Source organism: Micromys minutus (genome assembly GCF_963924665.1).
Source record: "Micromys minutus genome assembly, chromosome: X".
NCBI lineage: Eukaryota > Metazoa > Chordata > Mammalia > Rodentia > Muridae > Micromys > Micromys minutus.
In genome coordinates this window covers 62449670-62521758 of record NC_137970.1, presented here as the reverse complement: position 1 = coordinate 62521758, position 72089 = coordinate 62449670, and positions in this window count along the sequence as shown.

Genomic DNA, 72089 nt, shown 5'->3' with positions numbered 1-72089 from the left:
ATCAAGATATTATTATTAACCAAACAACAGAAGAAAAAAAAAAAAAAAAACAAAAAACAAAAGAACAAAAAAAAAAAAAAAAACCCACAACCTTAGAATTACAGGTCTTCTGTACAAATAAAGCTCCTATTATTTGTATTCCGGGAATTTTATTTTTCCTTGTGTGCCTGGAGCCTACTGGCCTGGAGACTGTTGAGATGACACACAGAGTAGGACTCTGGTGTTGATTTAAAGACTGATGGTCTCTGGACTTTCTAGTTCTCTAACTGTACTGAAATGTTGAAGATAGCTTCTAAAACTCCCTAAAAACATTCTGTGAAAGCTCTCTAAATAAAGGAAAGGGGGCAGAATCATCCTAAGCCTGAAAAAGAGAAAAATTTTAAGCCTTTCTTTGTAGTCTCTGGCATTTTAGCACCTTATCTTAAAACAACAGGAGGTTAGGTAAAGGACTAACTGCTAGAGATTTTTCTCTTTTGTGCTTATCAGGATATGGGTAAGTTTGGAACAGTAGACTTCTATTGGCCAGGAGAAGAGAATAGGGGTTACAGAAGAAAAATCTTTCACATAAGCAAATATGCATAAAGTCACATAAATTCATATACCGATTCACATATTTGTATTTGTGCATTTTTATTCAAACCAGTTGAATCCAGCATGCATGCATTTTTACAATTACACACACACACACACACACACACACACACACACACACACACACACACACACACACACATAGGTAAATATAGATTTGAAGTAAAAGACCAAGCACCAGTATAGAAAGAACTCATACATTCTGGGTGAAAAATGAGCCCCAGTCTTTATTAAATAGATAAAAAGTAAATATTTTACCATTTTAATGCTAAATGAATTAAACCCACATTTGTAAGAAAAAATTATGACTACCACTTGAGCAAGCACCATATGATGAATATACTGCTTTTTCCAACATGAAATTGTTTCAGCTTCTTTGTCAAAGATTAAGTGACCATAGGAGTGTAGGTTTAATTATAGATCTTCAAGTCTTATTTCATTGATCTACTTGCCTGTATCTATACAAAAAAACAGGAAGATTTTTGTCACTATTATTCTGTAGCATATCTTGAGGTCAGGGATGGTGATTCTTACAGAACTACTTTTATTGTTGAGAATGGTTTGTATTATCCTGGTTTTTTTTGTTATTGTTATTTTAGATGAATTTGAGAATTTTTCTTTCTATCTTTCTTTGGCAACTTGAAGTTCTTGTAATACATATCTTCCACTTGCTTTGTTAGAGTCACATCAAGATACATTTTTAATAAAAATGTAAAAGGAGTTTCTTCCCATTCCCTATTTTCTTTCTCAGATCCTTTAAGATTTGAATAGAGGAAGGCTACTAATTTGCTTGAGTTCTATATATAGCCAAGTTGCTGAGTTTATCAGCTGTAGTAGTTCTCTCATAGATTTTTGTGGGTCACTTAAAAATCCTATCATATCATCTACAAATAATAATATCTTGACTTCTGCCATTCCAATTTGTATCCATTTTACCTCCCTTTGTGTCTAGTTCTTCTGGCTAGAACTTAGAGTAATCAGGACCTGGAGCCACAGGGCTGAGCTTACAGAACAGCCTCACAAGAGCTCTCACACCTGAGCCCACAAAGACAGAGCTGAGTCAGTGCCACCAGAACTCACTGCTTGTCCACAAAAAGCTGAACACTCTGAAGCAATCTTCTTCCTGAGCCTACAAGTTATCAGATCCACAGGAGAAACAGTCACCAGTCACTGACAACAAGACCACGTACAATCACAGGTAACAAGATGACAAAAGGAAAACAAAAGAACTTAAGCAATGGAAATCAAGACAACATGGCAACATTAGAACCCAGCTCTCCTACCACAGCAAGTAGTAGATTGACAAACACTCCAGAAAAAGAAGACTCAGATAAAAATAATGTTTCACGATGATAATGGAGATTTTGGAGAAGCACATAAATAACTCCCTTAAACAATCATAGGAGGACACACATAAACAAAAAGAAGCTCTTAAAGAGGAAACAAAAAAATCACTCAAAGTACTACAGAAAAACACAACCAAAAAGGTGAAGTAATTGAAAATGTAGATAGAAACAATAAAGAAAATTTATAAAGAGACAACCCTGGAGATAGAAAACCTAGTAAAGGAATCAGTAGTCATAGATGCAAGCATCACCAACAGAGATGGAAGTGTGGATCTCAGGGGCTGAAGACAACATAGAAAACATAGACAAAACATTCAGAGAAGATTCAATAAACAAAAAGTTCCTAACACAAAATGTCCAGGAGATCCAGGACACAATAGGAAGACCAAACCTGAAGATAATATGAATAGAAGAAGGCAAAGAATATCAACTAAAAGGCACAGTAAATATCTTAGAACAAAACTTTCCTACCTTTAATAATGAGATGAACATGAGCATATAAGATGCCTACAGAATGCCAAATAGATTGGACCAGAAAAGGAGCAAAAAGAAGCAGATACATGCAAGAGGAGTAGACAGCAGGAAATAATCAAACTCAGAGTAGAAATTAACCAAGTAGTAACAAAATGAACCATACAAAGAATCAAAAAAACCAAAAGCTGGTTCTTTGAGAAAATTAACAAGATTGATAAACCCTTAGCAAGACTAACTAGAGGGAAAAGAGAAAGTATCCAAATTAACAAAATCAGAACAAATTAACAAAAAACATAACAACAGAAACTGAGGAAATTGAAGCAATCATCAGATCCTATTACATAACCCTATACTCAAAAAAAAAAAAAAATGGAAAATCTGGAGTAAATGGATAAATTTATAGATAGATACTAGATACCAAAGTTAAACAACTTCAGCAAAATGGCTGGATATAAAATTAACTCAAACAAATCAGTAGCCTTCCTCTACTCAAACAACAAACATGCTGAGAAAGAAATTAGGGAAAATATACTCTTAACAATAGTCAGAAACAATATGAAATACCTTGATGTGACCTTAACTAAGCAAGAGAAAGACCTGTATAAGAAGAACTTCAAACTACTGAAGAAAGAAATTGAGGAAGATCTCAGAAGATGGAAAAATCTCCAAAAATCTCCCATTCTCATGGATTAGAATTATCAACATTTTAAAGCTGGCCATGTTACCAAAAGCAATCTACAGATTCAATGCAATCCAATTCAATTCTTCATAGAGTTGGAAAGAGCAATTTGCAAATTTTCTGGAATAACAAAAAAAAAAAAAAAAAAAAAAAAAAAAAAAAAAAAAAAAAAAAAAAAAAAACATAACATAGAAATCTATTCTCAACAAGAAGAAAACTTCTTGGGAATCACCATCCCTGACCTCAAGCTATATTACAAAATAGTTGTGTTAAAAACTTCATGGTAGTGGTACATAGATAGGCAGGTAGATCAATGGAACAGAATATAAGAGCCAGAAATGAACTCTCACATATTGTCACTTGATTTTTGACAAAGGAGCTGAAAACATTCAATGTAAAATATGCCAGTCTCAACAATGGTGCTGGCTCCACTGGCAGCCAGCATGCAGAAGAATGAAAATTTACCCTTTCTTATATCTTTGTACAAAGCTCAAGTGTAAGTTGATCAAAGATATCCACATAAAACCAGGTGCACTGAAACTACTAGAAGAGAAATTAGGGAACAACTTAGAACACATAGACAAAGGGGACAATTTCCTGAATAGAACACCAATGGCCCAGAAAGATAAATATGGCATATGTTCACTTATATGTGGACCTTAGTTATAAAGAAAAGGGAAATCATCCTTCAATCTAGACCACAAAAAGGCTAAATTGGCAAGGAAGATTTAAGATGGTATGAAAGAATTTTATGGAAAGTGGAAAATAAATTACACATGGGGACTTCCAATGGATTCGTTTGGGGGAAAAAGTATCTGATTATCAGTGAGAGATTAAGAAAATTCTAGATGAAACTACTGGTTTGCGGGGTCATTTTGTGGACCAGGGGAAAACTTTGATGAATAGAAACTCCATGAAATTACAAGAATAACCCCATGAGTGATAGGAGACTCATGACCTGCACATTCTATCTTCTTTAAACATGCAAGCCCTCAAGTTATTGTGGCCTTATTGTGGCCACTGAGGCCACAAATCTTTTGACCTCGTTTTCTTGCATATAGAGTGTGCTTTTAACATAATCTTTTAGAATCATCATCAAAGAGACCAGAGAAATTTTATTCAGAAACTAATGGGAACACATGTAAGAATCCCAGAGCCAAACAGAGCTCAGGGAGTTTTGAGTCGGAGAAGGGGGAGGAGGAGGAGGACGAACAGGAAGGATCAGAAGAACCAGAGCAGTCAAGGACACACTAATAGAACATTGTATACAGAATCAACTGTCCAGGACTCATTGGAACTATCACAGATTAGGGAAATTGTAGGGGCCTGAACTAGGTCCTCTGCATATATGTCTTATCTAAGTGGCTTGTGCTCTTGTAAGAATTCCGGACACGAGAGCTGAGGTTGTACCTTAAACTTTGGCCTACTTGAGAAACCCTTTTCTTCTTACTTGATTGTTGTGTCCAGCTTTGATATGCTGGTATGTGTCTGGTCTTCTTGTAGCTTGTTATATAGTGTTTGTTTGATGTCCTTCAGAGGCTTGCTCTTTCTCTGATGGGAAAGGATTCTAAGAAGAGGGGAGACATGTGAGTTGATTATTTGGGGGGAGGGATAAGGACAGGTAGTATATAATACATGAGATCACAATAAAAGTAATCAAAATTTCCTGATCTTGAAGACATATGTTTATTTAAGATTATAATTCCAGGATAGAGTTCATCAATGTGTGGAGGCATTATTTTCAAAGAGCTAGTCATATTTGCACTTAAGAGAATAGAGTAATATGTGAATAAATTGGCCTTTACTGCTCTTTCCTGCTTTATACAGTTCAGAATTTCAATTAAGAATTTGGTAACAGTAACATCCAGTATTACTTTTTACTTATAAATTAATGCAATATAGACCATCCCACACAGGCATACTTATAGACATGTTGATCTAGAAAATTCCTCATTACTTTCCCTGTCATTTATGATTGATTAACCTGATAATTAAAGTTGACTAACAGAAAATATGGGATCAGTTTTTATCCCCCCTCACACACACACATTGGTTTGGATAAGAGAGAGCGAAAAAGAATTATATTTTCACCCAACTTTATTGAAAGCCTGTTAAATAGTATTATACATGTTTATCCTTATCAAATGAGTAACCAAACAATATTACACATTTACAGATGTTTATATAGCTGGTGACAAGTTTAAGCCGATGAATAATATTCTCTAACAACTACCTAGCACATGTATACAACATGAATATCCATATAAAATTCTGCATTAAATGTTTTTGAAATTAGAAACTTAAGGAAACTTTATATTACCACTTAATTCATGTATTAATATTATATTTTTATCAGTAATTCTTATGTTTGGGTTAATTTAATATTCCAGATATATAGTTAATAAAACAGGTAGAAACTTCTCAATTATTTAACATTTCTTTAAAAAAGAACTATTTCGTTCCAACATTGTGGAGAGCAAGTATGGCAGCACTCCAAAGATGATGCTTGGGACTCCGGCCCAGTCTTGTGACTAGCACCTGACTTCCTCCTGCCCCCCACTCCCCGAGATTAGCCACTCCCACTGTGCAAGCTGCACAGGCACACCCATGATGCAAGATAAGTCCAGATGACACGGACCTATGAACTGCAGCCATGCAACGTGGACTGGGGAGGGAGGAGGACAGAAAGAGAAACAGAAAGAGAGAAGGGGAAACAGAAAGATTCTCACAGGCATGCTGTAAGGTTCCTGAATAAACAGCTTTGAGAAGAAAGCTGTGTCTTCACTCCTTTTCTGCTGGTGGGAGATGGTAGCAACACAACATAATCATTATTCTTTGCTGTTTCTAAGTAATAACCATGAAACTGCAGTTTGCCTCTCCTCTGGGAGTATCCAGTTGGTCACAAGTATAGGAATGCACAGGACAGGGAGTCTGCAATCCCTATGTTAGTGCCTTTGTATGCCAGGCTGGAAGGGGAGAGCAGGTCCCAGGATGGTATATGAGCCTGGTTAAGAGCAAGTGCTGAATACCAGAAGGGCAGGAGAATAGAGAAGGCCTTCTTCAGGAGACTTACAGTTATGACTTGTTTTAGGCAAAAGCCTTGACTGTGGCCATCTTTAATGAACCAGCTCTCTCAGAATCTTTAAACTTGTTAATACTTCTTTTTGAGAGTGGATGTGAAAACGTATGTTTTTTACAGGCTGAACCATAAGTTATATATGCTTGGGGAAAGACATGAGAACATCCAGGAAGGGAAGGTCATTGGCTAAAGGCTAAAGCAATTGAGGTGGCTTATTAGCATGAAAAGGCATTCCAGGTACTGTATTACACAATTATCTTTGACTCTCTTAGTTGGGAGTTGTGGTTATGTGCTACAGAGCAGGCATAAACATAGGAAAGAAACAGGTCCACTCTTGCTGTCTCAAATCTCTGAGATATCCAATCTCTGAGATATCTGGGGTTGAAAATGTTTCACCTTACCAGTTTTTATGCCTATCTGGTGGCATGGTCCACATGCCGTACATATAGTCTTGAAGTTATGCATCATTTGGGCTGGCAGTGCTACCCCAAAGACTCATAGTCTAACAAATATTTCAGTACCAAATATGAGAAATATATTTTAAATAGTTGTTCAGGGTATAGTGACTTCTCAAAGAATACAGACTATTTCTTTTGCCTTCAGTGCCCCTCAAACATTGAAAGTAAACCTTACTTCTGAAGAAACTGCACATTTATTCAGGATAGAGGACTCAGATAGTTCAAGATATATTTAACCTGAGAGCCTCCTTTTTACACTATAGTTTTTATGGCCCTTGAAAATACTATGCAAGTTGCCAAGTGAAAGAATCAATTATTTTAATCATCCAAATCAATGAAATACAACAACAAAGATTAGTATGGCAAGATATCCTTAAATGTGCATTAGTGGCATTCACATTTCAGTGGTAATCAACAGTTGTCTAGTTGAACTTAAGCCTCACTTAACAGGAGATAAATTATTTCTGGTAGGCATATTTCTGGGGTGACTGAGGTCTTGCATATTAAAAAATAATCTACAATTTTCACATTGCTAGATTAACATAATTTCTTAGTATATACTACATCTTATTTTTATGTACACATACACAAATATAACTATCATCCCATATCAAAAATGCTTGATTTTATAGAAACTGTAGAACATTACAGTGAAACACATTTGTATAGAATGCATGATAATGAGATCATTGGGAGTCCAGCCCAAGTGAATGCAGGTACATTATAGAGCCTGCAGCTCTGACTCAGGAAACATTCTGGAAAAGAGGATATAAAGATTTTAAGAGACAGAATACCAAGAAATCTATTATAAGACAGTATCTTCTACAAATGGCTGTACATACAAGACTGGGGCAGGTGACATGCAAATGAGGAAGAAGAAAAACTTTACAAGGTCTCATAATTAAACAAAAATCTGAACGTAACTAACTACTGAGAGAGAAATAATTAGCCTCTTCCAGGAATGAGCTCCCTAGTTATTTTCCAAGTACAAGATGATCATCCATGCTCCCATATATACACACAAGCAATGAACTACCCCTAACAAGTTGTACAATAATAACAATAACAACAAAGAAAAAGAGGCTTTAAATTTAATTATGGAGGGGCTTTTAAGGGGTTGACTTGAGAGTACCTGGGAGAAGCAGGAAGGTGGAAAGTAGAGAGGTAAGTGGTATAATCCTCTATTTATTAAAACTACATGCAATAAATAAAAATTTAAAAATATTTATAACAGTAGAAAGATGCTATTTTCATTTTAACAGGCATTTATTTATAACTCTGGAGTGTTTTTCAGTTACTATATTACACCTAAAATATTTTGCTATGAAGCTAAAAGAACACATGCTTTTATATCTCTGTAACTTATAAAATATGAGGGTGTGGCAAAATAATATACTGTAGTATTACTTTTTTATCTTGACATATAATCATTTATTAAAATGTTGACCATAGTTTATTTGCATTTTAATGAGATGATTTGTTATCACTTTTATTGAGGTATAACATAAATTATAAAACAATATATTAATCATTTAAATGTGTCATCCAATAGTATCAAGTATTATTCAATAACTACTACAATTTATCTTCAGAAATCTCTCATATTATAAACTGAAACTCTATGTTCCTCTTGCAACAATTCATCACTTCCACATTCTTTCCTGCTCTTTGGAACAATCATTTTTGCCTGATATAATTTTATAAAAAATAAATGTAGGTACTTTTAGTGAGTAGATAACACTTCTTGCAGAAGTCATGAATTATTAAATGAAAATTTTAATGCTAGACAAAGGTTACCTCCATGTAAATTGTTGTTCAAGGAGCTTACCTTTCTCAAGAGGATCCAGAAATAAAACAGAATATTGTCATTGTTTTTGTTTGGTTACCAGAGCTAGATGTTAGGACCTATAACTGAATAAACAACATGCTCTGTCACAGGATACAGAAAATTCAAGCAAGAACTGGGGTGAAAGCATGTCCTATACAATAGCTCTTATAATTACAGAAGATGCTTTGCAGGTTGTTGGAGGAGAAATGTTATCAATGCTCACATTGTTTTATGCATTTTACTGTACTATTAGTTTGTTAAGAAAAATGTGATTATGGGTGCAATGATGAAATTACTGCTTTCAACCCACAACTTGAAGCTTGGATTTATGGCCTACTTCCTCGGAGGGGAAATATGACTAATATTATAAAAATGGGAAAAATCTGTAATGGAACCTCCATTTGAATCTCTTACAGAAAAAATTGTTGAATAGGCTGTCCTTTTTCCATTGAATATTTATGGTTCCTTTGTCAAAAATCAGGTAAGCATATTTGTGAGGGCTCATTTCTGGATCTTCTATTCTATCCAATTGATCCATGTGCCTTTTTCAGTACCAGTACCGTGCACTTTTCAGCACAATTGCCTTGTAATATAGCTTGAGGTCAGGGATAGTGATTCCTGCAGATGTTTTCTTGTTGTTGAAGATAGATTTTGCTATTCTAGGTCTTTTGTTATTCCAGATGAAATTACACATTGCTCTTTCAAACTCAATAAAGAACTGGGTTGGAATTTTGATGGGGATTGCATTGAATCTGTAGATTGCTTTGGGTAGGATGGCCATTTTTAAAATGTTGATCCTTCCAATCCATGAGCATGGAAGATCTTTCCATTTTCTGAGATCTTCCTCGATTTCCTTCTTTAGAGGTTTGAAGTTCTTGTAATACAGGTACTTCACTTCCTTAGTTAGAGTCACACCAAGGTATTTCATAGTTTTTGTAACTATTGTGAAGGGTATCTTTTCCCTAATTTCTTTCTCCACATGTTTGTCCTTTGAATATAGGAAGACTACCGATTTATTTGAGTTAATTTTGTATCCAGCCACTTTGCTGAACTTGTTTATCAGCTGTAGGAGTTCTATGTTGGAATTTGTGGGGTCAGTTAAGTACACTATCAGGTCATCTGCAAAGAGTGAAGTTTTTACCTCTTCCTTTCCAATTTGTATCCCCTTGATCTCTTTTTGTTGTCTAATTGCTCCAGTCAGGACTTCCAGTACTATGTTGAATAGGTAGAGGGAGATTGGGGAGCCTTGTCAAGTCCCTGATTTTTGTGGGATCACTTGAAGTTTCCCACCGTTAAGTTTAATGTTGGTTGTTGATTTGGTGTATATTGCTTTTCTTATGTTTAGTTATGGACCTTGGATTCCTGTTCTTTCCAGGATTTTTAACATGAAGGGGTGATGAACTTTTTCAAATGCTTTCTCAGCATCTAGTGAGATGACCATGTGATTTTGTTCTTTGTGTTTGTTTATATGGTGGATTACATTGATGGATTTTTTTATATTAAACCATCCATGCATCCCACGGATGAAACCTACTTGATCATGATGAATGATCATTTTGATATGTACTGAGATTTGGTTTGCAAGGATTTTGTTGAGTATTTTTGCATCAATATTTATAAGTGAGATTGATATGAAGTTCTGTTATCTTGTAGGGTCTATGTGTGGCTTCATAATGAGGGTTATTCTAGCCCCAAACAATGAGTTAAGTAGTAAGGCATCTCATTATGTCTTGTGGAATAGTTTGGAGAGTATTGGTGTTATGTCCCCAATAAATGTCTGATAACATTCTGCAATGAACCCGTCTGGACCTGGGCTTTTTTTTTGTTGGAAGGTTTTTGATGACGTCTTCTATTTCTTTAGGTGTTATGGGAATATTTAGATGGTTTACCTGGTCCTAGTTTAACTTTAGGATCTTGTATCTTTCTAGGAATTCATCCATTTCCTAGAGATTTTCCAACTTGTGGAGTATAGGCTTTTGAAGTAGGATCTGATGATTTCTTGAATTTCCTCAGTTTCAGTTGTTATGTCTCCATTTTTCTTTCTGATTTTGTTAATTTGTATACTCTCTCTTTGCCCTGTAGTTAGTCTGGCTAGGGGCTTGTCAATCTTGTTGATTTTCTCAAAGAACCAACTCTTGGTTTTGTTGATTCTTTCAATGGTTCTTTTTGTTCCTATTTAGTCTATTTCTGCCCTAACTTTGAATATTTGTTGCAGTCTCCTCTTCTTGGGTGTATCTGCTTTCTTTTGTTCTAGAGCTTTTAGCTGTCCTGTCATGTTTCTGGAATATGCTCTCTCCACTTTCTTTTTAGAAGCTCTCAGGGCTATGAGTTTTCCTCTCAGTACTACTTTCATTGAATTCCATTGGTTTGGGTATGTTGTGTTTCATTTTCATTTAATTCTAGAAAATCCTTAATTTCTTTCTTTATTTCTTCTTTGACCCTGCTATTTTTAACAGAGCGTTGTTTATTTTCCATGTGTATGTGGGATTTTGCTGTCTTTGTTGTTGGTAAAGTCTAGCCTTAGACCATAGTGATCTGAGAGGATGCATGGGCGTATTTCAATTCTCTTATGTCGAATGAGGCTCGTTCTGTGTCCAATTATGTGGTCAGTTTTGAAGAAGGTACCATGGTGTGCTGAGAAGAAGGTGTATTCTTTTACTTTAGGATGATATGTTCTGTAGATATGTATTAATTCCTGTTGGTTCATAGTCTCTGCTAGTTTTACAATGTTCTTGTTCAGTTTCTGTTTCCACGATCTGTCCATTGGTGAGAGTGGGGTATTAATGTCTCCCACTATTATTGTGTGGGGTGAATTGTATTTTTTGAGCTTTATTAGGGTTTTTTTTTTTTTTTATGAATGTAGGTGCTTTTTTATTTGGAACATATATGTTAACGATTAAGAGTTCCTCCTGACAGATTTCCCTGGTAATGAGTAAAAAGTGTCCTTCCTTATCTTTTTTGATAACTTTTGGTCAGAAATTTACTTTATTCGATATTAGAATAGCCACTCCAGCTTGCTTCTTATGGCTGTTTGCTTGGAAGTTTTTTTCCCACCCTTTTACTCTGAGATAGTGTCTGTCTTTGTCACTGAGATGAGTTTCCTGTATGCAGCAAAATGCTGGATTTTGTTTATGTATCCGGCCTGATAGCCTATGTCTATTGGAGAGTTGAGTTCATTTATGTTAATAGATATAGTGGTTTCTGTTTCCTGCTATTATTGCTTTTGTAGGTTGAGTTGCATCTGTGTCTCTTCCTTCTTTTGGTTTTCTTGTTTTGGAGTTTTCTTGTTTTTACTAGGATGTAGTTCCTCTCATTGTATTGGGTTTTCCACCTGTAGTTACTTGTAGTGCTGGGTTTGTGGTCAGATATTGTGTTAATTTAGATTTGTCTTGAAATATTTTCATCTCTCCATCTATGGTGATTGATAGTTCTGCTGGGTATAGCAGCTTGGTCTCTCTTACGTTCTGCATGATGTCTCTCCAGGCTCTTCTAGCTTTCATAGTCTCTGTTGAGAAATCAGGTGTGATTCTGCTTGGTCTGCCTTTATATGTTACCTGACCTTTTTTCCTTACTGCTTTTAGTATTCTTTCTTTGCTTTGGGCACTTGATGTTTTGACTATAATGTGTCGGGCAGAATTTCTTTTCTGGTCCAACCTATTTGGAGCTCTGAAGGCTTCTTTTATGCTCGTGGTCATCTCATTCTTAAGGTTAGGGATATTTTCTTCTACAATTTTGTTGAAGATATTTACTGTTCCTCTTAGTTGATATTCTTCTTCTCTTCTATTCCTATTATCCTTAGGTTTGGTCTTCTCAATTTGTTCTGGTTCTCCTGGACATTTTGGGTTAGGAGCTTTTTGGTTTTTTGTATCTTCTCTTGCTGTTTTGTCTATGTTTACAATGTTGTCTTCAGCCCCTGAGCTTCTCTCTTCCATCTCTTGAAGTCTATTGGAAATGCTTTCTTCTTTGACTCCTGATTTCATTTTTAGGTGTTCTACCTCTAGGGTTACATCTTTTAGTGTTTTCTTTATTGTGTCAATTTCTGTTAAATTCCTTCTTCTCTTTGGTTCTGTTTTCATCCAGTTCTTTGAGTTCTTTGAGTGTTTTTCTTGTTTCCTCTTTAAAAGCTTCTGATTCTTTTTGCTTTTCTTCCCGTTCTTGTTTAAACCTCTCCATCATCATCTTGAGGTATGATTTTAGTTCTGCGTCTTCTTTATCTGGAGTGTTTGGCATTCCAATGTTTGCTGTTATGGGAGAGCTGGGTACTGGTGTTGCCACGTTGTGTTGGTTTTCTTGGGATATGCTCTTTTGCTTTCCTCTTGCCAGCTTGTTTTCAGTGATATGTTCTTGCCTTTCCCTTGTACCTGATCTGTGTCCCTGGATCTCCACTGCTTCAGGTGGCAGATGCTCCAAGCTCTGTTCTGCACCCCATATCCACCATGTGGAACAGAGGTCCCAATGCTGGGTTCTTTGTTCCTGGATCAGGCAGGGCAGGGGCGCACCTTCCGTGCGCACTCGGCAGAGATCTCTCTGCTCCCTCATTGCTTGGATCTCCTTCTCACCAGGCCTTAACCTTTGGGAAATGCTGGTCCAGGTGGCAGATGGGCCAAGCCCTGTTCTGAGCCCCAAAGCTGCTAGGTGGGAACAGATGTCCCAGTGCAGGGTTCCTGGTCGCTGGATTAGGCAGGGCAGGGGAGAGCTTTCTGTGCACACTTGGCAGAGATCTCCTTCTCATCAGGTCTTTACCTTTGGGAACTGCTGGTCCAGGTGGCAGATGGGGTAAATATAATTTTAAAGCATTATGTAAACTAAAAAAAGAACTGAGTTACAAAATCACTAAGTCATATAATGTTATAATAGCATGATTCCCTTTTGTATATCGATATAAAAATAGAAAATATATAATGGTGCAAGATGAATATCAAAACAAGGACCGACTACTAAGATGCAGAGAAATGTTCTATTATGCAAGGAAGCATCTCAAAAATTTCAAGTTGATAATTTTAAAACATGATTGTTTAAAATAATTTAGTCTTACATGTCTGACTTTTATGAACTATTATTTTTATCTCAAAAGAGCTCTTAAAAATTTTTAATAGATACAAATGCATTATATTTTAATATTATAATATAGTTTGTCCTTTCCCTTTCCTCCCACCAAATTCTCTTATATTCCTCTTTTTTCTCCTTTTCAATTTCATGGCCTCTTTTTCTTCTTAATTTTTGTTGATGTTGTTGTTGCTGTTGTGTGTGTTTGTGTGTATGTATATACATATCCATAGGAAATATATAAATACAATGTGCTCAGTCTGGGTAATCTTCGATGTATGTATGCTTTCAGGGCTGAAAAATGGTGTGCTCTTTCCTGAGGGAAACTATTTCTCTTGCTCTCAGGATTCTTTAGTTGTCTGCAGTTCTTTGGGTAGGGTTGAGGCCTCATGGGCTTTCTCTCATCTACTTTAGCATGTATATTGGCATTCTCCACGACAGCTCATGTTTAGGCATTTACACTGGTGGGGCTTAATGAGAGTAGTTTCTGAGATTAGTAGGAGAAAACTTCTCACAGAAAGTTCCCTGTCCTATAGCACTTTCTTCCTTTACATCTTTCTTGCACAAAAATCTCTGAGCTTCAGGTAGAGTGCCATAGATTCATCATTTGGATCTGGATGCCACATCTCTGCATTTTTGGTATTTTTCATAATTATGAATTATTTTATTTATTTACATTCCAAAAATCACCACCTTGTTTTGGTCTCTACTCTGCAACCCCCCACACCATCTCTTCTCCTCATTGACTCTAAGAACATGAAATTGGGTGGTTTAGGATGCACAGGAGACCTGGAAGAAGTTTGTACGGGGAAAACATAGTAACAAAATATTGTATGAGAAATTGCTTCAACAACAGCAAAAAAAAAAAAAAAAAAAAAAAAAAAAAAACCTATCCTTTTCAGCCAGTCCTTTCTGCTAGGACAGACATCTAATTTGTGTGCTCTCCTGAATATATCATATCCTGAGAAATCTCAGGAAATTTGCTGCACTCAAAGAATTTGGTAAGAATGCTCCTGAAGTTTCGCAGCTCCCAATGGCAGTCCAGTAGACTTAGTGACCCATTACAACCTGAAACTTCCACCTTCCAAATACCCTTCTGCCTGGTCCTTTCTGCTGGGAAAGACTGCGAGCAAGTCTGCTTCCCTGAAGACAACACATACTGAGGCATATCAGGGGATCTTCTGTATTCAGAGCATTTGATAAGGTAAGGACATAGTCAATAAAACATATTTGAAATCTACAGATCTGGGAGAACCTTCACTAACTCTATATCTGACAGATGGCCAATATCTAAAATATATAAAGAACTCAAGAAGAAAACCACTAAAAAAATCAAACAACCAAATTAAAAAAAATGGCATATAGAACTAAACTGAGAATTCACAACAAAGAAATCTTCACTGGCTGACAATCACCTAAATAAATGTTCAAAGTCCTTAGAGATCAGAGAAATGAAAATCAAAATCACCCAGAGATTCCACCTTACACCAATCCAAATGGCTAAGATAAAAAACGCAGGTGACAACAGATGTTGACAAAGATGTGGAAATAGAGGAACACTCCTCAATTGCTGCTGGGATTGCAAACTGGTACAACCACTCTGGAAATCAACCAGGAGGTTCCTCAGTAAATTGGAACGAGATCTAACTGTAGACACAATAATACCACTTTTGGGAGTATACCCAAAAAATGCTTCACCATGGCAGAGGGGTACATGTTAAATTATGTTCATAGCAGCCTTATTTGTTATAGCCAGAAACTGGAAACAACCCTGATGTCCCATGGCAAAAGAATGGATACAGAAAATCTGCTTCATTAACACAATGCAATATTACTTATCTAATAGGAAGAAGGATATCCTAAGTTTTGCAGGCAAATGGATGGAACTACAAAATTCCATGCTGAGTGAGGCAACACAGATCCAAAAGTAGATGTATGGTGTGTACTCACTAATACGTGCATATTAGTAAGTAATTTATATAATGTCACAAAAATTGAAGTAAGTATATAAATGTGAATTAAAGGTAATAAATGCATTTAAACACTCCTAGGCCTATAAAATAGTTATGCATAAAATAACTTCTGAAAAATAAGTGTCATAAAAGTATATTAATATATGACTCTTTTCTCTGGTATAATTTGCATAAATATATCTGTTTGGTGATTAAATTAATTTTGTACACCTTCAGAAATAGACATGATTCATAACATTAAGAATAACTTGAATCATAGAGCTATCAGGACCTTTGAAACTAGTACAAACTTCTAGTGATCTTAAAAGTCCATCATAATACATGAACATAATGATGGCAGTTGGCCAAGTATTTTATATTCGTGGCAATAGTGGCATGAGTATTATGTCTGTAAGCATCTACTTTCTTATTAGATTAAATCGCCATCTCCTGTACTAAATGCATGTATGGTACTTTAAATTTGACCAAAAACCCATGAGTAGGGATGGGGATGTCATAGACCCTTGGAACAAAACTATTATATTTATTTTACTAAATGGACATATTATCAAACTGTTATCTATATGCATGTTTATATGTACATATTAGTGCTGATTTTATTTATGTCATAAACCTTTCTTTGTGGTCAGTGATTAACATAGAAACTCAAAACTGCTTAAAAATTTTATAGAAAAAAAAAAACGCAATGGTGTACATAGCGATAAACAGGACATCAATATATCACCCCTTTTCACAAAAGGGTGGGAACACCCTGCAAAATGAGACAAAAAGATTGTAAGAGTAAGAGGTCAGAGATGACCAGAAATAAATAGAATTTTTTTTAACAACACAGGACTACTACAATATGATCTTATACTAATAAATGTATTTGCATGTATAAAAACTGCCCAAGATCATCTCAGTCAGTTAACAGAAAGAGGCTTGTGATTACCCATGAATAGCTGAGATTATTTGAGAATTAATAACTGCGAAAAGAAGAAAAATTAATATCTTCTAACATTTTGGCCTTTGTTAGATTGCCCTTTTTTCAGTAGATGGTCCAAAACTCATTTATATTTGGTAATACAAATCCCTTTATGTGCATTAGAAAAATACAAAAAGTACAATAAACATCTGAGATTGAAAAGAGTATGAGAGCGTCGGTCTAAGAAGCGTTAACATAAACATAAACAGTAGATGAGAAATACTATTAAAATACATTTAATATATTATGAAATTCTTAAATAAGTAGTAGTAATTTTATTTCTAAAAATATTCTACTACTTGAAGATAATATACAATTCATGTAAAACATCATAGGAAATAAGGTAGAATTGAGCTGAAAGATTTTTTTTCTTTATAAAGTTTTTCATAAAGTAGATTTCATAGATTTATAAGGTCTGATTCAGGCTTCTGAGTGGTAAAAGTTTTTCCCTGTTGTCCTAGGTAGATTTCCTATTTTTACGATGAAACATCATGAACAAAAGTAAGTTAAAGAGGAAAGAGTTCCATATACTAAACTATCACTGAACACAGTCAAGACATATCTGCAAATTATACTGAATCCTCAAGGAATGAAGGCATGAAGGGATGCTCTTTACTGATTTGCTTATCATAGATTACTCAGTCTGCTTTTTTATGCAATCCAGAAACACCAGCCTAGGAGTGGTAGCACCAACAATCATCTGAGCTCCCAATAAATCACTAATTAATAAAATGTCTTATAGCTCTATCTTTTAGAATTTTCTCACTTGAGATTTTCTCTTTTTGGATGACTATAATTCTAACTTGAGTTGGGTTGAAATTAAACTAGTGAATACAATGTTACTAGCCTGATGTATCCTCCAAAACCAATATAAAAGTCTTGATGAACCAGATTTGCTACATTTGCAATAGAGGAACAACCATTGATGGAGTTGGTTAAGCAAAAGGCTGTGATTTAAATTGAATCAGTCTTCACTGCAGGGAACCCATACCTGGTTCACAAAGCATTTAACTTGGTTAAGAAAACATCTGAGAGTTCATAAGTCCATGTGGTGAACTTCATATTACTGCTTAATGAAATTTTCACAGCATCATACTGCCTTCTATATTTTATACCCATGAACAAATGTATATTTCCAATTTTAATCACATATTTTCCTTTTTGCAGTGAAAAGCTGGGGACTGCACACTCATTACTACCCAATATTCTGAGAAGCTACTGTTGAGGGCTAAACCCTAAACAAGAAATTTTATTTTTTGTTCTAACGTTCAAAGAACAATGTGAATGATAGGATGGCAAATGTGTGAGAGCTAGATGATAGAATGAGAGCTACAAATAAATCATCTTCTATAATCACAAAGTATATTTCAATTATTAATTATTAAAAAACTCTGATGGCCTGAATTGTATCCATTACAAGACTGGCCTGTTAACCATCAGTAATAGAAATAGAAGAGCTCAGAAGACTTTACCTCTTACTGCTAAACTGATGGCTCTTGATAGGTTCTTTCAGAGTTTGATTGTGTGTCTTCAGTTACATACTGACAATTGAGCCCAATTTGCACCAACTAATATAACAAACCCAGTGTTGAGCAGCTTAGGATAAACTCAGAGGACCAAAATCCAAGTAAATATAAATATGAGAAAAATTATTAGCCAGAGAGAGGATAGAAAATGAGCTATGGAGATCAGAGTGGGTAGAGGCGAGTCTGCAAAAGTGTCAAAGAACAAATTTAATTAATAAAATGAAAAAAATGTGTGGGTTCACAAATTTCTAAATATCCACAACCTTTACGGAGTAATGATCAACTGCCAAGAGTGATCATAACTAAAGTCTGACCACAAACTTTCTTGGGATTATACTACTGTGGGAGTCTTTGCCACCTAGTGGGATGAGCCAGCACCACAATTATGCTAGTATAAAGGAAAGAAGAGAGCTCACAGATGTTAAGAGACAGAGCTCTGATGATATGCTTGGAACACTTAGATACAAAGTGACTCATGTCGCAGATGGTGGGCTCTTCATTTGCATGAAACAATCAGTTCATTTCTTTCTCAAGACATTTGAACTGGAGTTCTGTCACCTGACCAAAAAAGTCTCATTATTGCTCTATTCATACGCAATTTTGAATAAAATATATTCAAAGCAGTGTTCCAATGTAGGAAATGACATTAAATGGCAGGAAGGTTAATGGAAAGAGATGAGCTTTTGGACACAAAACATATGCTTAATTTCTACTTTTCTAGTTTAACAGATGTGTGACTTTGAATACAGATTATTCTATCCTAAACATTAGCTAGACTATCCCCAATAAAGAAGATGATATTCATTAAATTTATTACCTAAAGTTGTTGCTCTAAATGTATACATTAAAAATGCAAAGTCATTACTCTAGACCAAATATACAAATTTTTCATATATTTCATAGTCTTAACATGTTACAAACTATCATTAAATATCTGTTCAATGATTAAAGGTGATAATATGTTTGCAATGAGTTTTTGCAAGCAGTGTGATGCATAGACAAATGAACTTTATATAGACACTGTATTAAAGAGCTATTTTTATTTTTAAATGTTTGATATAAATTTGAAATATAGTCTTAATACAGTCTCAGTTCCATTGACATTTTAAGACTCTCTTATGAAAGGAGATATTTTGATATAATATACCAAATATATCTTATTGAATGATTGGTATCATCTTAAATTACATCAGAATATTTATTAATATCTTTTCCTTTTATTCATCTTCTGTATAGTTTCCTTGAATAAAAAATGCTATTCTACATTTTCTCTTTCTCACTTTCTATCTTGTTGATATTTCTGCTACATTGAATGAACAAAATTTATGTTTGAACACGCAGAACAGACATCTAAATTACATATCAGCCTGAAATTTTCTATGAAAATCAAAAACAACAATGTATTTAGGTGAATTTTCTCAAGATGACAGACCATTTTAGAAACAGAGCTAGGAACAGATTCACAGTGACTTCTGGCATAATATTCCTCTATTATGTATTCTACATGTGCTCTGACAACTCAAATACTTCTTATCTTGTAGGTACATTCTTAAAGTTAAAATTCTGAATATCCTTGAAGAAAAAAAGTAATTCAAGTAGTTAAATGGAAGTGAAAGAGAATAAAATTTATTTTGTCCTTTGGACACAAGCTTACATATGAACCATTTATATGAAATAAAAACATTTTATTATAAATGACAGCATAAGACTATAAAAGACAAGGTATTAAAAATTAAAATACCAAAATTGGGTCAGCAAGATCAGTACATAGGTCACATGCCAACAAACAAGGTTATCTGAATTAGATCCCTAGGAGCAACGTGGTAGTAGTAGAGAATAGTCTCCTCCAGATCTGTGAAATCACACACAGACACACACACACACACACACACACACACACACACACACACATACACACTACCTAAAATCTTAAAAATAAATATAGCAGAAAATAATGAAAATTAGCAAGTTAAAAAATATACTGTGTTGTTTGCAGAAGTACAAGTGCAATAAGATAGATGTGCTGATTTTCTAAAGAATTTAGTTGGGTTTGTTTATTATTTTACTGATCACCAACACATAAAACACTAGTGCATTTTTAAATGTAATATACACTAAATTTCTACTTCATAGATGTCTAAAATTGTTCTGATGATTATAAAGGAAACCCGAATGTTTAATGACAATTTTATGTCCGCTATTACTAAGAATTTTTCCATGTTCCAAATAAATTTTACACCAGACTGAATTGCACAAATTATACAAAATATATAAGATATAATTTTAATAAAAACATACAAAATTAACAGCAGGATATTCAGTGATGAATACAGATACATTTAAATTTCTCCTTGTGTGTCTTTTGCTTTTGTTGGTTGTTAAGGTCTGAACATATCTAATTGTAATATTAGAAAATTATACAATGGAGGGCATTCTTCTTTCAGATTCTACATTTTTTTCTGAGTAGTCATATTAGCAAAGTTCATCTGAGAGCTTAAACAACAAAATTTGAAAATTATACATGTCATGTCTCATTGATATAAATTTGAAATATATGTTTGCATACATCTTTTAGATTTATTTGTTTTCATTGTTTGTTTTAATCACTTTAACTGAATATACATTTGTGTACAACATAACTTCTTAGTGTCGACAGAGGCCAGAACATGTGTGAAATACCTTTAATGGCAGTTTTACATGATTCTAATCCTTCCTGTAAATGTTGGCGATTAAATCCAGGTCCTCTTGTATAGCAGAGCAGCCACTGTGCTCTTAACTGGTAAGCAATCTCTACAGCCTAGGCATATAGTTTTAATTCTATTTTAGCTTCTCAGTAATTTTGATTCACAAAAAAAAAACTTGAAAATGTTATAAAGTATTCACATATACTCTTTACTTAGTTACTCTTATCATCATTGATATGGTTCTTTCAAAAAATATAAGCCATGATTTAAGGTTGAACCTTATCTGTTCCTATTCTAGTTCCTGAAGAATTGACACAAAGACCATGAAGACCTATTAAGTTTAGTAACAATCTGCAAGCCTAGGATGAGCCATTCTAATACTCTAAGACTTCAAATACACAGAAACATGGTCTATTTGGCAATTTGATCTTTCCCTGGCTCACTTTGGTCCAAGTGGGTCGTTTTATTTATTTATTTTTCTGCTCTCTCATGGTGACCACATAGTAAATCTTCCTGGTCTTTCCATGTGTTCTCCCTACTTGGACTTTCAGTCTTTCCCCCACATGGTCTTTCTTTTTCTTTTTTTTCTTTTCTTTTTTTCTTTTTTTTTTTTCTTTTTATCAGGGAATTATAGTTGAAATTGTAAAACCAGCCTTCCTAACTTTTGTCCACTCATAGGCTGGTCAGCTTTTATTAACCAATTAGAGATAATTAGGAAGAATTCTTTATAAAACATTGTAGCATTGATACAGGAGATGGTTTAATAATCATGACAATGATACTGTCTATACTGAAACCAGAGGTCTGGGTACAGAAATCAGTATCTGAATATACAGTGCACAAGACCAACACCAAACAGAAAAGAGTACCATATGATCAATCATTGTTACTAATAACTAAATTCTAGACTTGATTTGAATTATGTCATATTTTTTATCAATGGCTTATGTCTAATCACAGCATCATATGAAATTTGAGTCATTGACACTGTGGTTTCCTTAATATTGTGCTTTGTTATTTTGAAGGTTAATGCATTTGTTAAACTCTGAAGACAATTAAATCAGATATTTCTATTAGTTTTGTTACTAAAAATGCATAAAATTATCAAATCACAGTCCTTCTGAAATATCCCCTAATTCTTAGTTGTAGGGCTTATGTTACAGATTGAATCAGTTTGGGCTGGACATAATACATTCGGTTATTTTGTATTTTTATTAATTGTTGCTCTATGAAATGGTCTGTAATTGGTGCTAACTTTTGATGTTTGAGAGCAACAAGTAACTGAATGTATGAGCATAAATATTTAGAATTCCATAGAAATGCATATTTTCTTCGTTAGGTTTTACTGCTGTGAACAGAAACTATGACCAAACCAACTCTTATAAGGATGACAATTAACTGGGACTGTCTTACACATTCAGTGGTTTAGTCCATTACAATAAAAGCATGGCAACATCGAGAAAGGTGTGGTGCAGGAAGACCTGAGATTTCTACATCTTTATGTGAAGGCTGCTAACAGAATACTGGCTTCCAGGAAGCTTGGATGAGGATCTTAAAGCCCACCCTCATGGTGACATACTTACTCAAACATGGCCATAACTTCTAATAGTGCCAATCCCTAGGCTGAACATGTACAAACAATCACACTTGTTTAGGGAAATTCTGAAGCTTTGATTGAGAATCTTCATGTGAAAGCTGAGGATTCTATTAATCCATTGGTTCTTGACCAGTCAATAAAGATGCTAGTGACCAAGGGCTGGGTGAAAGAGGCAGGATGCCCTGGTTCCCACGGGCATGCTAAGAGATACAGGAGGAGTAAAAGAAATTTACCATGCTTCAGATGGAGATACAGTCACCAGCTATGTGAGATCTGGGATAGAGTAGCCATTGGCTGCTTCCACTGGTGGGACATTAGAAATAGAATTAAGCATAGGGCTGATGTAGGATATTGAACAAGGATAAGTTAACCTGGAAACTAAGCTAGAGGCAGATTTAGAATGTTGAACAAGGAGTAAAGAGAGAAAGGCATGTTAGCCATGGAAGGTTTAGAAAAGCTCAGCCAGTGAACTGTACACCAACTATAGGAGAGCCTAAAAGAGGCCAGCTGTGAAGCCAGAAGACAGGTTCAAACCTGTGTGTGTGTGTGTGTGTGTGTGTGTGTGTGTGTGAGTGTGTGTGTGTTTTATTGCAGATCCAAAGGAATGAGGACAGAGGCTGTTAACATGTTTGGCTCAGAGCTTAAAACAGGTTATTAGAAACTACATGTTACAAAGAAGGTAACCTTACTACTTACTATCACTTCTTTTTTGCAAAGAACCATTAGCCAACATCAAACTAAATGGTGAGAAACTTGAAGCACTCCCATAAAATTAGGGACCAGACAAGGCTGCCCACTCTCTACTTACATATTTAATATATTACTTGAAGTAGTAGCCAGAGCAATCAGACAGCAAAACGAGATCAAAGGGATAGAAATTGGAAAGGGAAAACTCAAAATATCACTATTTGCAGATGATATAACTGTACACTTAAGTGACCACAAAATTCCACCAGAGAACTTTCACAGCTGACAAACAACTTCAGCAAAGTTGCTGGATATGAAATTAGCTCAAACAAATCAGTATCCATCTTCTACTCAAAGGATAAACAAGCTGAGAAAGAAAAGAGACTGGACACATTTGACAATAGTCACAAGTAATATAAATACCTTGATATGACTCTAACTAAACAAGTGAAAACTCTGTATGACCAGAAATTCAAGTCTCTGAAAAGGCAATTGAAGAAAACCTCAGAAGCTGGAAAGATATCCCATGCTCATGGATTAGAAGCATCAATATAGTAAAAGTGGCCATCTTGCCTAAGGCAATCTACAAATTCAAAGTAATCCCTATCAAAATTCCAACTCATTTATTCATAGAGTTAGAAAGAGGAATTTGCAAAGTCATTTGGAATAATAAAAACCAAAGATAGCCAAAAAATTCTCAAAAATAAAATAACTTCCAGGATAATACACATTCTTAACCTCAAGCTTTATGACAGATCAATTGTAATAAAAACTGCATGGCATTGGTACAGGGACAGGCAGGTAGATCAATGGAATAGAATCAAAGACCCAGAAAAAAATACCCATATAGTTATGGTTATTTGATCTTTAACAGAGTAACTAAAAATGTTCAATGGAAAAAGGACAAACTCTTCAACAAATGGTACTGGTTCAAATGTCAGTCAGCATGGAGAAGAATAAAAATTGATTCCTTCTTATCACCTTTTACAAAGCACAAGTCTAAGTGAATCAAAGACCTCCACATAAAACCAGGTACACTAAAACTATTAGAACAGAAAGTGGGGAAGAGCTTAGAACACGTAGGCACAGGCAAAATTTTCCTGAACAGAATACTATGGCTTATGCTCTAAGATCAAAAATTGACAAATGAGACCTCATGAAATTGCAAAGCTTCTGTAAGGCAAAGGACACTGTCAAAATGAAAAATGTCATTCAACAAATTTGGAAAAGACCTTTACCGAACCTATGTCTGATAGATGGCTAGAGTCCAATATATTCAATGAACTCAAAAGGTTAGACTATAGAGAACCATCCCTGCTCAACATCCCTTGTGGTCAGAGAAATGCAGATCAAAATAACCCTGAGATGTCACCTCACACCAGTCAGAATGGCTAACATCTCAGAGGACCTCAGATACTGGCAAGAATGTGGAGAAAACATAACACTCCTCCATTCTGATGGGACTGTATATTGGTACAACCACTTTGGAAATAAGCCTGGCAGTTCTTCAGAAAATTGGACATAGTGTTGCCTGAGGACCCAGCTATATCATTCCTGGGTATATACCCAAAAGGAGCTCCAACATCTAACAAGGATGCATGTACAACCATATTTATAGCAGTCTTATTTATAATTGCCAGAAGCAAGAAAGAACACAGATGTGTCCTTCAACAGAGAAATGGATAGAGAAATTGTGGTGTATATACACTATGGAGTACTACTCAGCTATTAAAATCAATGACTTTATGAAAGTTTTATGCAAATGGATAGAACTTGAAGCTATCATCCTGAGTGAGGTAACCTAGTCACAAAAGAACACTCATAGTATGTACTCACTTTTAAGTGGATACGTGCCCCCCAAAAGCTTGGAATACCCAAGAAACCATCCAATGAACTTATGAATATCAAAGAGAATGATGGCCAGACATTTGATGCCTCAGTCTTTCTTAGAAGGAAGAACAAAACACTCATGCGAGAAAATAAAGGGGCAAATAAAGGATCATTGATTGGAGAAAAGATCATCCAGAGACTGCCTCACCTGGAGATACACTCCATAAGCTCCAATTAACCCAAGCACTATTGTTGATGCCAATAGTGCTTACTGGCAATAACCCGATATTAATGCCTCCTCAGATGCTCTGCCAAGGACATACTGATACAGAGGAGGTTGATCAAAGCTAACTATCAGACTGAACATGAAGACTCCAATGAAGGAGCTAGAAAAAATACTGAAGGAGCTGAAAGGTTCTGATATTCTATGGGAAGAACAAAATTATCAACTTTCCAATCCTCTCACAGCACCAAGGGACTAAAACACCAATCAATGAGTTCACATGGAAAGACCTATAGCCTGAGGTACACATGCAGCCGAGGATAGCAATTTTTGACATCACTGGGAGTAGAGGCCTCTGGTTTAGCAAAGGCTCATTTTCCCAGTCAAGGTGAACACCAAGTTGCTGAAGTGAGAGAGGGTGATTGGGAGAGGGGCTTCCTTAATGGAGGCAATGGGAAGGGGAGTGGGGATGGGATTTTGAGAAAGGGACAACATCTGAAATGTGAATGCAGAGAATTTCCAATGAAATAAAAAGAAAGCACACAAAATAGAATTATGAAAATAGAAAAACAAATGTTTCTTCTAATTTCATCTATGTTTAAATGCTGTATAGAATAGTTCTTTAGTATTATATAGTATATAAAGTATATTCATTTTTAGTATTTTTATATTTAATCTTATACTATAATATATGCATTCCTAATAAAACCAAATATTTCCTTACATAATAAAAAGTTATATATCTTTGTCACAAATAACTCTATGGCTAATTGAATTACATATTTTATGCTTTCTGTATGATAAATATTAGTTATTTTATGATAATTTTGAATACTATTTATTCACTGTTTTTAAAATTGAAGTAAAATGAATACTGAGGAAGAATATAATATAATGTCTAGTGTTTGGCTTTAAGTACAAGGTGCTTTGCTAACTGAATGAATAAACTCTCATTTTTATGATCGGTAAGAATACTTTTAAAAAGATATAATAATGAAACTACCAGACATCATGAATCAGGTGGATTTAATAGACATCTACAGAATATCGTACCCAGACAGAAGGAGTATACCTATTTCTCACTACCTTGTGGATCCTTCTCCAAATTGACCATACAGTTATTCACATAGCAAGCCTCAACAGATACCCAAAAATTGAGATAATGCCTTGTATCTTATCCAACCACCATGGATTAAAGTGGGACTTCAAAAACAACAGAAAAACTGGAAAGCCTATACATGCATAGAAACTGAATAACTCTACTCATTACCTATGAGTCACAGAAGTAAATAAATTAAATACTGTCTAGAATTTGACTAAAATGAAGTCACAAAATACCCATCTTTATGTGACACAAATGAGGAAATTTCATAGCATTTAAAAATGGACACTGAGGAAATTCAAAGGCCTTAGTTTAAAAGTTTTACTCCACAAAATTGGAAAATCATAAACAATTGGATTATTTTCAGTAGCTCTCCTTTATACAAATGATAAATGGGCTCAGATATAAATTGAGAAGAAAGCACCCTTCACAACAGCCACAAATAATATAAAATATTTTGTTCAATTCTAACAAAGCATGAGAAAGACCTATATGAAAAGAACTTTAGGGTACTGAAGAAAGACATTGAAGAAGATAAGAGAAAATGAGAACATCTTTTATGCTCATATCTTGATAGGATTAACATAGTGTGTATAAATATATTACCAAAAGAAATTTATATATTTGATGAAATTTCCATCAAAATTTTGATATATTCTTTGTCAAGGAATAAATAAGCATAAAATGAAAAAGGGAGCACATCTTCATCAAATGGTGCTGGTCTAATTTAATATCTGCATATAGAAGAATGAAAACAGGTCTCTGTCACCCTGCACAAAATCAAATAAATCAAAGGCCTTAAGGCAACATAGGATATACTAAATGTAATAGGACAGAAAGTGAGGACTAACCTTTAGCTCATTGGTACAGGAGAAAACTTGCTGAATAGTCCAGGGTCTCGATGAAGAGTTGATAAATGGGACATCATGAAATTGAAAAGCTTCTGTAAGGTAAAGGATACTGTCAATAGGACAGCATTTTCACCAACCATTAATCTATCAGAAGCTTAATAAATAAAATTTGTAAAGAACTCAGGAAATTAGACACAAACATCTCAAATAACCTGATTAAAATTAGGGTACAGAACTATACAGACAATCTTCAAACGAGGAATGTTGACTGGCTAAGAAGTACTTAAATGCTCAACGTCCTTGATTTTTAGGGAACTGAAAATAAAAACAACTCTGAGATTGCATCTTACACTGCTCAGAGTTGATAAAATCAAAAACTGAATTGAAAGAGTGTACTGTTGAGGATGTGTAAAAATGGGGACACCCAGTCATTTTTTTTTTTTTTTTTTTTTTTTTTTTTTTTTTTTTTTTTGTGGGAGTGAAAATTTTACAACTGCTTTGGAAAACAATTTGATGTTTTCTTGGAAATCCTCAAGACCCACTCCTGGGTATATACCCAAAAGATTCCCCACTGAACCTCACTTGAGCGGTTCATTCCATTTCACATTAATTTTCCTCAGGCTTTTACAGGGCCCCATTGCACAAGTCATTGTCAATTTTTGTCCAGTTGGCAGTAGTTACATCACAACCTCCATTACTTTTTGAACTTCTCCTTTTCCACTAATCTTGTATCTCTTTCACATTACCTTACACTTTTATATCCAATTTGTATTTTAATATATTGTCATCTTCTACTTCCATGTCTAGTTTAAATCTAGATTCTATACAGAAACAAAAACATGGAGGATTTGCTTGTTTGAATCTAGCTCATGATGCTCTCTGATTTCATTTATTAACCCTCAATGTATTTGGTTTCAGTTTTTTATCTTAATAAATTCCATTCTGCATAATACCAACTTTACCTTTCATTTGTTTATAAGCATCTAAACTGATCCCATCACTATTCTACTGTTAATACTGTTAGTAGTACCACAATAGAAGTAGGTATACAGGTATCTCTATATTGTGCTGATAAAAATACCTTGAAGTATACAACCAAGAGTGGTAAAGTGGAATGATGTGGTGGATCTACTTTTGGAACTAACTTCACCTTGATTTTCATAGTCAAATTATTAATGGATATTCTTACAAATTGTTTGTAAAAGTCATTTTATTTCTTACCCAACTTATTACTTTTTAAACTTTCCTGTATTCAAAGATTATTGTCAAATTTCAATGGTACAAAATTTCTTAATATTCATATTAATCTTTCATATGTTTGATATTTAAAAGTTATTAATATGTTTAAGGTCAAACTAAAACTATTACAAGCATTAACTCTTATGACATTTTTCTTTTGTAAAAATAATGAAGTATGATATTTAGACTGAGAGTTTAAAATATATTCAGGAAAAATTTGAAATTACATTCATATCTGGAATAATTTGTACAACTGACAGGAACATTTATATATTATGAAGAAATCCAATAAGAAGTTAACATTAATGATTTTAAGACTTGCTGTATAATAAATATCAATTCCATACAATCACATAGTCTATATACACATAAATATTTAGTGTGTTCAAAGAAGGTGTTGAATTCAAACTTACAAAGACAATAAATTCAAAGTCATTTCTAACATATTATTCAAAAGTTGAGAGTTAATTTTGTTTTTTAATATTTACTGAATTTAAAATAATATAAGATAAATCATACTAAAGTTAAAATGATCATATTTATCATGTGAATTGTGTACATTTATGAATGCATAATGTATATTAAAATATATTCTTCATTCTGCTTTTTCTTTAGTTTTACAGTACTGGATGTTGGACTCAGTATATGCATAATAGGCAAGACCTGTACCACTGAATCACATCCCATGTTTTATTTAAATGTACTTTTTTTAATTACTCAAAGCATACTTTAATTTAGAGACTCTTACTATTTACCACTTCTTTTTGAGATTTGACAAAAATAGTTAATGGATTTTAGAAATTCAGCCTTTTGTATCAATAAAGTATAAACATACATTTCAAAAATACTATGAAGTTGAAACTGCCATTTCATAAGTTATTTTATTGGAAAATATCACATTATAAAATATCTGTATGTAAATGAAGTATTTATCTTAATATGTGCACTAATCTTGTACTGTGTTGTGAATCCTGCTCCTCTATGTTGTGTCCTATTTTCATTAATTCTCTTTTACACTTACAGGTAAATATGCATCAATTTCATATATAGTAGTTTTGTTTCAGGTTTGGTGCATACCAGAGAGTTAAGAAGTTAATAGACTATATGTCTTATTTAAGGGAAGTATGACAACAGGCAGATATGGATGGTGTCAGGAACAATTCAGAGCCAAGAAAAAAAAAAAAAAGTACACAGCATGACCTTGAAATGTCATAAGTCATTTGACTCTCAAAACCTGATCCCACTGACATACTTCTCAAACAAGGCTGTATTTCTAAGTCTATCAAACAGTGCTATCATCTATGGACCAAAGTCTGTGGGAGCTATCTCACTTAAGCCATCATAGTACTAACATGTGAATTACTGTCTAAACAATGCATTCAGTCTTTAAAAAATAAATTCTCTGTTTCTACATAACTCATAATATTTGATTATTATTATATTTTATTTAAAAAATTATTAGACACTCTCTATATTTACATTTGAAATGTTATCCCCTTTACCCATATCACCTCCCTTCCCCCTTCCCTCTACTTGTCTTCACAAAGGTTCACTAGCTCCCAATCACTCTCTCCACCTCAGTGATTTGGCTTCCCCTACATTGGGAAAACGTGCCCTCACTGGACCAAAGGCCTCTTCTCACATAGTTGCTGGGCACTGCTATTCTCCACTACATATGCAACTAGAGCCATGGGCCACTACACTGGGAAAAAGAACCTACCTTCTTTGGACCCAAGGCCTCTCCTCCCATTGATGTCAAAAAATGCTATTCTCTGCTGGATATGCATCTGGAGCCATGTATCTCTCCATGGGAACCATTGGTTCCTGTCTAGTCCCTGGGAGCTGTGGTGGGTATAGTTAGTTGATAATATTGTTCTTTCCATGAGGTTGCAAGTGCTTTCAGCTCCTTCAGTCCTTTCTCTAAGTCCTCATTGGGGTCCCCTTGTTCAGTCCAATGGTTAGCTGCACACATCCTTCTCTGTATCAGTATGGTCGTCGTAGAGCCTCTGAGGAGGCATCCACATTAGAATTCTGCTACTAAGCACTACTTGGCATCAGAAACAGTGCTTGGGATTAGTGGCTGCATATGGAATGGATCCTGAAGTGAGGCAGTCTCTGGGTGATCTTTCCTCTAATCCTTGCTCCTCTATTTTTCCCTTTCCCTCCTCCCAGGAACATTTTGTTCTCCCTGCTAAGGAGGAATGAGGCATCCACTGTCTGGCCTACCTTCGAATTGAGCTTCATAATCTATGTGATTTTTTTTTTTTTTTTGGTATTCTGAGCCTTTTGGGCTAGTGTCTGTTATCAGTGAGTAAACACTGGGTTTTTTGTGACTGGGTTACCACACTCAGAATGATAGCTTCAATTTTCATCCATTTGCCTAGGAATTTCATGAAGTCATTGTTTTTCTCAGATACAACACTACATTGTTAAAAACATCTATTCCATAGAGAATAGTTTTAATATAAAAATTATAGAGACAAAAACTTTTAAAACACACTTTATAGTTATGATTAATGTTATTTACATTCTAAATGTCCTCTTCTTGCCCTGGGGTGTATCCTTTCTTGTCTTTGTTTTCTGATATTTTACGTAGTCACAGTTGCAGTTGATTTATGATTGGAACAACTATATCATAACCAGAAGTCAGAGCCTCGGCACACTCCTCTATCCTTTGGATGTCACACTTTTTCCAACGCCTCTTACAGGTTGTTGAAGGATTTCAGACCAAGTTTGAGAGCTGAACTAATCTATACTAATCTATGTGCACAAACACCCACCCACCCACACACACACACACACACACACACACACATACACACCAATTTGCATAACTTCTGAGGCAGTTCAGTATTGTAACACAAAGTGAATACATCTGGGTAAAATCATTAATGACATTTCTCCATAAATACACTACATATCATTTTTCATCACTATGAATACCAGGATTCAGGTTGGGATGCTGTCAGTTTAGATCTCAACTGGTTTCATTGTATGTTCTCCGTAGACTGAATGATATGCTCCTTAATAAAGTACTAATGCTTATTTCTAGTGGGTATTCAAAAATAATAAAAATGGCCTACATTATTTGTGAAGCTCTTGAATGAACCACATACAGGAAATTATCTCACAAAGATTTTGATTTGAAAATATATAATATCTGGAACTAGCATTAAGCATGCTTGCAGAGGACTTCTGTTCAAACTATCATTTATTAATAAGAAAAACCCATATAGTGTTATGCCAAAATGCTTTTAAAATCTGTACATGCATCTCTCTTTTATAAATAAAGTTGCAAGGTTAGGTTAAAAAACACATATTTGGTTTTTATAATGTAACAAGTTTCTAATTGGAATATATATATATATATGTATGTATGTATTCATTGACCCACCATACTCATAATGTTCTTATACTCATATATACCCAAACTTTATCTTCATGAAAACCTATCTTCTTTTAGTCTTGCTCCCTTTCACCTCAATATTATATGTAATTTAGTGATCCCCTTCTAACATTGTCTTCTCCCACCTCTCATGACTTATTTCCTTCTATATAGCCACTATTGACATGAAAGCTATTCAGAGAATACTAGAAGCTTTCAGTTTAGAAGGGAAAAAGAGGAGTTCACTTTTTGGTTTGCTAGGTTTTTGATAATGATTTGATAGATATCTACATATGCATAATGCATAAGGATGTAGATATATTAATCTGAAGAGACTGGGAATGTTAAATCCATAACATCAAAAAGTGAACAAGGTAGTAATGGTGATGGGAAAGATGACAAAAATATCACCAATGATGAAAAAAGTAAGTCAATAGTAGAAGCATAAAAGCAGGAGATTATGGTTTAAATTTTAGAATCTAAGATAGCTCCTTGGTTAAGAATACTGATTGTGCTTCAAACAATCTTGTGTTCAAATCCCAACAACCACATAGTGGCTAACAACCATCTATAAAAAGATCTGATGCACTTTTCTTGTGTTTCTGAAGCTCTATTAAACTTACTTATAATAAATAAAACTTTTTTAAAAACTGAAATGTGAAGAAATAAAGCTTATATAGTCATAAGAGCAAATTATATAGTTTTATAAATTAAGATATAGAAAATTGATAGGGAAAATTGGTGTAGAAGTGTATTTGGACAGGAAGCAGGTAGGGATTAGAAATATGGTTATAAATTGTCTTAAACAAAGCACAAACACATCTCAAATAAAGATAACAAGACAAGCCAACATGTGGGAACAATAGTAAAAAACAGATTTATCTTCAGATCATTGTTTGATACTTTAAAAATAAATAACATGACTATCATCTGGAAGGATAGTTACCCATTTCTGTTGCATAGTGCTTATTGTTATGAGATTTTTATCTTATCTTTGTTTAAGTGTTTTTATAAGCATAATTTAGTTATACATAATGGGTTTGATTTTTATATATTCATACATATGCACCATTTTAATCCTACTTATCCTCTCATTTATCTTTCTAAGATATAATTTGTATTCTTGGTTTACTCCCTGAAGTATTTAGTGTAATATAAAGTCAGTAATAGAGTCTTATTGCTCAGGCTATTTAGTAGAAATTTTCAACTCTTAAGTTCTTCAGCTATTTGCTTCCTTTGTTCAATTTCTAGGCTTATGAATGTTGTTTTGTCATTGACCTTTACAATGTTAGTCACTAGCTTTTGGCTAAAGACACTCTAACATATACCAAGGGCACATGCTCTACCATGTTCATAGCACCCTTATTCTTAATAGCTAGAAGCTAGAAAGAACACAGATGTCCTTCAACAAAGGAATTGATTCAGGAATTGTGGTACATTTACACAATGGAGTACTACTCAGCTATTAGAAATGATGACTTCATGAAATTGCTAGGCAAACGGGTGGAACTAGAGACTATTATTCTGAGTGAGGTAACCCAGTCCCAAAAGAACACATATAGTATGCACTCAGTGATAAGCAGATACTAGCCCCCAAAGCACAGAATACTCAATAAACATTTCACAGACATTATGAAGCTCAAAAACAAGAAAAGCTAGAATGTGGATGTCTCAATCCTTCTTACAAAGGAAAACAAAATACTCATGGGAAGAATTGAAGGGATGAATAGTGGAGCAGGGAATGAAGAAAATATCATCCCAAGATGGCCTCCCCTGAGATCTATCCCATATGCAACCACCAAAGCACATGCTATTGTTGATGCCAAGAAGTGCTTACTGGCCGGAATCTGATACAGATGCCTCCTCATAGGTTCTGCTAGAGCCATACTGATACAGATGAGGATGCTTGTATCAAACCATCGAACTGAGCATGGGGACCCCCATGTTGACCTAGAGAAAGGACTGATGGAGCTGAAAGTGTTTGCAACCACATGGGAAGAAAATTTTCAACCAACCAATTGTTTAAAATATATTTTCAGTGATGGTACATGGACTATGTTATCTTGGCTGTGTATGTCATAGTAAAGAAATTATAATATTAATTTCTGTGTAAAATGGCATGCATAGTTTATTAAGGCAATAATTTTGATCCTTCTTAAATTTTCAAGGTTTTGCTATGGATACTATGCTAAAATGAGAGGACATGGTGACAAGAGTATATGTCAACTAATTTAACAAAAGAGTATAGTGATACAGAAAAAAAAATATGATGGTGATTTGAATTAGATTTGGATAGCACAATGTAGAAGTGTAATTATAATATTCACATAGTATAAAATGGGCTACAGAAGGAATAGTTACTTCATGAATAATTGCATTAGTTTGGTTTTGTGATGGCTATGAAAGTATATGAGCTGCTGGATTTCAGAATATTGTTAGCATTTACAAAACAAAGAGGGAATAATAAATTTGATCATTTGGGACAGGACTACTGATCAGATCGATGTTCATATTCTCATTTAGTTTTTATCTATTTTATTTTTATTGTGTTAGGATAATTATATATTAGTATCATTCCTTTGATATATTTTGAGACAAACATGCTGCATTCATTGAACACATTCAGCCTCTATCTATTTTCCTTAAAATTCTCAATTATTAGGAACCTCAGTTTTATATCCTGGCCAACATTTGTTTGAATTCCGAAATATGAGATAAACAATGTGGTATTTGTCTTTCTATGCACTTCCTCTTTAACTCAAAATAATGATCTCTAGACCCGTGTATTTTCCCAAAAATAACAAGTAGTCCAATTAAACTGTGTAAATGCCTTGTGTGAGCAGTTTCTCAAATGGTAAAAATGAGAGTAGTCAACAAGTACATAGAGAAAAAACACTCAGTATCATTGTCCATCAGAGAAACAGTAATAAACTCTAAAATTAATTATCAGCATATATTTTTCATAATAAGTATTACCAAAACAGGAATAAAATTAAGAGATTGAAAGAGCTGAAGGTGTTTGCAAACCCATAAGAACAAAAATACTAACTAACAGCAGCTCCCAGGGACTAAACCACTATCCAAAGAGTACAAATGGACAAACCCATGGCTCCAGCAGCATATGTAGCAGAGGATGGCCTTGTTGGACATCAAGGGGAGAGAAGCCCTTGGTCCAACCAAGGTTCTATGCTAGAGTATAGGGGAATGTCTAGGTAGGAGATTGAGGATAGGATAGGAAGATTATGGAGGGGTAACCGGGAAAGGGACTAACATTTAAAATGTAGATAAAATATATCCAATAAAAAACATTAAACATGCAAAGAATATTGATGAAGAAACTAAAAAGAAAAAAACTTAAAGTAATTAAGGGGGTGTTTAATTGTGTGTGTGTGTGTGCTAGGGTAGTGTCTGGACCCTCAAACATGGCAAAAGTAAGTCCTAACAATAAAATATAATTGGAACTCAAAAGTGCTGGTTTCAGCAAAGCATTTAACTATTTAAACTCAAAGATCAATTTAGAGATAGAAATTTCAGATTAATTCACATAATCTCTAAATACACACACACACAAACACACACACACACACACACACAGAGTCAGAGAGAGCAAATTTATTAGTATTACATAAAATACATACTACTTAGAGATTGATTAGAATAGAAGACAAGGTACAAAGTATATCATAATATTTAAAATTTTTAGAGAAGAGCAAGATTTAAAAAATGGTGAAAAAGGTAACTCTTGGTGAGAAACAATATTATGTAAGAAATTTTGTGAGCTATAATAATATTTTATAAAATGAATTAATAAAAAATAAAAATAAAAAATAAAATTTGTAAAAAAAGAAAAAGAAATGTTGTTTGCTTCCTTTTTTGATTTGTTTTTGTTTTTATTTGTTTTGTTTCATTTTAGAATAAAATATCACAAAAATAACAGCAAGAATTCGTGTGAAAAATTTTTTCATATAAAAGGTTCTGATATTGTGGTAGATAATTTCCTGATGACACCAGTGAAATATGTACCTTTAGTAACTTTGACACACAAGAGTACTATAAAATTAAAGGAATATAGCTTTATTTTATTATTGAAAAGGAGGAATGTGCAGTGGATAGAGACAATGAATATTCAAAACATGTCAAAAACATTTTGTCAGTGAATTGAAGAAATACTGGAAAAAGCTAAGATGCATTTTGGGTTATGATCATATTATGATATTAAAACATATGGAAGAAAACAAATTCTAAAGTCAAATAATGTCATATGTGGAAATGTGAGAGACAGATAAATGATCCAGTGTACTTGTTGCTCTTGTAGAAGACTGAAATTCAGTTTCAGGAGCTTGTAATTTTTGGCTCACAACCACCAATTTCAGTACCCAAAAGACTGAAACCCTCTTCTGTACTCTGCAGGCACACACACTTTTCTCATGTGCACACACAGATATACATATGTACATAACAAAAATAAAAATATAAAATTATATTTATTTTAAAACAATTGCTTATGTATTTGAAACATATCTAATAAATTCTAGTAAACTAGTAAAGGACAAGTTAATATTGAGATATCTATGAAACCACTTATTACTACACAAATAGAAATAAAAAAATGAAAGTGGCCTTCAGAATAAGAATCCTTAAATTCATCTGATTTTGTTTTTAATTTTATTAAAATTGTGGTTTGTTTTTTTTTGCCTTAATACTTGGGGTAAAGCTGACACTGTGTAGCTAGATTTCATATTTTTTCAGTACACGATATTCAATCATAAAATATTTTTAGACTTATGAGATTTTCTAGCTGATATTTTTTATGTCACCTATATTAGTGGACTTTCTGTTAGTTATTTAAGTACCCTAAAAATCATTTGGTGTTCCCGTGGTGCTCATTTCAGGGACTGTATTAGAAATTTCAGATTAAATGCTCTTATGTGTGTTGCATAATGCTTCATATATGTGCCAAGTAAGTAATTATTTTGTCTTTAACACTCTGGGTATCTCATAAAAAAAGAGTAAGATAATCTTATAGACACAAATAAAACCTGATAAATATTTTTGTCTGAGGAAAATCATGACTTTGTCTTATGCCTATATAACATGTAGAACTTGAAGCTTTTGTGGAGAATTGTATATAACTTTTACCTAAAAATCCAGGGTAACAGCAGATGACATGTTGAGTAATAGTTTTTTTTTTTTTTTTTTTTTTTTTTGAAGATTAAGTATGGAATGTGTCACCAGAGTGTGATAGTTAAAAATTATTTTCTTAAACAGAAACCAGAGTAATTAGAGATCAAATCAATTCTAGTTCTGCACTATTAAAAACAAAACAAATTAAATTGTTAAAAATGCATCTTTGATTTTTGATTGATCTCACTTATTTATCTCACTATTTGTGGAGAGCAGGTATTGCGGCAATCCCAAGATGATGCTTGGGACTCCTGGACTAGCACCTGACTTCCTCCTGCCCTGGAAATTAGCCACTCCTACTGTGTGAGCTGCGCAGGTGCACCTATGACTCAAGATCAAGATAATAGGACTGTGCTTGGGGGCTGGAAGAAAGAGAAAGAGAAACTGAAAGGGAAACAGAAGGAAAAACAGAAAGAGAAACAGAAAGAGAGACAGAAGGGGACAGAGAAAAATTTTCACTGGCATGCTGTAAGGTTCATGAATAAACCGATTTGAAAGAATGCTGTGTCGTTGCTCTTTTTCTGCTGGTCGGAGACAGTAGTGACAAGTGGTGACCTGTATGGCAAAATTCCCCTTCAGCTTTCAGAACTCATCAAGGTCAGAGTGACTAGTCAGTAAGCTTCCAGGTAAGTGGGACAATCAAAGTTCTAAGTTTGAGACTATAAAGCTCCCCAGTAAAGGGGACAAGGAAAGCTCTCGGTTTGAGAAGATAAAGTTCCTGGTACAGGGACAAGTTGCACCTGGCACTATGGGAAACACAACATCAGTTCAGACAGTTCACCAAGCTCTGAAGGATTTGCTGAAAGCGAAAACAATAGGGCTAAGAAAGGACACTGTAGAAAATTTTTTAAAAGCAGTGGACCAGGTGGGTCCCTGATTCTTGGTATCTGGACATCTTACAATGTCTAGTTGGAAAAAATTAGGAAGGGATTTGCGTTTTGCTGAAGAGCAAGGGGTACTAGATAAAGGAGTGCTGCCGGTATGGAAATTGGTGAAAAACTGAATAGGAGATGAGAAACGGTGTAGTGCGGAGTTGGAGAAGGGAAATGAGGCTCTGAATCAGGTTAGGGAAGAGCGCTCCCAGAACTCAGAGAAGTGTCTAGTGAGGGAGAAATGTCGGAAGACGATCTAGAGAGCATAGCAGACAGTTTAGAGAAAATGAAAGTACGTGTTGAACCCTCATCTCCCGGACCGCCAACTCCTCCTTCTTATTCCCCAGGCAGAGTGGAAGGGAGTAATTTGCATCCTGAAACTTGGAGAGAGCTACAAGCCCAGTGCTTTTCTGTATTTCAGCATGTGCAGAGTAATTGCTACCATGAGCCTCTAGACTGGAAAATCATTCAGAGGCTAGCCAAAGGAGTTCACACCTATGGAGTTAGTGCTGCATAAGTTGTGGTGCAATTAGAACACTAACACTGGTATTGCATGACCCATAGTGACTGGCAAAATTTGGCTCATGCTTGCCTCACCTCTGGTCAATATTTAGATTGGAAAGCATACTATATTAAATTTGGCATGGAGCAGGCCATTTTTAATGCTCACAATGTTCAGCTCGCCTGGGATCAGGACATGCTGATGGGACAAGAAAGACTTGCAGCAACTCAGACTAATTATCCACCTCAGGTATACGATCAGATCAATATCCTAGGCACTAGAGCTTGGGAAGCACTCCCAAATAGAGGGGAAGTAAGTGGAAATCTGACTAAGATTCTCCAAAGACCCACAGAGCCATTTGCAGACTTTGTGGCAAAGATGATGGAAGCAGGGGGACACATTTTTGGAGATCCCAATACTGCCATGTCTCTACTGAAACAGCTTATATTTGAACAGTGTACTAAGGAGTGTAGGCAAGCAATCACCCCCTATAATAGCAAAGGGTTGGAAGCCTGGATGAAGTTGTCCAGGGACCTGGGAGGGCCACTAACTAATGCAGGCCTAGCAGCTGCAGTTATGCAGATGTCAGAAGGAAGAAATGAATAAAAAAGTGGGACTTGTTTTGCAAGTGGACAGCCTGGCCACATGAAGCGTCAATGCCCACAGCGAGGCAGAAGTGACAGGCAACGTGCTCACCAACAGTGGGCACCTGGGCTGTGCCCGAAGTGCAGAAAGGGGAATCACTGGGCCAATGAGTGCCTTTCAGTGAAGGACATCTATGGGCAGCCCTTGAACCCTGGTGTCCAGCCAAAAAATTGGAGGCGGGGCCCCCGACCCTGAGGTCCTCAAATATATGGGGCAATGTCAGAAGGATGGCCAAACCTGAACCCTCCGATGCATTGGGGCCAGCCAGATGAGCAACCAAAGGCAGTGCAGAACTTGACCTCTGTTCCACCACCAGACTCATATTAACCGCCCCCCCCCCAATGGGAACTCAATTAGTAGATTCAGACTTTAAGGGCCCTTTACCTCTCGATACTGTGGGATTAATTTTGGGGAGGAGTTCTTTCACGATGCAGGGATTGGTAGTCCATCCTGGGGTGATAGATCCAGATTATACTGGGCAGGTAAAAATTATGGTCTCGTCCACTCGAGGCATGTATGCGATTTTGCCAGGGGATAGAGTGGCTCAATTGGTCTTTCTGCCCAACCTTCATGCACGATTTCCTGCCAATAATCAGGAGCGAGGAAGTAAGGTCTTTGGGTCCACCGGCACCTCTAATGGTTTCTGCTCCCTTGATCTTGACACCCGGCTGCTACTGAAATTAACAATTGATGGAAAGTCCATATCGGGCCTTTTAGATACAGGAACTGATCATAGCATAATTAGCCCCAGAGACTGGCCTACTGGGTGGCCGAAACAACAGTCAGAGCAGACCTTAAGAGGGCTGGGATACGCCCAGATGCCAGAAATGAGCTCTTGCATGTTACACTGGAAGGATGAGGAAGGCCATTCAGGTGACTTCCAACCCTATTTGTTGGCTGTTCCAATATCCTTGTGGGTCTGTGACTTAATGAAAGAGATGGGCTATGTGCTGACTAATGAAGGGCATTACAGCTCACAAGCCAGAGAGATAATGATGGACATGGGTTACATCCTTGGAAAAGGGCTGGGCCACGCCCTCCAAGGCAAGGCCTCCCCTGTAACTGTCCACAAGAAAACAGATCGCGGTGGGCTGGGATTTTCCTAGGAGCCACTGAGGAAGTGTTACCCATAACATGGAGGACTGAGGATTCTGTTTGGGTTCCTCAGTGGCCATTCCCCTCAAAAAAGTTGATTGCCACTCAGGAATTGGTACAGGAAAAACTACACAAGGCCATATACGCCTTTCTACTTCCCCATGGAATACCCCAATATTTGTTCTTAAAAAGAAATTAGGAAAGTGGAGATTATTACATGATTTTTGAGAAATTAATAAACAAATGGTGATAATGGGGACGGTGCAGAGGGGGCTGCCATTGCCTTCTGCCTTGCCCTGAGATTGGCCTCTTATAGTTCTAGATATTAAAGATTGTTTTTTTCTCGATATCTTTACATCCTAAAGACATGGTTAGATTTGCTTTTACTGTGCCCTCACTAAATTATGATGAGCCAGATAAGAGGTTTGAATGGACAGTTTTGCCACAAGGTATGGCTAATAGTCCCACCATGTGTCAATTATATGTTGATACAGCCCTAAAAGAAGTTAGATCCCCCTTTTCAAAGGTGAAATGTTATCATTACATGGATGCCATCCTTATTGCAGCCCCAAAGGAAGGTATGCTTGATGAGGCATATAGCTGTGTAGTAGTTTCTCAACTACAAAAATGGAATTTGGTTGTGGCTCCAGAAAAGGTTCAGAAGAATATGGTGGTAAACTACTTAGAGACTAAAATAACTGCAGATTCGGTGACTCCTCAGAAAATCCAAATTCATACTAATAAGTTAAAAACGCTAAATGATTTGCAAAAATTATTAGGGGATATTCAATTGGTTTGACCCTATTGACCTCTAACCAACAGACAGCTGCAACCACTCTATGATATTCTGCCAGGTGATTCTGCTCTTGATTCTCCCAGACAACTCACTGGTGCTGGCCGAGCCGCTTTACAACTGGTAGAGCAGGGCATCCAGACTGCGCCTTAAAACACCGGGATGAGTCACAACCCATTTTGCTGTTTATTCTGCCCACAGAGGCACAGCCTACAGGAGTTCTATAGCAAGGAGCTCCTTTGCTTTGGATACATCCCAAGAATTCCCCGGCCAAGACACTTGTGCATTATCCCACTTCAGTGGCACAATTGGCTTTGCTAGGCATTCAACAATGCATACAATATTTTGGCATCCCACCTAAGGATCTTATAATCCCTTATAATGTGAGACAACTAGAAGTATTGTCATCTACTATAGATGACTGGACTATTCTGAGATGCAGTTTTCCAGGTAACTTTGATAATCATTTCCTTAAGGATCCTATCCTACAGTTGATTACCACTCATCCTGTAATTTTCACTTGCATCACTTCAAAGGATCCTTTGCCAGACGCACCACTTATCTACAGATGGTTCCGAGACAGGACAAGGAGCATATGTGGTGGCAGGTTCCTCTCCGGTTACTACTCTGGCTTGCTTGATTTTTTTTCTATACATCACCCATTTCATTGGCTCAAAAATTTCATTCACAGTTCTATGTTAATTCCAAGACCCTGTCCTCATGCTTTAAGATCACATGTGATGAGGCATGGGATATCATAAAAAGGTGTCAGAAGTGTGCCCCTATACTACCCCAGATTGGGTTTGGGGTTACCCTACGTGGGTTGCACCCTCTAAACCTCTGGCAAATGGATGTCACTCATTTCCTTGAATTTGGGAAATTAAAGTATCTCCATGTTTCTATTGATACAGCCTCTGGGATCATTTTTGCATCTCTACATACAGGAGAAAAGGCAAGTCATGTAATTGCACATTGCTTTGAAGCATGGAGAACCTGGGGACAGCAGAAAGAATTCAAAACAGATAATGGGCCTTCCTATACTTCTGCTTCTTTTGTGTCCTTCTGCAAAATGATGGGTGTTCGAGTAACTCACGTGTTGCCCTATAATCCTCAAGGACAAGGAATCACTGATCGTGCTCACCACACCCTCAAAAAGTGTCTAGTTAAACAAAAGAAGGAATTGCCTCTGCAGGTTCTTCCCCTAGGGAGAGACTGACTATTGCTCTTTTTTTTTTTTTATTGATAAAATATCTTTCTTTTTTTTTTTCTCTGTTCTTTTTTTTCTTAAACGACTTTATTTTACAAAACAAAGATAAATGTACAGATTTTAAACATTTTTTGCTTAAAATTATACTTTTTTGTCAGTACTGTTTTTTCAAACATTAAAATAATTTTTCACATAAAACCATGTGAATATACTTTTTTTAGTCAGTACTTGATTTTTTTCAAGGGCCCGACATTACGCATTGAAAACCCAATAGTTACAATAAGCTTAAAGTACATGCAAAACAAAATGAAACATGGAAACAGTCAACGTCTTCTTGTTTGTAAATATATGTATATATATATATATTTTGTTTTCTTTATTTCTTGGACTTCAAACAGTCTGTGAGTTGTTTCTGAGAGAGTGCAAGCCTCTGGGGTTAGCATCCCACTATCAGTGACTGCATATTATGTCTGTTCTTTTGTGACTGGGTTTTCTCACTCAGGATGATATTCTCTAGATGCTGCCATTTTCTTAAGAATTTGGTTAAGTCATTGTTTCTGGTGGCTGAGTAGTATTCCATTGTGTATATGTACCACAATTTTTGTATCCATTCATCTTCTGAAGGACATCTGGGTTCCTTCCAGCTTCTGGCTATTATAAATAGACCCTCTATGAACATTGTGGTGCATATATCTTTGTTGTGTATTAAAGTGTCTCTGGGGTATATGCCCAGAAGTGGAATAGCTGGGTCTTCAGGTAGTACTATATGCAATTTTCTGAGGTATCGCCAGACAGATTTCCAGAGTGGTTGTATTAGCTTGCAACCCCACCAACAGTGGAGAAGTGTTCCTCTTTCTCCACAGCCTCCCAAGCATCTGCTGTCATCTGAGTTTTGGATCTTGGCCAATCTGACTGGTGTGAGGTGGTATCTCAGGGTTGTTTTGATTTGCATTTCCCTGATGGCTAAGGATGTTGGGCACTTCCTCAGATGTTTCTCGGCAATTCAGTGTTCCTCAACTGAAAATGTTTTGTTTAGCTCTGTACCCCATTTTTTTTAATAGGGTTATTTGATTCTCTGGTGTCTAGCCTTTTGAGTTCCTTGTATACCTTGGATATTAGGCCTCTATCTGATGTGATGTTGGTAAAGATCTTTTCCCATTCTGTTGGTTGCCGTTTTGTTTTCTTGACGATGTCTTTAGCCTTACAGAAACTTTCAAATCTCATTAAGTCCCATTTGTTAATCTTTGACCTTAGAGCTTGAGCCATTGGTGTTTTGTTCAGGAAATTTTCTCCTGTACCTATGTGTTCTAAGGTTTTCCCTACTTTCTCAACTAATAGTTTCAGTGTATCTGGTTTAATGTGGAGATCTTTGATCCACTTACACTTGAGCTTTGTACAAGGAGATAAGAAAGGGTCTATTTTCATTCTTTTGCATGCTGAGTGCCAGTTGGACCAGCACCATTTGTTGAATAGGCTGTCCTTTTTCCATTGAATGTTTACTGCTCCTTTGTCAAAAATCAGGTGACCATATACATGAGGGCTCATTTCTGGATCTTCTATTCTATTCCATTGATCCACATGCCTATTTCTGTACCAGTACCATGCAGTTTTCAGCACAATTGCCTTGTAATATAGCTTGAGGTCAGGGATAGTGATTCCTGCAGATGTTTTTTTTTGTTGTTGTTGTTGAGGATGGATTTCGCTATTCTAGGTCTTTTGTTATTCCATATGAAATTGCACGTTGATCTTTCCAATGCCATGAAGAACTGGGTTAAAATTTTGATGGGGATTGCATTGAATCTGTAGATTGATTTTAGTACGATGGCCATTTTTAGATGTTGATTTTTCCAATCCATGAGCATGGGAGATCTTTCCATTTTCTGAGATCCTCCTCAATTTCTTTCTTTAGAGGTTTGAAGTTCTTGTCATACAGGTCCTTCACTTGCTTAGTTAGAGTCACACCAAGGTATTTCATAGTTTTTGTAACGATTGTGAAGGGTACATTTTCCCTAATTTCTTTCTCCACATGTTTGTCCTTTGAGTACAGGAAGGCTACTGATTTGTTTGAGTTAATTTTGTATCCAGCCACTTTGCTGAACTTGTTTATCAGCTGTAGGAGTTCTCTGGTGGAATTTTGGGGGTCACTGAAGTACACTATCATGTCATCGGCAAAGAGTGATGTTTTTATCTCTTCCTTTCCGATTTGTATCCCCTTGATCTCCTTTTGCTGTCTAATTGCTCCACCCAGGACTTCCAGTACTATGTTGAATAGGTAGCGGGAGAGTGGGCAGCCTTGTCGAGTCCCTGATTTTAGTGGGATTGCTTCAAGTTTCTCGCCATTAAGTTTGATGTTGGCTGTTGGTTTGCTGTATTTTGCTTTTATTATGTTTAAGTATGGGCCTTGGAATCCTGTTCTTTCCAGGACTTTTAACATGAAGGGGTGTTGGATTTTGTCGAATGCTTTCTCAGCGTCTAGTTATATGACCATGTGATTTTGGTTTTTGAGTTTGTTTATATGGTGGATTACGTTGATGGATTTCCTTATGTTAAACTATCCCTGCATCCCAGGGATGAAGCCTACTTGGTCATGATGAATGATCGTTTTGATGTGTTCTTGGATTCGGTTTGCAAGGATTTTGTTGAGTATATTTGCATCAAAGTTCATAAGTGAGATTGGTCTGAAGTTCTCTTTCCTTGTAGGGTCTTTGTGTGGTTTAGGTATGAGGGTTATTGTAGCCTCAAAAAATGAGTTGGGTAATATTCCATCTGATTCTATCTTCTGGAATAATTTGGCGAGTATTTGTGTAATATCCTCAATAAAAGTTTGATAAAATTCTGCACTGAACCCGTCTGGACCTGGGCTTTTTTTGGTTGGGAGGCTTTTGATGACTTCTTCTATTTCTTTAGGTGTTATAGGGTTATTTAGATGGTTTACTTGGTCCTGGTTCAACTTTGGGACCTTGTAACTGTCTAGGAATTCATCCATTTCCTCCAGATTTTCCAATTTTGTGGAGTATAAGTTTTTGTAGTAGGATCTGATGATTTCTTGAATTTCCTCAGTTTCAGTTGTTATGTCCCCACTTTCCTTTCTGATTTTGTTAATTTGGATACTTTCTCTTTGCCCTCTAGTTAGTCTGGCTAGGGGTTTATCAATCTTGTTGATTTTCTCAAAAACCAACTCTTGGTTTTGTTGATTTTTTCAATGGTTCTTTTTCTTTCTATTTGGTCTATTTCTGCCCTAATTTTAATTATTTCTTGCTGTCTACTCTTTTTGGGTATATCTGCTTCTCTTTGTTCTAGGGCTTTTAGCTATGCTGTCAGGTTGCTGATGTGATCTCTCTCCAGTGTTTTTGTGGAAGCACTTAGGGCTATGAGTTTTCCTCTCAATACTGCTTTCATTGCATCCCATAGGTTTGGGTATGTTGTGTTTTCGTTTTTGTTGACTTCTATAAAATCCTTAATTTCTTTCTTTATTTCTTCTTTGACCCTGCTATCCTTTAACAGAGCATTTTTTAATTTCCATGTGTATGTTGGCTTTTTGTTGTCTTTGTTGTTGTTAAAGACCAGCCGTAGATCATGGTGATCTGAGAGGATGCATGAGAGTATTTCAACCTTCTTATATCGATGGAGGCTCGTTCTGTGTCAAATTATGTGGTCAATTTTCGAGAAGGTGCCATGGGGTAATGAGAAGAAGGTGTATTCTTTTACTTTGGGATAGTATGTTCTGTATATATCTATTAATTCTAGTTGTTTCAATGTCTCTGCTAGTTATGCAGTGTCCTTGTTCATTTTCTGTTTCCGTGATCTGTCCATTGCTAAGAGTGGGGTATTAAAGTCTCCCACTATTATTGTGTGGGGTGAAATGTATTTTTTGAGCTTTAGTAGGGTTTCTTTTATGAATTTGGGTGATTTTTTATTTGGAGCATATACGTTAAGGATTTAGAGTTCCTCCTGACAGATTTCCTCGGTAATGAGTAAAAAGTGTCTTTCCTTATCTTTTTTGATAACTTTTGGTTTGAAATTTAATTTATTCAATATTAGAATAGCCACTCCAGCTTGCTTCTTGGAGCTGTTTGCTTAGAAGTTTTTTTCCCACCCTTTTACTCTGAGATAGTGTCTGTCTTTGTCTCTGAGATGAGTTTCCTGTATGCAGCAAAAGGCTGGATTTTGTTTATGTATCCATTCTGATAGTCTATGTCTCTTTAATGGGGAGTTGAGACCATTTATGTTAATAGATATTAAGGAATAGTTGTTCCTGTTTCCTGCTATTATTGCTTTTTTTGGGTTGAGTTGTGTCTGTTTTTATTCTTCTTTTAGTTTTCTTTTTTAGGAGTTTTATTGTTCTTACTAGGCTGTATTTTCCCTCATTGTATTGGGTTTTCCACCTATAATTCATTGTAGTGCTGGGTTTGTGGTCAGATATTGTGTGAATTTTGATTTGTCTTGAAATATCTTCGTCTCTCCATCGATGGTGATTGATAGTTTTGCTGGGTATAGCAGCTTGGGCTGGCACTTGTGCTCTCTTAAGGAGTGTGTGATGTCTGTCCTGGCTCTTCTTGCTTTCATAGTCTCTGTTGAGAAATAGGGTGTGAGTCTGATTGTTCTGCCTTTATATGTTACCTGACCTTTTTCCCTTACTGCTTTTAGTATTCTTTCTTTACTTTGGGCGCTTGATGTTTTTACTATTATGTGTCGGGAGGTATTTCTTTTCTGGTCCAACCTATTTGGAGTTCTGAAGGCTTCTTTTATGCTCGTGGTCATCTCATTTTTGAGGGTAGGGAAGTTTTCTTCTATGATTTTGTTGAAGATATTTACTGTGCCTGTTAGTTGATACTCTTCTCCCTCTTCTATTCCTATAAACCTTAGGTTCGGTCTTCTCATTTTGTCTTGGATTTCCTGGACATTTTGGGTTAGGAGCTTTTTGTTTTTTGCATGTTCTCTGGCTGTTTTGTCTATGTTTGCAATGTTGCCTTCTGCCCCCGAGATTCTCTCTTCCATCTCTTGTAATCTATTGAAAATGCTTGCTTCTGTCACTCCTGATTTCTTTTTTTGGTGTTCTGACTCTAGGGTTATCTCTTTTAGTGTTTTCTTTATTGGGTCAATCTCTGTTTTAATTTCCCTCTTCCATTCCTTTATTTATTTGGTTCTGTTTTCCTCTAGTTCTTTGAGTTCTTTGAGTGTTTTTCTTGTTTCTTCTTTAAAAGCTTCTGAATCATTTTGCTTTTCCTCCCTTTCTTGTTTAATTAACTCTATCAGCGTCTTGAGGTATGATATCCGGTCTGTGTCTTCTTTTTTAGAGTGTTTGGAGTTCCGATGTTTGCTGTTATGGGAGAGCTGGGCTCTGGTGTTGCTAGATTGTCTTGGTTCCCTTGGGATATACTCTTTCTTTATTCCTCTTGCCATTTTGTTGTCAGTGATATGTTCTTACCTTTCCTTTTTATCTGGTCTGTGTCCTTGGTTCTCCACTGGTTGAGGTGTCAGATGGGTCAAGCCCTGTTTTATGCCTCAGAGTCGTCGGGTGTGAGCAGAAGTTCCAATGTTCTGTTTTTGTTTGCTGGATCAGGCACAGTTGCTCAGCCTCTATGAGCCGCCGTTCCGCCAGGCAGGTAGTCCAGTCTTCGCTCTGCGTCCGGAAGTCGCCTCCGAGTGGAAACAGAAGTTCTAATTTTCTGTTCCCAATCGCAGTTGCTCAGCCTCTATGAGCCGCCGCTCTGCCTGGCAGGTAGGCCAGTCTCTGCTCTGCGGACTATTGCTCTTTTTACCTTCAATTTTTTAAATGAAGACACACATTGGCAGGTCACTGCTGAGTGTCACACGAATCATTATGTTTCTCCCAAAGGCCTGGTTATGTGGAAAGATGTTCTGAGTGGCAAATGGCAGGTTTGCTATCCAGTGTTGGTTTGGGCGACAGGGTCTGTTTGTGTGTTTCCTCAGGAACATCGACAGCCACTGTGGGTCCCAGAGATGTTGACCAGAGTGGTCCAGGATGAGCAGAGCAACAACCCTGTGGATGAGCCTGATGCTGCTGATGCTCCTGGTGGTGAACACTGAAGATCTGTGATGGCGGCTACTATCAGTGTTTCCAGGATTGTTATGTTTTCAGATGATTATCATTTTCAGGATATAATTGGACATACCAAAATCCTGCTCAGGCAATTGCCAGAAATCCCTTTAATGTATGATTGCTGGGTGGTGTTAATGGTAGTTGCACAGATTTAATTGCTTAAAGTATGCTATTTGAGAGGGGGTTGGGGTTTTGCAAGTTGTTATTGGATTGGGTCTGTGGGATTTGAGACCTCTGTTTCTCAGTTTGTTCCTTGGCCTGTACAGACCCCCTCAGCTATGACCTTATTTGTGCCTAAAAGGGATTTTGGATCACCACCGCCGCCTCAAGGCTTAGCCCTTTTCTTGGTTCTCATAAGCGTGCTGGCATTCTGGTGCAAGTGCCTTATACAATTTTGACAGCGCAGTACTCAAGCCTTATTGATACAGGCTTTTGCAGTGGTGGAGACTGGGCAGTCTTCTCAAGTGTGGCTTGGCATGCTAGAAAATTAGTCAGTGACAGGTAAGACTCCCTGCACGTGTAACAAACCAAAGACAGGGATCGAACCAATGCAGTTCATCTCCCAACAACGGGTAAGGGGCTCTGTCTCAGGGGGAAACCTAAGGCAGACATTCTCTTGGCCAAAATTATAAAGAAGGGGGAGATGTGGAGAGTGGGTGTGGCGGCAGTCCCAAGATGATATCAAGTGTTGGCTCTTGTTATTTATGCTTTTATTAAACCCACTCCACAGAAAGAACCATATCATACATTACCCCATTGAACATCCAAAAATGCTACACAACCTATCCAAATTAAATCTGTTTTGATTTCTCTGCCAGCTGATCATATAGTTTTTCCAAAGAGTCACTGATATTAACAGAGTGAGTTATGCTGCAGTGTTGTAGTAAATAATAAAATGATGGCTTATCTTTTTATTGCCTCCTCATGTCTCTGCCCCCTATCTCTCTTTCTGGTCCTTGCCTTTCCCCCACCAAACTTTTTAATGTCCAATCATGTATCACCTCAACATAAATGTACACTGCAGGAGAAGGAAAATAGGAACTGTGGGTATTTGAACTATTTAATTAGTAGACTTACATGTACCATCAGGTAGGCTATACTATGCCCTTTGTGAGTGTAGGAGGATAGAGATTGCTGTGAGTTGTGTGTAATGCCAATTTATAGTTTGTTGGTTCAGGCAAAACCCATTTATGATGACAGCTCAATTAATATAGTCCCGTGGGGAACTATTATTTCTAAGTTTCAATAGTGACATAAAAATCTAAGATAACCAAAAATAAATCAAAACAACTCAGTAGATAATCCTGAACAAGTTTAATTAAATTTAAATATGTAAGAACATTTAAAGGCTCTTCTTATACCACTCCCAATTTAAGAATCACTGAATCTGCTTAAATATATACCTAGAAGAGCAATGATTGTGCTTAACTGCTGATCTTTCTAGTTTCTAATGGCTGATTTTTAATGCACTCACTAATACTTACACACCTGTACAAAGAATATGTTACCTCCATATCCAAAGGTACTCATAAAGTATTGTCCCTCTTATTTATAATTTAAAGAAGTGTTTGGTACAACAATTATATCCCAACTCAGAATACATATTTTGAGGTAGTGTATGCTACAGTCTGATTTAAAATATTATTTATGTAGAAAGATTGAGATATGTTATTAAAAGGATACATTGATATATAAAAATACATTGTTATTAAGCATAATGCAGTAATCACTTGCTAAATGAAAGTATTCATCACTTTTTTTTCACTAACTAAATTAAAATACAGAATTATTTACTTATACAGAAATAAAAATTTATTTACTTAATTGCTTTGGATATTCATTGGCCTGTACTCATATCAGTTTAGACTGGAAGAAGGCTCATTTACTTAATTACTTACTTACTTTATTTACATTTTTTACTTATTTTGTCTGTGTCTTTGTAACAATAGTAACCTTATGAACAAGTTTAAGTAACCAAACAAAAGGAGTCAAATTGCCAAGAGTGAGAGCATACTCCAAGAAACAGAGAGAGGTGATATTTTTCGATTTTTATAATATTAAAATTTATTGAACAGTACAAATTGAAAGAAATTGTTCAAGACTCCATACTTCCTTTGATAACCTTGCCTGAGGAAAACACAGGTGCTTTCCTTCAAATTTTAATAGTTATTATTAACTCATGAGTTTGTGCAGTGCACAAAAGTGAGTGAATTATGTACATACATGTTATAATATGGTTACAACATAAATAGAGAGGCCAAGGCAGCTACTATAGAGTTTTGAAGGGCTTGAGAAGCTATAGCTCATAGGAATGTAGAAGAGAGTTTCTGTAGAAAAATGATAATCAATTAAGTCTTGAAGTGACCTGAGAAAAATTCCCATATATATATATATATATATATATATATATATATATATTAAACATTAAATATTTCCTCTCAGTAACTAATACAAGTGAAGAACATTATCAGGAAATGGCAGATTAGAAGAAAGTTATTATCAACCAGCTTGACCTAATATTCATGAAATATTATATTCAATTCAAGAAGTTATTAATTAACCCTGATATTTAAGAAGAAAATAACATCAGTTATATATAATAGCTTCCAGAGACTAGAAGAAGCAATATCCTTTTTATGTGTTTGGAATTAGCATAATATAAAAACTGAAGAATACACACTAATTTTCACTCATCAACAAAATGTAAATTTTTAAGAAAAATGTTTAGAAAATCAATCCTGGTTATGTATGAAGATGACAGTATATTATTATGTCAAGATGAGTTTTATTTCAGAAGTACAAAGGTGATTAAACATTTGAATATTAAACAAATCAATGTAATTTTCCATAATAATAGTCTAAATAAGAAAATGTTCATATTAATAGATTCAGTACTCTCTACAAAATTCACATCTACTCATAATAATGTGATCAAAAACTTCTGAAAAGTAACTGTGTCTACAGGAGATTGATTAAAATTTAAATACGGGGAAGATATTGGAATTTAATGAATTCAGAGCCTAATTCCTGCCCAGGATAGCCATCGCTTGCCCACCTGTCAGTTCCCTTTGTCAGAATTAAAATGATTTGATTAATAGATTTTAAAAAAAAGATACTTTTGGAACATTTTGACTTAGCAAACCCACTGGCTTTCATCAACAAAAATATTATGAGAGAGCATTTTAGGCCTATGAACCCCCCCCCCACCCATCGTGCTATAACAAACTCTCTGATGTACACAGTGGCATCATTGAAATTAGGCTTCAGTTATAATTTTCTTTTTTCTTTAAAAACATATAATTTCATGAAAATGTTTCCATACTATAACATAGAATTTGTGTTAGCCTACATTGGTTCACAGATCATGGCTATTCAAAATGGCTCCAGAATTTTCTCTAATTCAGGTTATGATGAGAACTGTAAATATACTACTGACAATAGGAAACATTACATAGGTATAAAAATTTCTTTTGGTTTTTAATACTATCTATGAAATATCTGCAATTAAAAATGCAATATTTTGAAACACTCTGCATTATTCTTCACATTTGCAAAAAATAAAATGTCTTCTTTTACCATTTCTAGTCATTATAATACTGATAGTCTTACCCAGCCTAATAAATAAAGGGAAAAACGGCAAAGGAGTACACAACATAGCAATTATTCACATATTATATAAACATGTATGCAAAAGTTATCAAAATGCTTCAATAAAAGCAATAAAGCACTCATTGGGACAAAACAGTATCTTTGTAATATCAGAGAGCTTATATCAAGGTCTAGATGCAACTGTATATGCATTATAAATTCATATAATTTGCATTAACAACAGAAGAGTTAAATATATGTGTAAAATTATAACAAATCCTGTACAAAAATAAAATCAGTGACCAAATCATAATAGACATTGTATGATGTATTTTATTTTCAAATTAGAAACCAATTTAATGAATAGAATTAGCAGTTACTAAGCAATATACTGGAAATTATTGTTTTTTTTAGTATACAATAGAGTTTATCCAGGTCATAGGTGGAGTTAAGAGGGTAATACAGGCAGAGAGAGAGAAGTGAAGAGTAGAGTAGCAGAGAAGCAGAAGCCCAGAAGCCAGCCAAGTCCAAATGGAGAGAGGTGGAAAGGGAATGGGAAGAGTAGGGGCAAGGGAAAGAGATCAAGATGCCAAGAGAGTAAGAGTACAAGAGGGCAAGAACTAGAAATTATATTTATCAATAACTCCATATAGATTCTAAAATCATCAAGTAGAAAACACTTGTGAGGGATGAGCTAATACATACAAATGAAATATAGCAGTAAATGCCTGTCTGAGAAAGAAAGACAAAGATTGAGGAATACTGTTACCTGAGCTCAAGACATTCTAATGTGAATGAGAATTCCTGAAAAAAAAAAAAAAAGAGTGTGCTTGGAAAAAAAAATTGACTGAGTAAAACTAAAACCAACCAACTTCATTTTCGAAAAAGACAAAAAAGCCCAAAAAAATCAAAAAACTCATTTTGCATGGGACCAGTGCTAACTCCAATTCCAGGAAGATAAAGGACAAAGCACACCTGAGCAAACATCCTATGAGTTCTTCGAAAAAAAAATTGTTTTTCACCTATAATATATAAAACATTTGTATTGGAAACATGCTGGGGTTTTTATGTATACTTGTAATTATTCATGTGAAGAAAAGTGGAATGTATAAGCACATTATAATATTTATATTGCTTGAAAGATATTTCTGGTATATATAATTATATATATATTCTGTGGGACAAGAAACATAAAACAAAGCAACATTCTATGACACCTTGCCACACTCTTAGCAACAGTCAGGTTATGATAGCAGGACCAAGGTACATAGAGATAACCTATGCCTGTCAGGCAGGTCTGCCCTCCAGTTAAGAACTCAAAGATAACCTCCCCAAAAGCATACACCACAATTTTAAAAAAGAAGTTGTAGAGCTAAACAGAAAATTCACAACAGAAAAAATATAATGCTCAAGAAGGACTTAAAGAAATGTTCAAATTCCAGGGTGATCTGGGAAATGCAAATCAAACGACAATGAGGTTCTATCTTATACAAGTCAGAATGGCTATGATCAACTACTCAGGAGACAGCATGTGTTATCTAGGATGTGGAGAAAGAGAAACACTCTTCCATTGCTGGTGGGATTGCAGACTGGTACAACCACTATGGTAATCAATCTGGAGGTTCCTCAGAAAATTGGAAATAGACCTACTTGAATACCCACCTATACCACTCTTGAGCATACACCAAAAAGAAGCCCATGATCCACAAAGAAGTACATGCTACATTATGAACATTATGTAGCATGTACTTCTTTGTGGATCATGCATTATTTGTGATAGACAGAGGTTGGAAACAACCCAGATAATTCACAATGGAAGAATGAGTACAGAAAATGTGTTTCACTTACACAATGCAATACTATTCTGCTATTAAGAATGAGTTTTTCAGCCAAATGGATGGAACTAGAAAATAGCATCCTAAGTGAGATAACTCAGACTCAAAAGGACATGCATAGCATCTACTCAGTAACAAGTGGATATTAGCCAAATCAGTACAGAATACCTCAAATAAAATCTACAGAATACAAGAAAGCTAAGGTGAAGCGGCCAAGTGAGGATGCTTCAATTCCACATGGAAGAGAGAAGAAATCAACCACAGGCGGCAGAGTGAGGGATGGATCTGGGTAGCAGAGAGGAGGAAGAGGAGGTAAAGTGGGAACATGATCATGTATGGATGTGGATGGAACAGGAGAGAAGCCCTGAGGGCCAGCATAATTGATAGAAATATGGGAATTCAGGGTGGGAGGTTGGAGGGGGAGCCCTCTAGAGAGTACTGGAGACCTGGGAGGTGTGAGACATTCAGGACTCAAGGGGAGGTACCTTAGATGAAATGTTCAATAGTAGGAAGAAGGAACTTGTAGAACCCACCTCCAGTAGAAAATAGGGCATTGGGTGGAGAGATGGCGTTGCCATCCCATAGTCAAAAACTCTGGACCCAGAATTGTTTCTGTCCAAAAGAACTGCAAGGACAAAAATGATGAAGAGACTGGGGGAAAGGGAACCCAGGGACAGGCCCAAATTGAAGCCCATCTCAAGGGTGGCCTCCAAGGCTTGACAATTACTGATGCTATGGTGCACTTACAGACAGGAGCTTAGTGTGTCTGTCCTCTGAAAGGCCTAACAAGCAGCTGTAAGAATCAGATGCAGATATTCACTGACCACTGCAGTTGAATTAGGGAAAAGCTGCAAGAAGCTGAGTAGGAGGGCAACCTCATAGGAAGGACCATCAGTCTCAAAAAACCTGGACCCCTGAGATCTCTCAGACACTGAGCCACCAATAAGGCAGTACACACCAGTTGGTCTAAGGCCCCTGACACATATACAGCGAAGGACTTCCTAGGCATGTCTCAGAAGGAGAAGATATACCTAATTCTGAGAGACTTCAGGCCTGAGGGAGTGGGGAGTGCAAGTAGAATGGAGAAGGGTGTGTGGGGACATCCTCCTAGAGGTGTGAGGGGTGGATAGTTGGGTGAGGAATTGTGGGTGGGCTGACTGGAAGTGGAGTGAGGACTAGATTGATTTTTTCTTAAAGTAATAAAAATATTAACTTGCTGATTTGTACGAAAATTCCCCAAATTTGCTGTAAACACAATAAAACCTTGAACCCCTAAACTCAAGACTCTCATACTGACTTCTGCAATTGTGAGAGTCTGAGAGACCTTTCTCTAAAGCTTATAATAAAACCCTTATGTGTTTTAAATAGAAATTACCTTTTTGGTGGCCTATGTTTACTTGTTTATCTACCAGTGACTGTGGTGAAGTAGTAATGCTGCAGGTTCAGAACATATTGCAAATATATTGAGCTATATTTAGCCCTCTAAAGAGTGATTGATTATCCAGACCTATCATACTATCTAGTGGTTAAAGCTGGACATAACATCTTGATATATAAATGAGAATCTTTAGAATGTATTAACATAAAAAAACATTAATCTCCAGTAGTACAAAGGTGAGGAATATTTTCTTTTTTTTTTAAACGACTTTATTTTACAAAACAAAGATAAATGTACAGATTTTAAACATTTTTTGCTTAAAATTATACCGTTTTGTCAGTACTGTTTTTTCAGACATTAAAATAATTTTTACATAAAACCATGTGAATATATTTTTTTTTTAGTCAGTACTTGATTTTTTTCAAGGGCTTGACAGTATGCATTGAAAACCTAATAGTTACAATAAGCGTAAAGTACATGCAAAACAAAACGCAACATGGAAATAGTCAAAGTGTTCTTGTTTTGTAAATATATGTATATTTTTTTGTTTTCTTCATTTCTTGGACTTCATACAGTCTGTGAGTTGTTTCTGGGGGCATGCAAGCCTCTGGGGTTAGCATCCCACTATCAGTGACTGCATATTATGTCTGTTCTTTTGTGACTGGGTTATCTCACTCAGGATGATATTCTCTAGATGCAGCCATTTTCTAAAAAGCCTCTGAGATTCATGATTGAGATTCCTCTGAATATTTTAACTTTACATTTGATGTTAACACCTATGTATTTTAAAGTTGTCCTGATTTTAATTTTTCTTTGTTCTGTTACTGTAAAACCACAATGAAATTGCTTCTATGTTAAAATCTGGAATTTGTGATATCCTAGATATTTATTTCCAGGTCATGGTGAGTCAGATTTTTGTCCAAAATAAACTATCTCATAATTTTCCTTGGGGATATAGCTTTACTTTTATGTCACAAACAGATATCACATAAATAAATATTTATAAGTAGGTCAAATGTTGTTTTAAAAATCTCTGTCACTCAAATAGTTGCTTTTTTAGATATTCTAGATTAGTCTGTTACCAGAATCCATAGTATCCTGAGGTTCTAGAAAATGTTGATTCTCTATCTGCTGAGAGAGGAACTTATAGTAAGCAGAACTTCGCAATTACTCAGGTTTATTCAGAAATGTCTCTTAAAGAGCTTGTAGCAGGACCCAATGTAAAACAAACCCAGCCACCCAAAGAATCTCAGCAAACAGTGTCCCTAGATTTAGTCAGCTTATATTGAGGTATAGAAAGACAGTGTTTCATAGCCCTTAGGAGTAAATGAACTGCCCTTGCTTAAAGTGGGCTGAATGACACAGATGTGAATTGAGAGCAAATAATCATTACATCTTGCAACATCTTAGGCGAAAATGGATTGTTTATTTTGGGTTAGGGACATCTAATATTCTGGAATGGAAAATAAATATTTTGATTTGTTCTTTTGTCTTTTTAAATAAATAATTTTGTATTGACTGGGTATATATATATATATATATATATATATATATATATATATATATATATATATATTAAAAACTTACACACACACACACACACACACACACATTTTTCTTTATTTTTCTTTGCATTCCAAGATTAAGAGAGGAATGACAAACATAAATGTAAAAATCAAAACTATGAATCTTCTAGGAAAATAACAAAGATAAAAATCTATATGTACTTGCCATTAGCTACAACCAAAAATTACAATTCCAGATTAAGAGAACCTTTAGTTTCTTAATGTTAAAATCAATTTTACTTTTTCCAGGGGATAAACTGTAAATGACATGGACAAACAAAGAAACCATTTCGAAGTACAATAATTGAGAACTATGTCAACTAGTTTATTTCTCACTAAAATGTACGCCAAAATGATAATTTTATATTTATAGTATAGGAACTCTATTCATCATCATTAAAATTACAAAACAGGAAGAAATGAATCTATTAATCAGTAGAGCAATTAATTAAAATTATAATTAAGTCAGATAATTGTCTAAGTCAAATAAAATGTAAAAAATAAAGTCTCAAACCTTTGATGTGGGCATGCACAAGATAAGTCTATAACTAAACTCTAGAAGAGTTTTTTTAAGAAAAAAATTTTATTTGTGAGAATTTCATATGTGTATAGAATGATATCTATTAATATCTATTCCTTATTTCTGTTCTTCCAATACATCAATTTCCTACTTTATCTCATCTTTTTTTTTTTTTTTTGATAATCTACTAAGTCCAATAAATGTTGCCTACCTGTGAAGGTCTATTTACTGGAGGATGGAGATAACAAAACTGACCATAGCATCAAAGAAGAATGATGCTTTCTTCCCCCATCCCCACTCTCCCATCAGCTACTATTTGCCTGCAGATTTTCAGCTAGTTTTGAGAACTACATATCATCTCCCCCACCTATCTAGGAATATTGGCTAACTTAATCAGTACATGTATTACACATGTGAATTTATTAAAATACTAGCCACTTCTATCCAGTGGAAAACATTGTATAGTACTCCTTTTACTCCTCCAACTCGATCAATATTTCTGAATAAAACAAACAATTCGGATCAAATTTTAAATATTCTTTATTTTGTCAAGATGCAAAACAATTCTATTAAAGCATGTTCATATTTTTTTATCGAAATCAAAAGTTTCTTTATTCTGTGGACATACACTATAAACAGTTTACTTTTATTACAATCAATACTAACTATATGGTATTTTTAGATGAAATTAAATTCATCTGTTATATACATCTATTTGACCTGGTTTGTCCTGAAAAAGACATTACGTTTACAGGGTGTCTTAGGGTTTCTATTCCTGCACAAAACATCATGAACAAGAGACAAGTTGGGGAGGAAAGGGTTTATTTAGCATACACATCCACATTGCTGTTTATCACCAAATGAAGTCAAGATTAGAACTCAAGCAATTCAGGAAGTAGGAGGTGATGCAGGGGCCATGGAGGGAGGTTACTGGCTTGCTTCCCCTGAATTGCTGAGATTGTTTCTTATAGAATTCAAGACTAACAGCCCAGGGATGGTAACATAACTGATGGGCCCTCCTACCCTTGATCACTAATGGAAAAAATGCCTTATAGCTGTATATCTTGAAGACATTTCCTCAAGGAAGGCTCCTTTCTCTGTGATAACTCCAAGTTGTGTCAGGTTGTCACACAAAATCAGCCAGTACACAGGTGAATTTAACAAATTCTTGATAGATGTAATTTTGCTACAAAAAATGTCATTTAGTACTGATTTTTCTCTAAATACAATGAGATTATAGAATGTATTTTGTATGAATTAATTTATTTTAAATATGTTCATGACCTTTGTTTTGTTTAAAACAAGTATTTGTCTAAGAGAATCATCTAGAATTTCCAAGAAGGAGTAGTTCTACAAATATCACTTTCTATCAGATGTTGTATAAATTAGTTAATTACTTGCTTTCCTCTTTTTCTTTTGGTTTATATTTTTAATGCATTATAGAAAGTGAAATAGTAGTATTTTTGAAAGGTACTGCTAAATTTCATCTTTTCAATTACTCATGTTTTTATTTAAAATATTTTAAGGTTCTGATCTTTCACAGTTGCTAAATACATGCTATCAATCAATTCCTCCAGTTTTCTTTTTTATTAAAAAACTTTTATTTTAAAAAACAAAGATAAATGCACAAATTCTTAAGCTTTTTTGTATAAAAGTATAAAAATACATTATTAAGTTTGTAATTAAGTATTTGTGGGTACATATACATATACATATGTATATATGTAACAATAATATAGGAAAAGAGGCTATTAATTTGAGGGGATAGGAGATAAACTGGGAGGGGCTGTAGGTAGGAAAGGGAGATGTGATACAGTTCTATTTTGATTAAAACATATTCTTTTTTTTTTTTAACTTCACACAGTCTGTGAGTTGTTTCTGGGGTGTTCAGCGTTTTCTCGGGTTAGTATCCCATTATCAGTGACTGTATATTATGTCTGTTCTTTGTGACTGGATTATCTCACTCAGGATGATATTCTATAGATGTATCCATTTTCTTAAGAATTTCGTTAAGCCATTGTTTCTGGTGGCTGAGTAGTACTCCATTGTGTAAATGTACCACAATTTTTGTATCCCTTCATCTACTGAAGAACATCTGGGTTCTTTCGGACTTCTGGCTATTATAAATAGAGCTTCTGTGAACATTGTGGTGCACGTATCTTTGTTGTATATTGGAGTGTCTCTGGGGTAAATGCCCAGAAGTGGAATAACTGGATCTTCTGGTAGTACTATGTCCAATTTTCTTAGGAACTGCCGGACTGATTTCCAGAGTGGTTAAAAAAGAAAAGAAAGGACACTTATTACTCAGTACAGGGGAAATTTGTCAGGAGGAGCTCTCAATCCTTAACATATATGCTCCAAATACAAAATTACCCATATTCATAAAAGAAACCCTACTAAAGCTCAAAAAATACATTTTACACCACACAATAATAGTGGCGGACTTTAATACCCCACTCTCACCAATGGACAGATCATGGAAACAGAAACTGAGCAAGGAAACTGTAAGCATGGCAGAGACTATGAACCAACTGTAATTAATAGATATCTATAGAACATATCATCCTAAAACTAAAGAATACACCTTCTTGTCAGCATCTCACCGCACTTTATCAAAAATTGACCACATAATTGGGTACAGAACAAGCCTCAATTGATATTAAATGACTGAAATACTCCCATGCATCCTTTCAGACCTCCATGGTCTAAGGCTGGTCTTTAATAACAACAAAGATAACATATAGCCAATAATCACATGGAAACTAAACCATTCTCTATTAAATGATAGCAGGGTCAAAGAAGAAATAAAGAAGGAAATTAAAGATTTTCTAGAATTCAATGAAAATGAAAACACGACATACCCAAACCTATGGGATGGAATGAAAGCAGTACTGAGAGGAAAACTCATAGCTCTGAGTGCTTCCAAAAAAGAAAATGGAGAGAGCACACACTAGCAATCCAGTTTTCTTTGGATTAGAACTGGTAAAAACTATTTCAAGTTAGAGATTTCTGTTAGTAAATGCTTATAGATATATGAGTGTTACACCTTCTGGATAGTTTAATATTGTATTATTATAAAATATTTTGATTTACCCATAGGAATCATATCTTTTTTAAAATCTAGTTAATATTCTTTAAGAGTAGAGTTTTAACATTATATATACAATTCTGAAGAAACATACTTTTGAATATTAAACGGTTTTATGAGTGTAAAGTTTTTTCTCAAAAGTCAGTATATTGTGACTGTTAAACTCATTCAGTCTGAAAAAAATCTACATTTAATTGCTCTCCTTAATGGACTGATTGTAAATATAAATTTATGAAATTATATAATTTAATGTATTACTTCTTTTTCTTTTTAAAGCCCTTGTAGAATTATTACTCTATTTTTTTCTATACTTCCTTTATAAAAGTTCATTATTTTACAAAATTTATGAGACTTATAACCTTTAAAGTATACAATGTTTCTACGTTTTATGTGGTTGCACTATTAATATACATACACATACATACACACAAACACACACACACACACACACACACACACACACACACACACACACACACACACACACACCTATACATACATCAGGTTGGAGAGGCAGATTTTGATGCCCACCTGCCATTTGAGGAACTAAAGGCAGTTATGATTATAGAGAGGGTAGCAATGGGTAGGCTTATTTTACTCAGTGAATAACCCTCAACTTATTAGCCTTCAGGCAGGAGCAATTAAATATAGTATGTCACTTTTTTTGTTGAGCTTCACTCAGTGTGTGAGTTGTTTCTAGGGTTTTCAGAGCTTTCTGGGGTTAGTATCCCATTATCAGTGATATTGTATATTCACTGTATATTGTATATTGAGACTGTATATTATGTCTGTTCTCTTGTGACTGGGTTATCTCATTCAGGATGATATTCTCTAGATGCATCCATTTTCTTAAGAATTCCGTTAAGTCATTGTTTCTGATAGCTGAGTAGTACTCCATTGTGTAAATGTACCACAATTTTTGTATCCCATCATCTACTGAAGGACATCTTTCCAGCCAGAAAGGTTGTTATAAATAGAGCTACCATGAACATTGTGGTGCATGTATCTTTGTTGTATGTTGGACTGTCTCTGGGGTAAATGCCCAAAGGTGGAATAACTGGGTCTTCAGGTAGAATTATGTCCATTTTTTTTCTGAGGAAACACCAGACTGATTTCCAGAGTGGTTGTATCAGTTTGCAACCCCACCAGCAGTGGAGAAGTTTTCCTCTTTCTCCACATCTTTGCCAGCATCTGTTGTCATCTGAGTTTTGGATCTTGGCCAAACTGACTGGTCTGAGGTGGAATCTCAGGGTTGTTTTGATTTGCATTTCCCTGATGGCTAAAGATGTTGAGGACTTCCTTAGATGTTTCTCAGTCATTCGATATTCCTGGATTGAGAACTTTTTGTTTAAGTCTGTACACCATTTTTTAAGAGGGTTGTTTAATTCTCTAGTATCTAGCTTTTTGAATTTTTTGTATTCCTTGGATATTTGGCCTCTATCAGATGTGGTGTTGGTAAAGACCTTTTCCCACTCTGTTGGCTGCCATTTTGTTTTCTTGACAGCGTCTTTAGCCTTACAGAAACTTTGCAATCTCATTAAGTCCCATTTGTCAATCTTTGTCCTTAGAACTCTAGCCATTGGTGTTCTGTTCAGGAATTTTTCTCCTGTGCCTGTGAATTCTAAGGATATCCCTAATTTCTAATCTAATAGTATCAGTTTACCTGGTTTAATGTGGAGATATTTGATCCACTTACACTTCAGCTTTGTAAAAGGAGATGAGAAAGGGTCTATTTTCATTCTTCTGCATGTTGAGTATCAGTTGGACCAACACCATTTGTTGAATAGGCTGTCCTTTTTCCATTGAATGTTTACAGCTCCTTTGTCAAAAATCATTTGACCATATACTTGAGGGCTCATTTCTGGATCTTCTATTCCACTGATCCACGTGCCTATTTCTTTACCAGTAACATACAGTTTTCAGCACAATAGCCTTGTAATATACCTTGAGGTCAGGTAATTCCTGCAGATGTTTTCTTGTTGTTGAGGATGGATTTCACTATTCTAGGTCTTTTGATGTTTCAGTTGAAATTGCACATTGCTCTTTCCAACTCAATAAAAACTGGGTTGGAATTTTGATGGGGATTGCATTAAATCTGTAGATTGTTTCTGGTAAGATGGTCATTTTTAAAATGTTGATCCTTCCAATCCATGAGCATGGGAGATCTTTCCATTTTCTGAGAATTCCTCGATTTCCTTCTTTAGAGGTTTGAAGTTCTTGTCATACAGGTCCTTCACTTGCTTAGTTAGAGTCACACCAAGGTTTTTCATAGTTTTTCTGTCTATCTTGAAGGTTATCTTTTCCCTAATTTCTCTCTCCACATGTTTGTTCTTTGAATATAGGAAGGCTACTCATTTGCTTGAGTTAATTTTATATCCAGCCACTTTGCTGAACTTGTTTATCAGCTGTAGGAGTTCTCTGATACTATTTGTGTGGTCGCTTAAGTACACTATTATGTCATCTGCAAATAGTGATGTTTTTACTTCTTCGTTTCCAATTTGTATCCTGTTGATTTCCTTTTGCTGTCTAATTGCTCTAGCCAGGACTTCCAGTACTATGTTGAATAGGTAGGGGAAGAGTGGGCAGCCTTGTCGAGTCCCTGATTTTAGTGGGATTACTTCAAGTTTCCCACCTTTAATTTTGAAGTTGGCTGTTGGTTTGTTGTATATTTCTTTTATTATGTTTAGGTATGAGCCTTGGATTCCTGTTCTTTCCAAGACTTTTAAAATGAAGTGGTGTTGGATTTTGTCAAATGCTTTCTCAGCATGTAGTGAGACAACCATGTGTTTTTTTTTTTTTCTTTGAGTTTGTTTATATGGTGGATTACATTGATGGATTTCCATATATTGAACCATCACTGCATTCTACGGATGAAGCCTCATTGATCATGGTGAATGATCATTTTGATATGTTATTTTATTTGGTTTGCAAGGAATTTGTTGAGTATATTTGAATCAATGTTCGTAAGTGAGATTGTTCTGAAGTTCTCTACCCTTGTAGGGTCTTTTTGTGGTTTAGTAAGGAGGGTTATTATAGTGTCAAAAAGTGAGTTAGGTAGTTTTGCCTCGGATTCTATTTTGTAGAATAGTTTGGAGAGTATAGGTATTATGTCATCAAAAATGTCTGATAAAACTCTACACTGAACCCATCTGGACCTGGGCTTTTATTGATTGGGAGGCTTTTGATGACTGTTACTATTTATTTAGGTGTTATGGGATTATTTATCTGGTTTACCTGGTTCTTGTTTTAATTTGCTATCTTGTACCTGTCTAGGAATTCATCCATTTTCTCCAGATTTTCCAGCTTTGTTGAGTATAGGCTTTTGTAGTAAGATCCGATGATTTCTTGAATTTCTTCAGTTTCTGATGTTATATCTCCACTTTTCTTTCTGATTTTGTTAATTTGGATACTTTCCCTTTGCCCTCTATTTAGTCTGACTAAGGGTTTATCAATCTTGTTGATTTTTTCAAAGAACCAGCTCTTTGTTTTGTTGATTCAAATGGTTCTTTTTGTTTCTATTTTGTCTATTTCTACCCTTAGTTCGATTATTTCTTGCTGTCTACTCCTCTTGGGTGTATCTGCTTCCTTTTGTTCTAGAGCTTTCAACTGTGCTGTCAGGATGCTAGTGTATGCTCTCTCCAGTTTCTTTTTGGAAGCACTCAGAGCTATGAGCTTTTCTCTCAGTACTGCTTTCATTGTATCCTAAAGGTTTGTCATATTTTCATTTTCATTGAATTCTAGAAAATGCCTAATTTTTTTTCTTTATTTCTTCTTTGACCTTGTTATAGTTTAATAGAGCATTGTTTTGTTTCCATGTGTATATGGTCTTTGTTGTTATTAAAGACCAGCCTTAGACCATGGTGATCGGAAAGGATGCTTGGGAGTATTTTGATCTTCTTGAATCAATTGAGGATCATTCTGTGCCCAATTATGTGATCAATTTTTGAGAAAGTGTGATGAGGTGCTGAGAAGAAGGTGTATTCTTTAGTTTTAGGATGATATGTTCTATAGATATTTATTAATTCTATTTGGTTCATAGTCTCTGTTAGTTTTACAGTGCCCTTGTTCAGTTTCTCTTTTCATCATCTGTCCATTGGTTACAGTGGGGTATTGAAGTTTCCCACTGTTATTGTGTGGTGTAAAATGTATTTTTTGAGCTTTTATAGGGTTTCTTTTATGAATATGGGTGCTTTTGTGTTTGGAGCATATATGTTAAGGATTGAGAATTCCTCCTGACAGATTTGCCCTATAATGATTAAAAAGTGTCCTTCCTTATCTTGTTTGATAACTTTTGGTTGAAAAATCTACTTTATTTGATATTAGAATGGCCACTACAGCTTGCTTCATGGGGCTATTTGCTTGGAAGTTTATTTCCCAGTCTTTTATTCTGAGATAGTGTCTGTCTTTGTCTGTGAGATATGTTTCCTGTATGCAGCAAAATCTGGGTTTTGTTTATGTATCAAGTCTGATAGCCTGTATCTTTTTATTGGGGAGTTGAGTCCATTTATGTTAATAGATATCAAGGAATAGTGGTTGCTGTTTCCTGCTATTGTTGATTTGGTAGGTTGAATTGTGCCTGTGTGTCTTTATTCTTTTGGTTCTCTTCCTTAGAAGTTATCTTGATTTTATTATGAGGTGGTTTCCCTCATTGTATTTGCTTTTCCACCTATAATTCCTTGTAGTGCTGTGTTTGTGGTCATATATTGTGTGAATTTAGTTTTGTCTTGGAATATCTCTGTCTAGCCATCTATAGTGATTGATCATTTTGCTGGGTATAGCAGCTTGGGCTGGCACTTGTGCTCTCTTCGAGTGTGCATGATGTTTGTCCAGGCTCTTCTAGCTTTCATAGTCTCTGTTGTGAATTCGGGTGTGAGTCTGATTGGTCTGCCTTTATATGTTACCTGATCTTTTTCCCTTACTGCTTTTATTATTATTTCTTTGCTTTGGACACTTGGTGTTTTGACTTTTATATGTTGGGAGGAATTTCTTTTCTTGTCCAACCTATTTGGAGTTCTGTAGGCTTCTTTTATGCTCGTGATCATCTCATTTTTAAGGTCAGGGAAGTTTTCTTCCAGGATTTTGTTGAGGATATTAACAAAACATTTCAGATCCTTCAGTCCTTTCTCTAGATTCTTCATTGGGGACTCAGTGTTTAGACTGAAAGTTAGCTGCAAGAATTCGCAAATGTATCTGGATGACTCTGGAAAAGCTTCTGTGGAGGCTCCTGAAAGTACCACTTATTGTTATCATCAACAGTGTTTGGGTTTAGTAGCATATACCCAAAAGTTGATCCAATATATAACAAGGACATAGGCTTCCCCATGTTCATATCAGACTTATTTATAATATCCAGAAACTCGAAAGAACCCTGATGTCCTTCAATAGTTGAATAGATTTTTTTGAAGATATTTAGTGGGCTTTTATTCGGAAGTCTTTGCATTCTTCAATATTTATTATCATTAGGTTTAGTCTTTTGATTGTGTCCTGAATTTCCTGGATGTTTTTGGTTAGGAGCCTTTTTTTTTTTTTACTTTTACATTTTTTTCTGACTGTTGTGTCAATGTTTTCTATGGTATCTTCTGCTACTTAGATTCTCTCTCACATTATATTTATTCTATTGTTGATGCTTGCATCTAAGATTCTGGAACTCTTTCCTAGGTTTTCTATCTCCAGGGTTGTCTCCTTTTGTGATTTCTTTATTTTCCCTCTTCTGTGTTCAACCCTTCAGCTGTTTGTTTGTGTTTTCCTGTAACTCTTAAAGTGATTTCTGTGTTTCCTCTTTAAGGGTTTCTACTTTTTTGTGTGTTCTCTTGGTTTTCTTGTAATTCTTAAAATGAGTTATTCATGTTCTACTTAAGGACTTCTATCACCATCATTAAGTATGGCTCCACGTCCAAGTCTTGTTTTTCTGGTGTGTTGTGATATTCACTATTTGCTGTTGTGTGAGTACTGGGTTCTGATCTTGCCAGATTACCTTGGTTTCTATTTCTTAGGTTCTTGCACTTTCCTGTTTCCATCCCTTTGTTTGTGATGTTATGTGAACCTGTTGTCTCTGTCTAGAGCTTGTCCCTTTTGTGGTTCTGTGGGCCTATGATCTCAGGAGGAAGATTACTCCTGGGTGTTCAGCTTTCTCTTGGTAGTCTGTGAGTTCTGATTGCAGTGTTCCAGCTATGTCTTTGGGCTGGAACCTTCTGTTTCCAGGAATCACAGTGCCACCTCAAGTGTTCCTGATGGTCTCTCCCTGGATAGTCAGTGGAGGGGAAGTATAGACTCACCTGTAGGCTGAGGAAAAAGAGCCCTTCTGCTGCTCCTCTGGGTGCTCAACAATTTGCAGGCAGGCAGAGAATGCTTATGCTGGTGGGTCAGCTCTGGCTTTGGACTGGAACTCTATTGCTTTCTTTTTAAATTTTAAAAATACTTTATTGGATATTTTCTTTACTTACATTTAAAATGGTATCCCTTTCATGGTTTCCCCTCTAGAATCCCACTATCCTATTCCCTCTTCCCCTGTCTCTGTGAGAGTACTCCTTCACCAATCCACCTATTTCCTCCCAACTCCTGGCCATGCCATTCTGCTATACTGTGGCATCAATCCTTCACAGAACCAAGGGTCTCTCCTCTTGTTGATGCCTAAACTGGGAGAATTAAGGCCATCCTATGCTTCATATGCAGCTTGAGTCATGGATCAATCCATGTGTACTCTTTGGTTGGTGGTTAAGAATCTGTGAGCTCTGGGTATCTGGTTGGTTGACATTGTTGTTTTCCTATGAAGTTGAAAACCCCTCAATTGTTTCAGTCCTTTTTCTAGCTCCTTCATTGGGGAACCTGGTGCTCAGTCTGATAGTTGCTTAAAAGCATCCACCTCTGTATTTTTCATGCTCAGTCAGAGCCTCTCTGGAGGCAGCTAGATCAGGGTCCTGTCATCATGCACTTCTTGTCCTCTGCAATAGTGTTTGGGTTTGATAACTGTATATGTGATGGATCCCCAGGTACTGCACTTTCTATATGGACTTTACTTCAATAGCTGCTCCTCACTTTGTCTCTATATTTTCTCTTGGGAGTATTTTGTTCTTCCTTCTAAGAAAAACTGAAACATCCACTCTTTGGTTATCCTTTTTTGAGATATTCATTTTTTATTTGGATTTTATATTCTATTTCAAGCTTTTGGGCTAATATACACTAATCAGTGAGGACATACCATATGCATTCTTTCCTATTTGTGTTACCTCATTTAGGTTTTTTTTTTTCTTCTATTTGCCTAAGAATTTCACGAATTCATTGTTTTTAATAGCTGAGTAGAGTACTCCATGGTACCAATGTACCATATTTTCTGGATCCATTTTTTGGTTGAAGGACATCAGTGTTCTTTCCAGTTTCTGGTTATTATAAATAAGGCTGCAATGAACATAGGGGAGCATATGTCTTTGTCATATGAAGGAGCACTTTTTGGGACTATGCCCCAGAATGGTATAGCTCTGTCCTCAGGTGCTATTATGTCCAATTTTCTAGGAACTGCCAGAATGATTTTCAGAGAAATTATACCAGTTTGCATTTTCACCAGCAATGAAGTAGTGTTCCTCTTTCTCCATATCTTTCTCAGTATCTGCTGTCACCTGAGTTTTTGATCTTAGCCATTCTGACTGGTGTGAGGTGAAATCTCAGGAATGTTTTTATTTGTATTTCCCTGGTGACTAAGGGGGTTGAACATTTCTTTTTTATCATTTTTATTGAATATTCTCTGTATTTACATGTTAAATGTTATCTACATTCCCCCTACTCCCATCTCCCCTCCCTCTCCCCTTGCTTCTCTGAAGATGCTCCAACTCCAACAACCCATTCCCACCTCAGCACCTTGGCATTCCCCTACACTGAGAAAACAAGCCTTCACTGGACCAAAGGCTTCTCCTCTTATTGATGCCAGCCAATGCCATCCTGTGCTACATATGCAACTGGAGCCATGGGTTTCTCCATGTGTGCTCATTGGTTGCTGTTTTAGTCCCTTGGAGCTCTGGTTTATTTAGTTGGTTGATATTGTACTTCTTCCATGGGGTTGTACATGCTTTCAGCTCCTCCAGTCCTTTTCCTAGCTTCTCCATTTGGGTCCTCATGCTCATTCTGATGGTTACCTGCAAGTATCCTCGTCTGTATCAGAATGGCTCTGGCAGATCCTCTGAGGAAGCATCCATGTCTGTCTCCTACCAGTAGGCACTTCTTGGCATCAGCTATAGTGACTGGGTTTGATAAAAGATAGATTCCCAGGTGAGGTAGTTTCTGGATGATCTTTTCTTCAATCCTTGCTCTTCATTTTGTCCCTGTATTTTCTCCCATGAGTATTTTGTTCTTCCTTCTAAGAAGGACTGAGGCATCCACACTCTAGTCTTTCTTTTCTTGGAGCTTCATACTTTCTGTGAATTTTTTCTTGGGTATTCTGAGCTTTTTGGGCTAGTATTTTCTTATCAGTGGGTGTTTGCCATGTCTGTTCTTTTAATCATTTATTTTGGTGCTTCTCAGCCATTTGATATTATCCCCTTAAGTCTTCTTTGTTTAGCCCTGTCCCCAGTTTTTTAATTGAGTTGTTTTTTTATGTATTATATAAGCAGTATAATCTAGTAATCCAAACCTCTGTCCTTTTACGTAATGTTTCTGTATGTTAGTAATTTTCATTCTTCTTAGTTTGTTTGCATCTAGAGTGTTATTATTTGTACTTATTAACTAAACAAGGTAGTGTTCATTGAATACTTGTGGTATAAACAGCAAAAACAGGTCTCCTCTGCTTTTGGTTAGATCTTAAAAGTGAAGAAATTCCTGCTACTTCGATTTTTAATAATAAAAGGAAATTCAGATATTTTAAGACACTGATATTTTTAATTTATTTAAAGTGTTTCATATTTAATGTTTGTCACTATTTTTCTTGTTTTCTAGTACAAAAATAAAAAATTTACTTCAGAATAAAAATTTTTGTCAAGATTTTATGTTATCATAAATCAAATAGGTATAATTCATTCTTTTTCACTGTAAAAATAAATATGATTTCATTAGATTTTGCTATGGTTAATTATGTGGTCTGGGTAAATTCTTACTTATATTGAAATTGCACAAAGATTTCTACATATCCTTGAGAAATATTAAGTCATTAGTTCCATAAATAATATTAACACTATGTAAATTTTTACAGGTACCTTTTTCTATGCTCTTAATTCTTATTCTTCCTCAATCATTGTTCAGGATATCAAACCAGAATGTAGTATGTCCTTGAGCTATTTGCTTAATTAACTTCTCATATATGTCAAGTACATTGGAAGAGTACTTCAAAAAGTTTTCATTTCAAGTATCTGTGACTTTACTAAGCATGTTTAAGAATTAGTAGTCTGAGACAGAAAGTGCATACATTATTATATCTAATGTCCTGGGTAGACTGAATATGTAATTCCTAGAAATGTAAACATCTCAGTGTCTATTATACTTAGAGATTAGTACTATAAAACTTACAATTCTCAGGCAGCTTTTTTTAGACATTTCTATTTTATTGTTTAAAACTAGTTTTCATACACTTTTAGAGTCATATCTTGTTCAGCTCTATTTTGACTCATATATCGACACTGTTTGACCCATATATTAAATATTTGAGTATATATATATATATATATATATATATATATATATATATATATATATATATGTTCAGTATTATTTTTTTAAACGACTTTATTTGCAAAACAAAGATAAATGTAAAGATTTTAAACATTTTTTGCTTAAAATTATACATTTTTGTCAGTACTGTTTTTTCAGACATTAAAATAAATTTTACATAAAACCATGTGAATATGTTTTTTAGTCAGTACTTGATTTTTTTCAAGGGCTTGACAGTATGCATTGAAAACCTACTAGTTGCAATAAGCGTAAAGTACATGCAAAAAAAAAAAAAGCAACATGGAAATAGTCAAAGTCTTCTTGTTTTGTGAATATATGTATATTTTTTGTTTTCTTTTTTTTCTTGGACATCATACAGTCTGTGAGTTGTTTCTGGGGGAGTGCAAGCCTCTGGGGTTAGCATCCCACTATCAGTGACTGCATATTATGTCTGTTCTTTTGTGACTGGGTTATCTCACTCAGGATGATCTTCTCTAGATGCAGCCATTTTCTTAAGAATTTGGTTAAGTCATTGTTTCTGGTGGCTGAGTAGTATTCCATTGTGTATATGTACCACAATTTTTGTATCCATTCGTCTTCTGAAGGACATCTGGGTTCCTTCCAGCTTTTGGCTATTATAAATAGAGCCGCTATGAACATTGTGGTGCATATATCTTTGTTGTGTATTAAAGTGTCTCTGGGGTATATGCCCAGAAGTGGAATCGCTGGGTCTTCAGGTAGTACTATATCCAAATTTCTGAGGTATCGCCAGACAGATTTCCAGAGTGGTTGTATTAGCTTGCAACCCCACAAACAGTGGAGAAGTGTTACTATTTCTCTGCAGCCTCGCCAGCATCTGATGTCATCTGAGTTTTGGATCTTGGCCAATCTGACTGGTCTGAGGTGGAATCTTAGGGTTGTTTTGATTTGCATTTCCCTGATGGCTAAGGATGTCGAGCACTTCCACAGAGGTTTCTCGACCATTCGGTGTTCCTCAACTGAAAATGATTTGTTTAGCTCTGTACCCCATTTTTTAATGGGGTTATTTGATTCTCTGGTGTCTAGCTTTTTGAGTTCCTTGTACACCTTGGATATTAGGCCTCTATCTAATGTGGTGTTGGTAAAGATCTTTTCCCATTCTGTTGGTTGCCGTTTTGTTTTCTTGACAATGTCTTTAGCCTTACAGAAACTTTGCAATCTCATTAAGTCCCATTGGTTAATCTTTGACCTTAGACCTTGAGCCATTGGTGTTTTGTTCAGGAAATTTTCTCCTGTGCCTATGTGTTCTAAGGTTTTACCTACTTTCTCATCTAATAGTTTCAGTGTATCTGGTTTAATGTGGAGATCTTTAATCCACTTACACTTGAGCTTTGTATAAGGAGATAAGAACGGGTCTATTTTCATTCTTTTGCATATTGAGTGCCAGTTGGACCAGCACCATTTGTTGAATAGACTGTCCTTTTTCCATTGAATGTTTACTGCTCCTTTGCAAAAATCAGGTGACCATATACATGAGGGCTCATTTCTGGATCTTCTATTCTATTCCATTGATCCACTTGCCTATTTCTGTACCAGTACCATGCAGTTTTCAGCACAATTGCCTTGTAATATAGCTTGAGGTCAGGGATAGTGATTCCCGCAGATGTTTTTTTGTTGTTGAGGATGGATTTCGCTATTCTAGGTCTTTTGTTATTCCATATGAAATTGCACATTGATCTTTCCAATTCCATGAAGAACTGGGTTGGAATTTTGATGGGGATTGCATTGAATCTGTAGATTGCTTTTGGTAGGATGCCCATTTTTAAGATGTTGATCTTTCCAATCCATGAGCATGGGAGATCTTTCCATTTTCTGAGATCCTCCTCAATTTCTTTCTTTAGAGGTTTGAAGTTCTTGTCATACAGGTCCTTCACTTCTTTAGTTAGAGTCACACCAAGGTATTTCATAGATTTTGTAACGATTGTGAAGGGTACCTTTTCCCTAATTTCTTTCTCCACATGTTTGTCCTTTGAGTATAGGAAGGCTACTGATTTGTTTGAGTTAATTTTGTATCCGGCCACTTTGCTGAACTTGTTTATCAGCTGTAGGAGTTCTCTGGTGGAATTTTTCGGGTCACTCAAGTACACTATCATGTCATCGGCAAAGAGTGATGTTTTTATCTCTTCCTTTCCGATTTGTATCCCCTTGATCTCCTTTTGCTGTCTAATTGCTCTAGCCAGGACTTCCAGTACTATGTTGAATAGGTAGGGAGAGAGTGGGTAGCCTTGTCGAGTCCCTGATTTTAGTGGGATTGCTTCAAGTTTCTCGCCATTAAGTTTGATGTTGGCTGTTGGTTTGCTGTATATTGCTTTTATTATGTTTAAATATGGGCCTTGGATTCTTGTTCTTTCCAGGACTTTTAACATGAAGGGGTGTTGGATTTTGTCAAATGCTTTCTCAGCATCTAGTGAGATGAACATGTGATTTTGGTCTTTGAGTTTGTTTATATGGTGGATTAAATTGATGGATTTCCTTATGTTATACTATCCCTGCATCCCAGGGATGAAGCCTACTTGGTCATG